Source organism: Acinonyx jubatus, chromosome B4 (genome assembly GCF_027475565.1).
Source record: "Acinonyx jubatus isolate Ajub_Pintada_27869175 chromosome B4, VMU_Ajub_asm_v1.0, whole genome shotgun sequence".
NCBI classification, from domain to species: Eukaryota; Metazoa; Chordata; class Mammalia; order Carnivora; family Felidae; genus Acinonyx; species Acinonyx jubatus.
The window spans coordinates 72,757,473-72,829,561 of NC_069387.1; the positions used below are offsets into that span (position 1 = coordinate 72,757,473).

Consider the following 72,089-nt stretch of genomic DNA (forward strand, 5'->3'; position numbering starts at 1 on the left):
ATGTCAGAATACCTCATGGGCCGTTACCAGCCTATAGACTTTGACTGCCCCTGTTAGGGATCCAACTGGATCTAGTCATCCCAAGAGAGCTCAGGAACACCCGGTTCCTTCAGGAGAGCCTAGGGACTTGTGGGCAGGGTGGCTGGAATGTTGGCAGTGACTGACAAGAGTGGAAATTAATCTCCCATCATTATCAGTAGTGGAAGGGGAAGATCACGAAATGCAGTGACACAAGGTGGTAGCTGTGTAGGGTGTGGGGGACAAAGAGCAGCACTAGGAAGAGATGGAAACACAGCCGGTTGGGAATTGAGAGTGTTTGAGGAATGAGCTGCAGACCAAGAGCCATCAATGAGACACCTGCTGGGAACAGCCAGCTTCACACAAAGGAATCACCACAGACGTCCAGGAGCACTTCTTCTCTTCTGAATTTCGTGAAAATGTGTATGATCTCACCGACAGTAGAGATTTTCTTACTTCCCTGGTATAGAATTTGAGAATACGACATTCATGGTGTATTTTCTCTCTCAAACTTATTTTGTGAAATTATTTTGTCTTTAATAATTGATATAAAACATTGTATTTATTTCAGGTATAAACCACAATTTGATATAGATATAGATATAGATATAGATATAGATAGATATAGATGATATACATATAGATTGCAAAGTGATCTTTACAACAAGTCTAGTTCAAATCCATCTCCGTACATAGTTACAACGTTTTTTCTTGTGTTGTGCGGACTTTTAAGATTGACTCTCTTAGCAACTTAGCAGTATTATTAACTACGGTCACCAAGCTGTACATTATATCCCCGTGACTTACTTATTTTAGACCTGGAAGTTTGTGCCTTTTGACCCCCTTAACTCATTTTGCCCAACACCCATCCCTCACCACCTGGGCTCTATATCTATAAACTTGGTTTGTTGTCATTCTTGTTGTGGTTTTTAGATTCCACATATAAATGAGGTCATGTGGTGTCTGTCTTTCTCTGACTTATTTCATTTGGTATAATGCCCTCAAGGCCCATCCATGCTGTCACAAATGCCAAGATTTCTTTTATTTTTTTGGTACGGCTGAATAGTGTTCCATTGTATGTATATATCACAGCTAGTTTGTCCACTCATCCTTCTATGGACACTTGGGCTGCTTCCTTATCTTGCCTGTTGTAAATGATGTTTCAACGAGCATGGGCATCCATATATCTTTTCAAGTTAGTGTTTTTTGTTTTCCTGGGATAAATACCCAGAAGTGGAATTGCTGGATCATAGGGTAGTTCTATTGTTTTTTATTTTTTTTAATGTTTATTTGTTTTTGAGAGAGACAGACAGACAGAGCATGAGCGGGGGAGGGGCAGAGAGACAGGGAGACACAGAATCGGAAGCAGGCTCCAGGCTCTGAGCTGTCGGCACAGAGCCTGACACGGGGCGTGAACTCACGAACCGTGAGATCATGACCTGAGCCCAAGTCGGACGCTTAAACCAACTGAGCCACCCAGGCGTCCTGGGTAGTTCTATTTTTAATCTTTTGAGGAAGCTCCATACTGTTTTCCACAGTGGCTGTACCAGTTTACATTCCCACCCACAGTGCACAAGGGTTCCCTTTTCTCCGCATCTGCACCAACACTTGTGATTTCTTTTCTTTTTGATACTTGCCATTCTGACAGGTGTAAAGCGATAGCTCATTCTGGTTTTGATTTGCATTTCTCTGACGATTAGTGATGTTGAGCATCTTTACATGCATTTGTTGGCCATCTGTTTGTCTTCTTTGGAAAAACATCTACACAGATCCTCTGCCCATTTTAGTTGGATTGTTTTTGGTTTTGGTTTCTGCTATTGAGTTGTAGGAGTTCTTAGCGCATTTTGGATATTAACTACCTAGCAGATACATGATTTGCTAATATTTTCTCCCTCTCAGTAGGCTGTGTTTTCATTTTGTTGATGGATTCGTTTACTGTGCAGAAGCTTTTTAGTTTAATGGAGTCGCACTTGTTTTTTTGGTTTTTTTTCCTTTGGTTGCCCTTGCTTTTGGAGTCAGATTGAAAAACTAATCACCAACACTGATGTCAAAGAGCTTTGTTCCTATGTTTTCTTCTAGGAGGGTCATTGTTTCATGTCTTACATTCAAGTCGTTAATCCACTTTGAGTTCATTTTTGTGTGTGGTATAAGATGGTGGTCTAGTTTCATTCTTTTGCATGTGGCTGTTCAGTTTTCCCAACACCATTTATCTATTGAGGAGACCGTCCTTTCCCCACTGTATATTGTTGGCTTCTTTGTCATAAATTAATTGACCATATATGGCGTGGGTTTATTTCTGGACTCTGTTCTGTTCATGGATCTATGTGTCCGTTTTAAGGCCAATCCCATATTGTTTTGGCTGCTATAGCTTTGTAATATAGTTTGAAATCAGGGACCATGAGGCCTCCAGTTTTGTTCTTCTCTCTCAAAATTGCTTTTGCTATTTGGGGTCTTTTGTGGCTCCATACAAATTTTAGGAGTGTTGGTTCCAGTTCTGTGAAAAAGGATGTTGGGATTTTGATAGGAATTACACTGCATCTGTAGATTGCTTTGGGTAGTATGGACATTTTAACAATATTAATTCTTCCAGTCCATGAGCACAGAATATCTTTCCACTTATTTGTGTCATCTTCAGTTTCTTTCATTAATATCTTATGCTTTTCGATGTATGAGTCTATTACTTCCTTCATTAAGATTATTCCTAGGTACTTTATTCTTTTTGGTGCATTTATAAATGCGATTTTTTAAAAATGTATCTTTCTGATAGTTATTAGTGTATAGAAATGTAACAGATTTTTGTATATTGGTTTTATATCCTGCAACCTTACTGAATTCATTTTTGGTTCTAACATGCTTTTTGGTGCAGCCTTTAGAGAGTTCTGTATATAATATCATGTTATCTGCTACAGTTTTGTCTCTTGCTTTCCAATTTGGATTGTTTTTATTTCCTTTTCTTGCCTAATAGCTCTGCCAAAAATTACTTTATTATATAACTAACATACAAATGTATTCTCACTATGAAAAATGCAAACAGTCCAGGTAAAGCCAAAGTCTGCCTTGACTCTATTTCCCAAATCCTGCTTCTTACCCAGAGGGCATTCTGGGTAGCCTTCCAGATCTGTTTCTATGCATATGGGGCGTTCCATTTGATAGTTTTGTATAAATGAACAGCCCTATCCAGCACTTAGCAACCTGGAACCACTTAAACCAAAGTAGGTAGGTGAGATTCTTCACATCTCAGAAATATGGGCATCCAATTTCCACATGCAGAATGCCGAAGGCCATTAAGGGTTAAGAATTTAGCAGATAATTCAAAGGCCAAAAAAAAAAAAAAATCATTTGGCCAAAGGATAAAGAGGCACTTGGATGGTGTTACCCCTTATTCTGGAAGCAGACATGATCTATGGCTTGGCTGCAGCCTGGTTTGGTGCTGTGAACTCTGTACACGTTGCCTGATAAATAGCAGCTGAACTGAACCAGTATAGAGGTCAGGGTCAGCTGATGACAATGGAAGTTCCCTCACCACAAACAACTATAAAAAGTCACACAAGACAATAGTAGGAAAGTGAAGACCTAAACAAACAAATGAAAAATTGGATTCGACAGCCCTCCTGGCCCCAACAATTATTGTTCTTTCCATTCTGGCCCCATCACCTAAAACTCTTCAGGGAGGGGTTGAATCAGGAATTTTACACTGCATGGAATCCTCACTGGTTTATAATTTAAACATTCATGAATTTCGAAAAATTGGAAAAGTCTCATTTTCAAAACTCCCTTTTCCGAAGTGCAGTTTAATTGCTGATTGTATGTAGCAACTTAACTAGTCTAATTAGGATCATTAGGTTTTTTTAAATGATTGGCAATCAGGGAATCAATGAGCAGTATTGATATATGAACATCTGCTGACACCTATTTGCTGAACCCAACACAATTCAAGCACTGATGAACTTGGATTGTAAACCACAGGAAGGCAAGGATTCTATTGTTCTATTCCAACATCCCTCCCTTGCCCCCTGCACACACGTATACACAGTGCACTCACTATATCCCGTACGTGCACTTACAATAAATGCACATTGACTATCAAAAACAAACAAGGCAAGGCCCTGCAGACACAGGAATGAGTAAGACAGACTTGCCCTCGTACTACTAACACCGGAGCAGTTGGTGGAGACAGAAAATAACATTAACATTAAAATCATCTCAGATGGTGATCAATGAATGAAGAGAGCAAACTAAGGCAAAGGGAGACTGGAGCTGGGTGTATTTTAGTTCAGAGGCACTGGGAAGTCCTCTCTCAGGGGCTCATTTAAGTTGAGACATGAATGATGGGAAAGAACCAGTCAGGCTAAGGTCTATAGTACAATTGGAGAAAACAAATCCACCTGAAGCAATTAGCAAATAATTGGGGGCTACAATGAGGGGGTGATGGCCACGAGGACATTAACGGTCAGGGGGTGAAAGCTATATCTGGGATAGGGAAAGAAACACTTGTCCTCCATCCTCTTAGCATCCCTGGCTGGGTCTGAAAATTAAACGGACAAAGACAAATTGATAAGAGAAAAGCCTACACATTTATTCACTGGTAAGTCTTACATGACACAGGAGCCTTCGTAAGGAAAGGAAGAAACAGTCAGACCTTGTACTTTTATGCCAGGTTTGATGGGGGGTGGACAGTTGCAGAGGAATATGATCGAGTGAGGAGTATGATGTAAGTGGGGCAAACTGGGGGAAACCTAGAAAGTTCAGTTTGTTAGGCTTCTTCTTGGCATCCCTTTGTCATCACAGATAAGCTTGCCCCCTTTCCTCCAGGTATCTGGATGTAGTGAGGACACACATCTCACAGGAAGATTTTATGACCTGTTTCAGGGAAGGAGGCTGAGACAGAGAGGAGGTCAGAGTAATCTTCCTGTTTTCACCATTTTCTCAAATTCCTTCAGCTTAAAATATGCAATATGGTCATGTGCTGTATTTTGGGGGACTAGCTCTGAACTCCATCTGTGGTCTCCGTATGTCTGATGAGGGAACATGGGGCAAGCTGAGGGCAAAATACAGGCTGGCACCCCCCGCCCCAGTGGAATACGTGTGATATTCCTCGGACACTCCTGGCTACCCAAGAACAAAGGAAAGGGATTTAAGTGCTTGCCATGGCGATGTGGGAAACTAAGGCAAATGAAAAATTAAATCCCCTTACTGCCTACAGCCCACACGTAGTCCTTAAAGCCAGCAGAGTGACCTCCTCTAGCTCAGCTGCCTCAAGCATGACACTTTGCTGGGGGCAAAAGAGAATCTTAGCTTGACGTTGTCCCAAACTCGAGGATCCTGTAGGTCTACTTCCTTTATCTGAACTACCCCAAGATAGATGCTGGCAATCATACTCCAAGCTTATGGACCCCTGATATACATGAAGGGCCTCATGACTGAGGTTTTATTAAATGGTGATAAATGGTGTTTCCCCAGCAACAGCTAACCCCTCAAGGTCCTAGAAACCTTGCTTCCAAAATTCCTTAGAGACTGACTCTATCCCTAACCCCCTCCCAATCTGAGGGTGTATAATCAGTTACCCGCCACGACCCCAGTGCATCTCTTTCTGCCCACCGGTCCTGTCCCCCTGCTTTAATAAAATCACCTTTTTGCACCAAAGGTGTCTTCAAGAATTCTTTCTTGGCCATCGGCTCCGGGCCACCCCACCATCACCTCAAAATTTCATCATGTCTACGTCTGGTCTGGGTAGGATTTAGGGTGAAAGAAGAAAGAAGGGCAAGGGATCTCACAGAGCAGGACAGAGGTGAGGCAATGTAGGGGGGTCAGGCATGAAATGTAAGGAAGCGCTCCCTGTCGGGGTCGCGCCAGGGCAAGGTCAGTACCTGAGAGTGGGTGTCTCCTTAAATTGTGTGCACTTCTTGCCTCTTCCGGCCTCACCCTAGTCCCAGCACTAAGGATGGGCATAATTTGACGTGGTCAGCGGAGAGCAAGGAGACCTACTGGTTGAAGAGGCAAACCACAGCCCCGACAGCGGAAGGCTGGTCTGGTGCCGTCAGCTGGGCCTTGGTGCTCTTTTACTGAAGGCACACGATATCTGCGACCATCAGCATCGGCCAGGGCCACTCTGTGATTGTGATGGATCAAGATAAAAACAAAACCACTCCACAGTCCTGTCTGAACACAGATAAGACTCAAATCTTGTCCAGGCCACACTACCAAACTTCTCTCCCGGCTGATAACGGAGGATGGTTATTTCTTTATCAGTTAACCCTCCTGGTCTCCCCTCTAGCGTACTTTCCCCATACCTGACATTTATCAATACGCCAATCAGAGAAGGAGCCAGATTCCTGACAACGCCCGATCTAGAGCCCAGCCCTTCTTCCTCAGACACTCCCCCAAATCAGCAAATGCGAGCCTAAGCCCTATAGGCTTTCCTAACATCCACACACGGGGACCCCCATGGTTCGTACAGGAGTGCGTCTGGTGGTCTTCGCTAGAGGGCACTGACATAGGTGAGCATGCGTCTTGCTGAGGCGAGGAGGGTTGCTGAGATGTGGAAGGAAACAGGGTTAGGTAGTAGGCCTGGGTTGGTTTACGAGGTTGAGCACGTAGGAGGGCTCGGCCTTGGAAGCCAGAGGCCATGGGAAGGAAACTCCCTGTCAGCCCTTTAGGAACTAAGACTGGCCCCAGTGGAAATGATGGTAGTAGAAAGTTGATGTGGGTAATGTGGGGGTGGGGTGGGTGGCCTGAGCTACGGGTTGTTTTTCACAGATAGGAAAACTGAGGTAGCAGCTAAGTGACTTCTCGAATTTTGCATGCAGACTAACACTGGCCTTCTGAGTCTCTTGTTTTTAACATGAGGGGCAGCTCCTCGTGGTCCCATCCTACTCCCCACCCTAACCACATGTAGTCTTACCAGAAAAATGAAACCATTTCTGGGCTTCTTAAACAGGTCATCTAAGGGGCGCCTGAGTGGCTCAGTCAGTTAAGCATCCAACTTCAGCTCAGGTCATGATCTCTCACGGTTCGTGAGTTGAAGCCTTGCGTCAGGCTCTGTGCGGACAGCTCAGAGCCTGGAGCCTGCTTCGGATTCTGGGTCTCCCTCCCTCTCTACCCCCCACCCCACTTGTACTCTGTCTCTGTCTCTCTCTCTCTCTCTCAAAAGTAAACAAACATTAAAAGGTCATCTAATATGGAAATGCCTGGGAAAAATGGAATAAATAAAACAATTGATTCTCTACCCTTGAACTTAATTTTATCATCCATTAAGCCAGTGAAGAAGGGAGCGTCTTAGCTCAGCGCTCGCTCCTCTTTTCCCAGACACACAAATTTCTTTGTCTCTGACGACTCTTCAAAGACTAGGGCTCTGAGGCAGCTCCACTGACAAGGCTCCAATCATTCAACCCCTAATCCCATTGCCTTTCTGCTGGTGCCTTCCTCCACAGGCAACGGTGACATCCTGAGAAGTCTAGAGGAAAGGGGTGGCTAAGAAAATCTGACCCCTTGGTGGAAATGCATTCCCGTGGATAGAATTGCTCCATATTGGAAACCAGAGGCCTGATTTGCAAGTAAAGCCGATGTTCCAAGACTGAATGGTCATGGAGAAAGGCTTCCCGGCCTCAGAAAGGACAAGATGTGGGCCCGTGTCCCAGGCTCTGAGGAAGAAACTTCCCATTTCTTCGCTGTGAGTAGATGTGGCACCATGTCTCCCACCGTCCTTGGAGTATTTGCACAGGTGTTTCCTTGCCCTTCTGGACTGTCAGATCCCAGAGGGCAGGCTGCACCCCTGATTCACCTCTCTAGTCTCCACAGTGAGTCTAGTGCCTGTCCCCAAGTGGGTTCTTGGTTGTTGACTGACTGACATTGTATCTGAAATGCACTGAGGAAAGATTTTAAAAATAGCTGGCTTTCAGGGCGCCTGGGTGGCTCAGTTGGTTAAGCCTCTGGCTCTTGATTTCGGTTCAGGTCATGATCTCACAGTTCGTGAGTTCAAGGCCCACATCCGGCTCTGTGCTGACAGCACAGAGCCTGCTTGGGATTCTCTCTCTCTCTCTGCTCCTCCTTCCCACGTTCTCTCTCTCTCAGAAGAAAATAAATAAACTCAAAAAAAAAAAAAATAGTTGGCTTCCCCTAATGGGGTTTTGCTATCTGGAAGGTGATGCAGGGTAACCTCTCAGCAGGGTTGGAATTTTGAGTGCTTGGGAAAGAGCAGCCTGATTGAAGAAGAGGCACATTTCACTAGGATACACTCTGTTATCTTCGTTTTACATTTAAATGAAACATTTGGGGCTGCATAAAATTTGGATGACACATTAAGGGCAATTTCCTCAGCGTGATTCAGGTTGCTGATTAGAGATTTGAGGGCCTCCTGGAGTATTCTGTTTGTGCTGCTGATTGGTTAAGGGCTGTTTTCCAATGCAGGGTGGGTTCATTCTCCCTTAGAGAACATGCCTTTCAGGCACAGCCAAGGTGAACCTTCTTCCAAAAGTCTGCTCCTCTGAGCCGAAGCTCTTGCATTCGGTTCTTAACTACACAGGAAGCAAAGAAATGTCAGCTGCGCCGTGGGGTGAAGAATGAACCACGCTCTAAAGAGGTCTGACCTTTGTTCTCAACTCTGGGCGGGCGGGAGGGGGGGGAGCGGGGGGGGGGGGTGCGTAATCTCTGGTGTCATTCTTCTGGTGCAGTGGAGAGACCGCCATTGTGATTGAGATTGGGGGATTGGCCACCCCAGAAAGATCAACAACATGACCTAGGGCAGAGGCTTTGAGTCTCCCAGTATCAGTGGCCTGGAGACTGATATCAGCAACATGCAATCAGTTAATCTCTCCACCATACCTGTGTAATGGGGCCCCAATAAAAATTGAACACTGAGGTTTAGGGTGAGTTTCCCTGGTTGGCAATACCCTGTGCATACATACGCATTGGCATCACACAACATATCTCGCCTCCCTGGATGAAAGCCCACAGAAGCTCTATATTTGGAACCTTCCTGGACTCTGTCCTATTTGTCTCTTCCTTTGGCTGATCTTAATCTGTATCTGTTCCTTGTAATAAACCATAACTGTGAATCTACCAGCTTTCAGTGAGTCTTGTAAGTCTTTCTGGAGCATACCAAACCAGACGATGATTTGGGAACCCCTTGAACTGCGATTGGTGTCAGAAGGGAGGACAGTCTCGGGGACTATGCCCTCTACCTTTGCAATTGCTCCTAAAGCCCTCACATGCACTCCGTCAGTAAGATCAGACCCCAGACCCTGGGAATAAGGAATTAGTTTGCTCTCGGGGGAGAATCTATACTGAGATTGGGAGTATCCCAGTTTAGAGCATTGGTGGTGGGGGATGAGGGACACTGTGCTCCATATCCCCCTGCACATCAGACTAAAATCTATCAACAGTAGGTTTATCAGCTAACTAGAAATATTAAGGGAATATGCTTGGATAGATTTTTAAGGCACCTATGCGTAACAAAAACATGGGGTAGAAGAGAGAGCCCTGAACTGGAAAACACGAAACCAAGTCTCTAGCTCACGCACAACCTCTAGAAACCTCTGTTAGTCTGTACAACTCAGTTTCCTGGGCTTAAGTTTTCTCATCTGTAAAGTGGGAATGATAGCCTCTGGCTTGATCACTTCCAAAGGTTATTTGAAAGAACAGATGAAATAACGTGTGTTAAAAGTTGAGAAACCTGTGACGCGACACTTCTAGAACCAGAAACTATTAATATTGTTGTCCTACCCCCCAGCCATGTTACAGATGAGAGCCAGAGGGCAGAAGTGACAAATATTGCAAGTCAATAAGACTGGGGAATCCACATCTCCTAACTTCCCTGCTGGCGATTTTTTAATAACACTCAGTTGTACGAGAGTATTCCCTCGTCCAGAGGACAGGCTTTCCATGACCTCGACTGTTTAGAGAAAGCAGGGAAGTGTCAGGACATAGAACAGCTTTCATTCAGCTACCACTTTCCAACAGGAGCCTCCAACCACACAGCCTGGAAGTTAATCTAAAATGAAGTGTACCGATGTAGCAGTTTACCACTTGTCAGATCAAAAGCTACAGACTAGGTGGGGTAGAGCAGCGGGAGGCTAGTAACCAGATGTAGTACCCGGGAGAATACCGCCAGTGGCAACAATTTCAAGCCCAGCGACGAAACAGCCCATAATCTGTTGACATTGCCAGTCTCTGTAGCGACGTGCCCGAGTCATTAAAAAGAGGCGTAAGTGCTATTCAGTTTGCCCTGAAAGAAGGCAAAGAAAGGAAATGAAAAGTATAATTATTGAAAAGAAAGAGATGTGGTTACATCTGCTACAGATGATGTAATTACATATAGAGAAAACTTCAGAGAATCAAGTGGAAAACGACTACAATAATGTATTGACTCATCTCAGTTTCCTCAAAGTAGTCGTGAATTAGCACTTGCACGTGGTCTGGAACATGGTAGGTCCTTGACAAGTGGCAGAGAATAAATACAAGTTTCATATAGAAAAGTCCAGAATTTTCCAGCACACCAGAACTTACCAATTAGAAATTATAATGGGGGAAGGGGAGTGTGCCTGGGTGGCTCAGTTGGTTAAGTGTCCAACTCTTGATCTTGGCTCAGGTCATGATCTCACAGTTCATGAGTTTGGGCCCCACACCGGGCTCTGCGCTGACAGCTCGGAGCCTGCCTGAGATCCTGTCTCTCCCTCTCTCTGTGCCCCTCCCCTACTCGCGCATGTGCTCTCTCTCTCTCAAAATAGATAATTAAACTTAAAAAAATTAATTAAAAAGAAAAGAAATTATAGTGGGGGGGAAAGGATTACATTTGAAATAAAAATAACAAGGCTCAAATCAAAAATCCCAGGGAAGAAAAAGAAATCTGAGCCCTCTATATGAGGGAGATTAGAAAATTATAGAGAGAGAAAAATGACTTCAACAAATGGAAAAGTATACTACCCATATCGGTCAGTACAGCCCCGGATCCCATTCCTTCTCCACTGCGCAAGGACATGTCCCGTTCCTTGACTTCCCCGCATGGACCAATTTTCACCTCTCTCCTGAGTCACTGCCTTTGTCATAGAAGTGTGCTATAATTTTCCCTATTTTCAAATAGCCCTCTCCTGACCCCACTTATTTCTTGAGAAACCCTATTTGGGCTGCTCCTTTTAAAGAAAAATGACATCTCTAGTCATTGTTTACAGTTCCTTCCCTCACAATCTCCCCTAAATCCGCCCGATCAGGCTTTGTCCTTTAGCATTCCAAAATGCTTTTTCTCAAGGGTCCATTCTATTAAACAATTCACTGCTACATTCTGATTTTCCATCTTGCTTGATGATTTAGCTGATTCGCCAACTGAAAAGACTTTCTTTTTAGTTTATTTTATTCATTTTGAGAGAGAGAGTGTGTGTGAGCAGAGGGAGAGAGAAAGAGGGAGACAGAGAATCGCAAGCAGGCCCCACTCTGTCAGCATGGAGCCCAACGCGGGTCTCAATCTCATGAACTGTGAGATCATGACCTGAGCTGAAATCAAGAGTCAGAGCTTAACCGACTGAGCCACCCAGGCACCCCTGAGTTTTTTATTTTAATGCCAGTAGCGTCAACATACAGTGTTATATTAGTTTCAGGTGTGCAATACAGTAACTCAACACTTCCATACATCACCCAGTGCTCAACACGACCAGTGCCCTCCTTAATCCCCATCCCCTGGTTCGCCCATCCCCCCCCCGCACCTCCCCTCTGGTAACCACCAGTTTGTTCTCTATAGTTAAGAGTCTGTTTCTTGGTTTGTCTTCTCCTTCTCTCTTTTTTTCCTTTTCCTTGCTCCTTTGTTTTGTTTCTTAAGTTCCACATATGAATGAGTCTCTCTCTGACTGACTGGTTTTGCTTAGCGTTATACTCTCTAGATCTGTCCATGTTGTTGCAAATGGCAAGACTTCATTCTTTTTCATGGCTGATTAATATTCCATTATATATGCGTATGTACATACACCGGCACCCGTAAGATTTTCTTCATTTGACTTGTAGCGTATCACACTCATGCTTTTCCTCCTACCTGCTTTGTCCCTCTCCTTGCCTGACTCCTCTTCGTCTTCCCTGACTCTTGATATTGAGGGCCCTGGAACAATTTGCGATTGTTCCAGATCACAAATGTATACCCCCAATCCAACCTTTTCCCTAAACTTCACCCTCTTGTCTTCAAACACCTACTTGGCTTAGTGTCCAAGGACTGCTGCAACGTATTACCCCAAACAGAAATTTATTCCTTCAAAAATCCCCAATCCAGGTGTCAGCAGCGTTGATTCTTTCTGGAAGCTTGGAGGGAGAAGCCGTTCCCTGTCTCTCCCACAGCATCTGTTGCTTACAGGCAATCCTTGGAGTGACTTGTAGACACATCTCTCCGATCTCTGCCTCTGTCCTCACATTGCATTCTCTCCCCTGTGGGTCTTTCTTTTAGGGACCCCAGTCAGTGGACTTAGAGCACCTCCTAATCCAGTATGACCTCATTTTAATTTAAACAATCACATCTGCGAAGATCCTATGTCCAGACAAGGTTACACTGTGACGTTCACGGTTGACATGATTTTGAGGGAATGCTAGTCAACCCACTACACCTCTGGACATTGTCATTAATGTCAAATAAGCATCTAATTTGACATGTCAGAAACTGAGCTAATATTCTCCATTCCTTCTCTAGTCACAGTCTTCCTCATCTCAGTTGGCAACAACTCCATCCTTCCATTGGGAATTCTACCTTCAGCATAGATCCAACATCTGACTGCTTGTTACCACTTTCACTGTTACACTGTGGTCCAACTATCATCACATCTCACCAGGATTATTGTAATAGCCCCTTAACAGCCCCTCTGCCTCTACCCTTGTGTCCTACAATCTGTTTTCAACAGAGCAGCCAGGGTGATTCTGTCAAAACCCAAGTAGATCACGAACCTTCCAATGGCTCCTATTTTATTCAGAGCAGATGTCAGAGTCCTTACAATGCCCCACAAGATCCCTTTTACATCTCTGACCACTGTCTCACTGGCCCCTCTGGTCCAGCCATAGTGGACTCCATGCTGTTCCTTCAATGCTCCAGCCGTCCTCTGGTCTCAGATGGCCTGCACATGCTGTTTCCTTCACCTGGAATGACTTTCCCCCAAATATCTACATGGCTTACTCATTCCTCAAAAAAACAGTCATCTCCTCAAATGTGTTCTCTCTGACCACCTTGTTTATAATTGCCAGAAGTCCCCACCTCCCAGCCCCTGTCCTGGCACTCATCTTCATAGCCTGCTCTGGTTTTTCCCCATCACCCTTAACTGCCTTCTAATATGCAACATACTGACTAATTTTTCTCTTTGTCTCCTTCCTCTATAGATAAGCTCCATGAGGGCAGGAAAGAGTGCCTGTTTTGTTTTCTGATTTATACCCAGAACACTCACATGTTAGATGCTCAATATTTATTAAGTAAATGAATGAGATTAATTGGGTGGATGAGAAAAAGATGAGGAACTGCTTTCTAGGCACAGAAAAGATAAAAAGGAATCACAAAGAAGGGGATTCTACTTTTTACTGCATACGCGTTTAAATCTTAACCACAGGTAAAACACAAAGATAGGCTACTATATCATATACTTAAGAAAACCCCCAGATCTCTCTCAAAGTAAGAACTTTTTAAATTTTAGAGTAAATGAGGGCTCATAATAAAAATTCAAGTTTTACATCATTTTTTCCAGTTCTGGAAAAAAAAAAGAGCTGAAGTTATCACGCACTTTTGCTGAAGCCTGCCTACATTGCTTTGTGTTTTTCTCCATAGTAGTGATATAAGTGAGGATGTCGTTATGGGACTTATACCCATTCTTTTCTATACATGCTTGTGTTTCAAAATTCCTGTTAGCCCCTTGCTCCACATTTTTATTTCTAAGCACTATTTTAAGCAAGGGAAAACTAAAAAATTAGGAAAGACAGTTTGAGCCATCACTAAAACTTAAAATAAGTTTTTTTTTAATGCACATGGAATTATCTTAACGATATTAAATGGCTTTGCTATAAATAATCTGCTAAGGAACTTACATAAAAAGCTTTTAGGTAATTAAGGCTAATTTTTGACATTGTTTTTCAGTCAGAAGGTTTGGATTGAAGCTGAGAACAGAGACTGCTGTCTAAAGCTAACATTCTTGTGGTCTGCCCAGTAGGGGAGCTACCCCTACCCAGGGGAGACATCCCAACCCACCCCTCACCGTGCAGGCGATGAAACCAAAACTAAGTTAAACAAGTTCCAAGCTGAGTAGTTAAAACTATGATCTGGGGGACACTTGGGTGGTTCCATAGGTTGAGTGTCCGAGTCTTGATTTCAGCTCAGATCATGATACCAGGGTGGTGGGATAAAGGCCCACATCGTGCTCTGTGCTAAGCATGGAGCCTGCCTAAGATTCTCTCTGTCTCTCTGTCTCTGTCTCTGTCTGCTCCTCTCCCCTGCTCATGAGCGTTCTCTCTCTAAAATTAAAAAATAAACAAACAAACATGATTTTGGTTTGATTGCCATAAAAGCTCCAGAGAGCAATTCTTTATTTCAACTATTTATTAACTGTTAGTATTAATATTAAAAACATAGGGAGTTAGGAGGAATAAGGGGCTAAACTATTTTTCTAAAGAAACTAACATTTAAAATTTCTAAAAAAAATTATTTTTTCTATAGCATTTTACTGAGAAATATAATGCAAATGTAGAAGGTACATAAAACAGATATACAAGTCACAGACTGTTGTAATGTAAACACCCATGAAACCACATAGACCTCTGCCAGCGCCCAGAAAACCCCTGAGTGTCCCTTCTCAGTTCCAAGTGCCCCTCTTCTTCCCTTCCCAGAGGGAGCCGCTAGCCTGGCTTGAAGAGTTTGCTCTAGAGTTCCACCGCCTAAGTATGCACCCCTAAAAAAATTACACTTGTCTTGTCACTGATCTTCCCCATTCAGACCTTCCCCATTCAGTATGATGTTAGCTGGGGAATTTTTACGGGCACGCTTTATCAGGCTGGGGAAGTGTCCTTCTATCAATCCCAAAGCATCACGGAATCAATGGATGCAAATCAATTGGTCCACAGTGTCAAAGCTGCCTTCTCCTCAGGACCCCAAATGGTTCCGAGTCCCAAAAACGCTGCAGTGTCTGCTCTGTATCTTGCACATCCAGGGTCCAGGAAGTGAAACAACATACTTAGAGCCTCATTTGTTCTGTTTAGTTCAACCTGAGGATGTTAGCTTATTTAGAATTTTCTATTTGATGTTCTCTCCTTTTTGGGGAGGAGTCGTTCCAGGAGGGTTGTAAATTAGGTTGTAAATATGGTTTAAATTGGGCACGATTTCCACCTTATTCCCCAAGCTTCCTTTCTTTTCTTCTGTTTGACATACACAGGCTATTTATACATGTACCCTGCTCCCATCCGACACCCGTGACTGGGGTTTATGAATGGTGTTTCTGTAACATGCTGGGTGCTATGTTTAAAATGCAGAGACAGCTCGAAATAAAAATATGGTGAATTAGATTGACTGATTTTGAATATTGAGCCAGCTTTGCATTCTTGAGAGAAATCCCAACTCATGGTGTGTTATTCTTTTTAAATAATGTTGGATTTAACTTGTTCACATTTTTTTTTTTAGGATTTTGTATCTATGTTTATAAGGAACACTGGTCTGTTGTTTTCTTTTGTTGTACTATCATTGTCTGATTTGGGTACCCACGTGATGCAGGCCTCAAAAAATAAGTTAAGAAATGTTTTCCCCTTTTTTACTTCCTAGAAAAGATATGTACAATGGTGTCATTTCTTCTTTAAATGTTTAGTAAAAATTTCCAGTGAAAGCGTCTAGGCTGGGAGACTTCCCCCCGCCCCCAGAGGTTTTTAAACTGTAAATTTAATTTCTTTAATAATATAAGATAACATATATTTCATCTTGACTGGCTTTTGATAGTTTGTATTCTTCAAGGAATTAGTCTATTTTATTTCAATTGTTGAATATTTATAATACAGTTTTCCCAGTATTCTCTTATGGACGCTTTTTTGAAAAGAAAGATCACCCTCTAACCCAATTCAACTAAGACACATTGACTATCTGCTATGTTGCTGGCGTTAAAAAGCCACAGGCACTTTGGGGCACCAGGGTGGCTCAGTCAGTTCAGCATCAAACTCTTGGTTTCAGCCCAGGTCATGATCTCACAGTTCGTGGGATTGAGCCCCACATCAGGCTGTGTGCTGGCAGTGTGGAGCCTGCTTGGGATTCTCTCTTTCCCCCTCTCTCTGTCCCTCCCCACACCCCCTCAAAATAAATAAATAAATAAATAAATAAATAAATAAATAAGCATTTTTTTAAAAAGCCACAAGCATTTTACTAATGGTAGTAGTAGCTTATGGTCATGGAAATGATATGTGCTGGCCTATAATGATCAGCTCAGAGTTCCACATTGGCAGAATATTCTAAGACTTGGAAAGAAAGTCGGAACCCTCCCTCACCCAGCTGCATTCTGTGTTAGTGAATCCTATGCCTAGGACAAGGACTCTCTAAATAGCTGGGTTAGAGAAAGCTCAGAAATGAGAACTGGGGGTGCTCAGGAAGGCATAGAATCACCCTTGAATTCTGGAGCCTAGAAGATGGTATGGCAGTGTGGTGACCCTGAAGAACACAGAGGGGGCCACCGTGCAGCTCACCTGTCCTATTTGTCTTTCAAAAAAGGTTATTTTTCTCTTCTTTCGGCTAGAGGAAAAGGATGTTGATGGGGTTCAAAACATGCTACTTTCAAATATGGCACCTTGGCATATTGGATATTTTCAGCTAAAGGAATTTGAGAGCAGCAGGTGCAGGAAAAGCTCTCTGACCCCTCCCCTTTTCCCCTGAAGCAGGGTGTAGGACCCACTTATGAGAGGTCTCCTCCCTGTACCTGGAAGAAAGGAGCGCCCTCATCTCCAAAGATGGAGGAAATCCAAATGAACAGACTTTGCTCGTTTCTCCCAGTTTACTGTTCTGAACTCACGCTCCTTTATCCTGTTACTTTTTTCCATAACTTTTTCCTCTTTACTAAATCTAGTATCAACGATGTCCAGGCTTAACCTTTTCCTTGTGTCTTCGTTTCCTTATGAAGCCTCCTGTGTCATGTGAAACTTACAGCATTATATGCATGCGTTTGTCCTGTTAATCTATCTTGGCGAATTTAATTTTCAGGCACAGCTATGGACCCGAAGGGGAAAAGGTTTTCCATCCTGCCTTCCTGAAATGATTACAAAGCAATGTGAATTGTATTTCTTTTTTTTTATTATTTTTTTTAACATTTATTTATTTTTGAGATAGAGAGAGAGCATGAACAGGGGAGGGTTAGAGAAAGAGGGAGACACAGAATCTGAAACAGGTTCCAGGCTCTGAGCTGTCAGCACAGAGCCCGACGCGGGGCTTGAACCCACAGACTGCGAGATCATGACCTGAGCTGAAGTCGGACGCTTAACCGACTGAGCCACCCAGGCGCCCCTGAATTGTATTTCTTGAAAAATTCTTCAGTGCAAGGCTATTTGGATTGGTGAGTTTCTATCTTATGAGTTCTACTAGCTCCTGAGGGCAATGCCTATTTCCGCATTGTGCAATAATTGATGTCTAGATCAATGAAACACAGTCAGTGAGAAAATGCTAACAAGAAGGGATATTGTCCAAATGGCTATCTAAAATATTATATATCTGCATGTGTCATCATAAATGATAGCTATTATAACATAAAATATACTTTTAAAGTTTTTTTATGTTAAGGGTTTGGTTTTAGTAACTTGGAAATTTTACTTATGTGGTATGTTCTTCATTTACTCATGGTTCCATACAAATAAGATTTTGAGAAATGTTATTTCTATTGGTAGTATAAAAAGAAATGGTTGCTTTAGAAATCTTAATGCCATCATTTAAATTTTATGACGTGTGCTTTTCTTAAATAATAGTTCACATTATCCTGAATCTTATTGTATTACGAAATTGAAAACCAAATGTGTTCCAAAACGCTCTATATTGAATAAGCTCATTAAAAAAAAAAAGTTCACCTAGACTAAGCATTATAACGGGTACACGTATGTTAGATAAATCCTAGGAAACGAGCAGTGATTCTTCAAGTTGACTATTTTTCCCTCACTCTTATGCTTTTTCCCTCTGATAAACCTTTGTCAGTAATTTCTTCCCAATAATAACACAAATGGCTAACATTTATTTATTAAATACCTGCCATATGCCCAACACCACGGTGTACTTAACATACGTTTCCTTATTTGATCCTTACCACAGACCTACCTCTTGTTAGGTAGGTCCTGAATCCTTACCTACAGACCTCTTGTTAACGCTGGAGAAAACAGAAACTTAGAAATGTTAAATAGCTTGCCTCAGGCCTCACAAATCCGTGGTGCACAAGGATTCAAACCCAGGTCTGTTGGAAGCCAAGACCCCTTAGTAAATTCGTAGGAGGCAGAAATAAATAGGAGATGTAAGGGAGATGCCGTCCAAGTTCTCCTGGGACAAATTCTTACTCCTACACTGATTCCTCCCATCCCCATCTTCCCTACTTGATTTACATAAGGGAGTATTTCTTCAAGCGCAGAACACTTTCTTCTGACCTATGAAAAAGAAAAAGAATGGAAAGACAACTCATGCTTTCCTTCAGTTTTAGCGAATATTTTCCAATGCCTTTTGCCGGGAGCCGATCCATCCAGCCTTCCTGATGGCACAGCCCGGGTGGTTGGCACAAGGGCAAAGCACAGCAACCCTCTAAATGGGAAGCTACTGGTATCCCTCCTGTTACTCATCATGGCCATCCCCATGGTCTAACTGGCACTGATGATTCAAAATAAACCCATGGGGGCAAACTCGGGGATATATTCTGGGGATGAGGGAAAAACCTTGAGACTCCAAAGATGAATAATGAAACCTTATATCCAGACGGTGCCACCCCCGCCTGCCCGTCCCCTACCTAAAGGAAGGATAGCCCCATATATTTCCCAGCCAAGGAGGGGGACAAATGGGTTCGAAATCCCCACTCCTGCAACAAAGGAATGTATCTATGGATACAAGTTGCTCCAACCCCTAGGCCCACTTGGCCCCCAGGAGGCATTCCAGATGGTAACTGGACCTGGTGGGTTAGGCTACAGAATGGTTCATTAGTTCCTAGGTATACATTGTCTCTCTGGGAACACATAAGGCGTGGGTTCCCAGGGCCCTCTTGGCTCCCTCCGGGCACCCCAGACCAAAGAGAATACTTTTGTTCCTTATGCCGCAAACGGTTCAAAGGAACAATTAAGAAGTCATGTCCCTGTAACTGTTCCACTTGAGGTGTTGAGAGCTAGATGACCTTTCATGACAATAGCGAAGCAAACTCTTTATAAACTATAAATAAACGTAGATGCATAATGAAAGTAGTAAGAAGAAATTAATCAACAAACAAAAGGGCAGGAGGGAACGTTACAAAGAAATAACCGTGATGTTCCTTAATGGGTGATTACACAAAGGAGCATTTTTAGAATTAGGTAATGCGGAGAAACATAGATGATGCCTGCTACAAGGAAATGGCTAACAAATACAATGCCACGTTTGCCACAATAAAGCGGCCAGTCTAACACATTGCTGTTGTCTGTGTCTGTTTGCACTCTCGCCCGCGCTGTTCATCCTTCGGGAACCCCTGGACCCACTGGGGCTGGACCTCGGCAGACTTCTATCGGTAATTGCAACAAATGACGTCACGGTAGTCTGGTCTGATAAGTGCTGAACACTCAGATATGTCCATCTGACATGACCACTCAGAGAACAATGTCTACCTTTCTACTCTGGAGTGATTCCTGTTCTGTGTGGGTGCTGGTGTCACACACAAAAACGGGATCTTTGAAATTGTCATTATACAGATGTACTGTGTTTTCCAGAGGCTGATATTAGATGTGGAAATAACGATCTTGAGCTTCATTGAGGCCCCCCCACCCCCACTACGAGCACCGCACTGTAATTTTGCCGGTCAAATTTGCAAACGGAGGTGATCTTAACACCGTGTGGCTTGGTTATCACTGGGGGTGGTTATGCACCTCTTATCATGCCGATGAGAAGCTTGCTGCTTATCTGCCTCTGCTCACCAAGTCCTCCTGCTGAAGAGGAGACTGGGAAAGGCACTGGAAATTAACAGATGGAACAGTTAAGGAAGAGGACCACAGGATCCAGGGCACTCAGCTTAGAACTGTCTCCACTCCCTTGCTTCTTGAGCAACTTAACCATCGACTTCTCTTAACAGCAAAAACAAGAGTCGTCTTTATCACAGTGCCTTACAGATGACAAAGCACTTTCACAAACATTATCTTATTTCATCTAATAAGCACAATGCCCCATGAGACAGGCTTTATTATTCTCAATTTCTATGCTGGAAAAACGGAGTCCTATTGAGTGGGAGCTATTTAATTCAAGCAAAGTTTTCCAACAGGGAATTCCGTGTAATTTCATCGGGCAGGGCTCCCGTCACCCGCGTGAAAGAATGTGATACAAACAGATACTCGGTGCCTCCAGCATTCCTGTGTTCCTCCCCTACCTCCTGACTTGCTGCTTGTCTAACCTCATCAGCTCTTGCATTCCCTTCTCTTCTTCTGCTTCAGCCACCCGGCTTCTCGCAGTTTCTTCAACACACCAGCCACATGCTGGCCTCGGAACATTGGTGCTGGCTGGAATCCTCCTCCCCAGAGAGTGGGTGGCTCCTTCTCTCACTTGCCTCAGGTGTCTGCGCCAATGGTACCTTATAAGAGAGATGGTCCCTGGGAGCCCTATACGTAATAGCGGGCCTCATTACTCCTTATCTCCTTTAACCATCGTGCGCCCAGGGTGGGGCAGAGTGTGCCCTGGGCACAGACCGACAATAAAACTGCCCTGCGCTCACTCTCTACAGGCCCAGGGAAAATTATCCCAGATCCTGAGGGTGGTGAAATACCAGGCCATTTGCCTTTTTTATCCTTTCCATTACTGCAAGGATGGGATCTCCTCTATAGACCGACAGGCTCAACGATAAATGTTCTAGTCCCTTCTCTTGACAAAATGAGAGTGAGGTACCGTGCACAGACCCTGTAGAGTACTTGGATCTATCTTTCACGTCAAGAAGACTCGGAGAGAATTTCATTTATTCCAATATATGGAAGGCATGTTATAACTGAAGTGCTCCCTTATGGTGGAATGCAGTGATCAAGGGCCTGGCTGAAACCTTACTGCTGGATTCAACTCCCAGTTCTATCACCAACCGGCTGTGCGGTCTGGGGCACAACACTCCACATTGCTCAGCCTCAGTTTCCTCATCTGTAAGATGAGGAGTGTGACAGTCCCCACATCACAGAGATGTCCTGAGGAATAAAAGGTAATTGGTACCTACTTAGTGCCCAGTAAATGGTTGATATCATTACTTTACTATGTAATTTACATAATTTACATAATTACTTTACCATGGTTTTTTTTCCTGTAGTTTACAAACTTTTTCAAAGCAAGGATGTGTCTTATTTATTTTCGTGCCCTTCTCCCCCATCAAAGAGGAAGGCGGGTGACATAGTAATATAGTAAATCTTCAGCACATGTTGATGTTGGATTGAATAATGTCCTTTATTTTATTGTCTAATAAATTCTTTTTGTTTTGTTTTGTTTTTAACTTTTCTTTTAATAATGAGCTCTATGCCCAACCTGGAGATCAAATTCATTCCCCTGAGATCGAGTCACATGCTCTACCAACTGAGCCAGCCAGGCACCCTGGTTGTCTAAAAAATTCTTGATTAGATTAGAAAGATGGCTGTTGAAAAACACATTTTGGGACAGAGATCATATTTATCTGTTTCGAGTAAGAACATTTTACAAAAATCTACTATATGTATATGAAAAGAAAGCCATCAAAACATTAACAGTAGTAGACAACTTTTATAAGTAAGAAACTAGTTAATCTTTTTAAAAAGTCTACTTGGAGAGCAGTGATTACAGTAGAAGAAAAGGCAACGAGATGCATTTTAGTATCATTTCCCAATAATTTTTGTTGTTCACTTTGTCTTCCAAAAAACACAGTGACCTCATAAAATTGAGTTTGCAAGTTCTCAATACATTAATACATTCTGATAAGTCTATAGGAAGGAATGGAGGCACAATCTTTGATCTAGAAAGTACATATCCAATGCTCATCTGAGCCAGAAACACCATTTTTCATGAAGTAAACGAATGCAGCTGTTTCTATCATGCTGACTATAAGAAGATTATCATACTCAGAATGGAAATTCCAGGAACCTGAATTCTAATTAACATGGAAATTAAATCCACAAAATAAATATGTATTCAAAGTTTATGCAGTCCCAGGGTACAATGAAGACAGATGCAGATTGATCTAATCTGGTTGCATTAGGAACATGAGTGTATGTTGGGGAACATCGCGTGGAAAGTTGACATTCAATCCAATTAGGAAGGGCAAAACAAACAAAAATGATGAAAGCAATTTCCTTTGTCCAATTAAATTAGGCATCCAAAAAACAAGCTGCTCTTTGACCTTCCTGGGAAGGGTCAGGATGGCTTCTCATGGTCATTAAGTAAATAGCCAGCCTACTCTTGCAGTTGTTTACTAAACAGGACTTAGGAAAATATATTTAGACTGAGAATCTGCAAAAATTTCTCTAATGTATTCGTATTGTTTCTATTGATCAATTTTTAATTTGGAGAAACAGGACTGGAAAGAGCATCAGACCAAACTGAATATGGGGCCTATGAAACAAAATTAAGAGGTCACTTTCTGCTTCTTGCCAATTTGTGTTGCAACTTCTAAAGAAAGGAGGTTTTTAAAAAATAGTTCGTTTAGGTGCTTCTCCGAGGTCCCGCTTGAAATAGCTGAGGAACATTGTTGGAATTTGTAAAGATACGTGATTTCTTAATTCAATTGGTGACTTAGTGAACTAAAGTTTAAGGACCCTCTTCATTCTGCCCTTCGTTATAATTCCCAACTATTACGTACAGCAATGGACATGCTGCTGTTCCATCCAACAGCCCATACTGCAAGTATGGAAGTTAAATCAAATCTTTTTTCTCACCTGTTAAATTCCAAGTTTCCATGATAAAAGTTGATCATAAACACAGAATTAATGGGATAGGTTTTCAGGCTAATTTCCTCTGATTTACATAGCATTTTTGCTCCCATCTTTTCATTCAGATTCAACAAACATTTGCTAAGCATTTATGTGCTGAGCCCCATGCTGAAGATTTCATAATACTTGCCATTACTTGGCCTTACATATAGTTAAAAGAGGTCTGGAGACATACCCTGAATTAGGTGTTTTGACTCAAAATCATGAATCCTCCAACATGTCAGGAGATTATTATTCTGGTGTGTAACTTAAGTAATACATAAAATATTTGGGACAAGAAGTGCCTGGGTGGTTCAGTCAGTTGAACACCCAACTCTTGGTTTCAGCTCAGGTCATGATTGCAGGGTCATAGGATTGAGCCCTGCATCGGGCTCTGTGTTGAGCATGGAGAAATGATAGTCTCTTTAACAAATGGTGTTAGGAAAACTAGATATTCTCATGTAACAAAATGAAACCAGACCCCTATCTCACACTGCTCACAAGACACCTTGTGCTCACAGACTGCTCACACTGCTCACAAGACAAGGTGCTCACAGACACCTTGAAACTCCTAAAAGAAAACAAACAAAACTCTTTGACATGGGCCTTGGTAGTGAGTTTTTGGAAACCACACCTAGAGCACAAGCAACAAAATCAAAAATAAATTGAGACCACATCAAAAGCTTCTGCACAGCAAAAGAAACCATCAACAAAGTGAAAAGATAACCTACAGAATGGGGGAAATATTTGCAAACTACCTAAGGGGCTAATGTCCAAAATACACAAAGAACTCATACGACTCAATAGTTAAAAATACAAATAATCCAACTTAAAAAAAATGGTCAAAGGACCTGAAGAGGCATTTTTCCATAGAAAAACTACAAAAAGCCAACAGGTACATAAAAAGATGCTCAATATCACTGGTCATTAGGGAAATGCAAATTAAAACCACACTGAGTCATTACCTCATGCCTGCTGGAATGACCATCATCAAAAAGACAAGAGATAGCAAGTGCTGGTGAGGGTGTGGAGAAAAGGGAACCCTTGTGCACTGTTGGTGGAATTGGAAATGGGTGCAACTACTATGGAAACCAGTATGGAGTTTCCTCAAAAAATTAAAAATAGACCTACTGTATGATCCAGCCATTCCACTTCTGGGAATATATCCAAAGGAAATGAAAACACTAACTTGAAACTATATCTGCATCGACATGTTCCTAGCAGCATTATTTGCAATAGCCAAGACTTGGAAATAACCTAAGTGTCCACTGATGGATGAATGGATAAAGAAGAGGTGGCCCACACGCATACTTATGTGTGTGTGTGTGTGTGTGTGTGTGTGTGTGTGTGTGTAAAATGGAAGGTTAGTAAGCCATAAAAAAAGGAAGTCTTATCATCTACAACACACGGATGGACTTTGAAGAAATTATGCTAAGTGAAATAAGTCAGAGATAGACAAATCCTGTATGATCTCACTTATACGTAGACTCTAATGAAAAATTTTAAAAAATCAAACTCGTAAGAAAAGAGATATGGAAAAAGCCTTGTAGCTGCTTGAGGCAAGAGGGAAGGGAGAGGGAATTGGTGGTCAGAAGGTACAAACCTCCAGTAGTAAGATAGATAAGCACTAGGGATGTAATGTACATGATGACTTTAGCTACGCTGCTGGATGATATCTAGGAAAATCGTTAAGACGGTAAATCCTAAGAACACTCGTTGTAAGAATTTTTTTCTTTTTATTGTATCTATATGAGAAGATGGATATTAACTAAACCTATTGTGGTGCTCATTTCATGACATATGTAAATTAAACCATCATGTGCTACACCTTGAACTTATATAATGATATATGCCAATTATTTCTCAACAAAACTAGGGGTGGGGGGAAGAGGCCTTGCAACTTCCGATGTTTTGTTCTTGGAAAACTGCAGTCACCAGGTGACCATTCTGGGATAGCCTGCTGGAAGATGAGAAACTGTGCAAAGTAGAGATAAGCCATTTCAACTGAGGCCCTTCAACCAGCGAATCCCCAGCCAGAACTATCTACATACACTCAGTCCAAATGGCCAAACGGCAGAGTTGTGAGCTAAAAACTGGTTGTTATTTTAAGCCATCAAGGGGCAATGTGTTATGTAGTAAACACTAACTGCTAGAAGTGACCATTGGAACAGTTTCTGGTGTCCTCAGGCTAGCAGGGCACAGGAACACCTAAAACCTATGGAACAATGAAATGCTAATGGGAAGAAGTAGAAATCCTTGCCTAACAGCACCCTGGAGTAGGTACTATTGTACCACCATCATGAAAGAGATTCAAGGGAAATGAGGGAGCGCAGAGACAGAACAAAGGAAGGAGGGGGGTTGATCTTATACAAATATATAAATTCAAGCATGCATCCTTAAGCCTTAATAGTACTTGCTTCTAGGGCACGGTGCCTACCCACCCACGTGTCGGCTGTCAGCATAAGCAGATTCTCGCTGCCTCAGCTTGCCTGCCTGATGGTAATGCTGTGTGGACGGGTCCGTGGTGTGGGAAGAGGCCGAGAGAATTCTCATGATGGTGTGATGGTGTTTGCAGACTGTATCTGCTTCCAGCAGCAGAAGAAGAGGTGTTGTCAACATGTCGGCGTGCCAAGAGCAGGTTGGGGTCGGTCTCCGCAGATAACGCTGCTGTCTGAGGTCAGCTGGCCTGGGCTAAGAAAATCCACACTTGCCACTGCCCAGAACAGAGGATGACTGTAGAGATGGCTCCTTAACCAAGAGGAGGCGGATCCAGGCCAGTGCACACTTGTGTCAGATCTGGAAATGGGTCAAAGGGAGAAGAGGTCACGTTGAATATTTGATAGAAACTTGTAGCAATATTTTCAACGGGGGCAGGGAATAAGAAGGACTGTCAGAGAAGCAATCAGAGGTAAAACTTAGAAGACAGGTCTTTAGGAGCACGGTATCAGCTCAAGTGGAAGAAAAGCTCTCTGTGAGTAGCGAGATTTATAAGCTACAAACAATGCCACTCTTATAACCAATGCTGTGTATGTACATTGATTTTCTCTTTCTCTATCTGGAAGTTCTGGGGATCTTCTCTCCATCCCTGGGGATTCGAACTTTCAGTGTCGTAGCTTTACGGTGGACATATTTTTTATTCACTGAGCTAAACAATCAGTCCGACCTTTCAGGCTGGAGACATGCCCTTTATTTGGGGGAACTTTTCTTCTGTTTCTTTAATAAGCTTTCCCCATTATTTTCTCTGTTCTCTCTCTCTCTTTCTCTCTCTCCCTCTGGAACTCTCCTTTCTTCTTCCTCCTCTCTCCACTTTCAACTTCTATCAGCCATAGCATCAATTTGCAGTTTTCGATGATTAGATTAAAACACATTCTGTTCTTTGAACATATTTTGCCTATTGGTTGATCTGAAAACAGAACACAACACTCGTGATAAATGAATATACGAACTTTTTTCACGGAAGTGTTCACTGAACATTTTTTTCATCGCTTCACTGAAGTAATATGATTTGATTCATATTAGAAAGGAAATAGAATATTCAGAGGCTCTGCTTTTCCTACATCCCATGGTTGCTCAGAATATTACCACATTTCAGTTTGGTTCGCATTTGAACTGACACTTTCTTAGAAACTTTGTGTTTTTTTAAAAAACATATTTATTTATTTTGAGAGAGACAGAGAGAGAGAGAGAGACAGCAGGGGAGGGGCAGAGGGAGAGGGAGAGAAAGAATCTCAAGCAGGCTCCGTGTTGTCAACACAGAGCCCAACACAGGACCCGAACTCACAAACTGTGAGATCGCGACTTCAGGAAATCAAGAGTCGGACATGACCAACTGAGGCACTTAGGTGCCCCTCTTAGAGTTTCTACAGTTGAGGTTGCTGGAGCATGGAGAGAGAGGGAATGTTTATTAGAACATGGGAATTGAAATATTAGTAACTTTTTAAAACCCTGAGAATAAATAGCCTCAAAGATTTTTCAAGAATTTTCCCTATTTGCCCATCTTGCTTCTCCTTGCAGTTAGATGACTATCTGGGTAGAAATTTGACCTGATATCCTCAACCTAATACCCAAATCTGTATGTAACTCTGGGAAACGTACACTGTCAAGTTCAGATCTCCTTTGAAATTCATGAAGAGTGCTGTGAGGCAGCATGTCTTTCAGAATCAATCTCTTCTTTGATATGAAGCATGCAAAGTATTGAAAACATAAAAGGGACAGTGTTGGGGCACGCTTCACGAATGTATTTTTCCGTGAGCCTCTCTCTTGTACATATATTGTAGACATTACCCTAAGACATTGCCAGTAATGTCGTGACGTCAACTCAGTTGGTGTTCGTCTTTAGAGAAGTCTAACTAGAAGGCTTTCGTTAACACTTCAACTGTCGATGTGATTAAGGAGGAGCGGGGAGACCAGCCTACTCTATACCATACACTCCCTGGTGCTTTTCCAGATGAATATTAATTGACATAGCACATATGAGTACATATTATTACTTATATTATCATATTACATTAAGATATTATTTTCTATTGGGGCGCCTGGGTGGCTCAGTCAGTTAAGCATCTGACTTTGGCTCAGGTCATGATCTCACAGTTCGTGAATTCAAGCCCCGCGTGGGGCTCTGTGCTGACAGCTCAGAGCCTGGAGCCTGCTTTGGATTTTGCATCTCCCTCTCTCCCTGCCCCTCCCCGACTCATGCTGTTTCTCGCTGTCTCTCAAAAATAAACATTGAAAACAAAAAAGATATTATTTTATATTTAATATACTAATATATAATATATTCACTTAAGGCCGGAAGAGTTAATCCACCTTGCCTTGGGGGTGAGATTGCCTCTCCTCTGCCTCTTTCTGTTAGTGATCATGGCATCTGACCCTCTTCCTGGCATGAGCCACATTCTGGAACCTTGTTCGCCATCATGTCACCCCACTCCCACTGCGACTAGTATTGATTCTTCCTCCCATCTTCTCAGCTCAGATTTGTACACCCTGAAATCTGCCTCAATTCACCTCTCTCAAAAACTTGTGCTTTTCTCAGATCTGGTAGTATTGAATGTTAGCTTTCCTGTTGAATAAATGAATGTTTTTCTAAGGAGCCCATATTTGCTTGACTTGAATACGAGAATATCAGAGCCTGGAGGGACCTCAAAGTCAGCTAAACCGGGGATTCCAGGCTGTGGAACCCCAGAGATTTGGACTCCCAAAGGTTCTGGAATTATTACAAGTATTGGAACCAGGGTTTACAGGTTGTTTGTTTGTTTGTTTGTGTGTTTTAATTTCTTTCACTGGGCAACAAAATCAACACCATATCACGTGTTATCCATAACTTTTTGAAATTAAGAAAAGTTTTCATACTCCAAAAATTTGAGAATCACTGATTAACACAAGCCCCATCATTTTATAAATGAAAAAAGAAAGAAAGAAAGAAAGAAAGAAAGAAAGAAAGAAAGAAAAAGAGACCCAGAAAATGACTTGATTTGTATTTAGTATTTTAGTAATACTAAATATAAATTGTATTTACAAATATAAATTTGTAATTTAGTAATCTAATAAATTAGTATTATGTTGGGACCCGGGCATAATCTTTGGGCTCTCAGTTATCAACCCATTGCTCTCTCCAGTAGTCCAATCCCCCAAATGCCATAATCCTCTCAATTACATAGCAGCTCCCACAGACTCTACTGCAAGAGAGAATAAAGGGTCCTCGTCTGGCTCAGACTGAATTGTAAGAAACTTCTCCCTGTACAGCAAATATTAAGCCTTATTGAAAGGTATTACCAAAATATAACAAACAAGTATCCTTAGTGGGGCGCCTGGGTGGCTCTGTCGGTTAAGCACCTGACTCTTGATTTCAGCTCAGGTCATGATCTCCTGTTTCGTGAGATCGAGCCCCAAGTCGGGCTCACACTGCGTGTGTTGAGCCTGCTTGGGATTTTCTGCATCCCTCTCTCTCTGCCCCTCCCTCATTGCATGCATGATCTATCTCTCTCTCTCAAAATAAATAAACAAACCTAAAAAAAAAAAAAAATGTAAGTGTCCTTAGAGAACACACTACTATTTTAAACAATTTCCCGGGGGCACCTGGGTGGTTCAGTCCAACTGACTTCAGCTCAGGTCATGATCTCACAGTTTGTGAGTTCAAGCCCCACATTGGGTTCGCTGCTGTTAGCACAGAGCCTGCTTCAGATCCTCTGTCCCCCCTCCCTCTCTGCCCTTCCCACACTTGCGTGCTCTCAAAAAAATTTTTTTAAACAATTGCCCCATCTTTTTTCATATAATCTAATCTTGTGCACTGCTTCTGTCTTGAGTCAATGAGAAAGCCCTAAATCCCAGGCAGTCACTGATTAAATCACATCGATAGGCTTTCTAGAAGTTTACAGCAGGGCTCTAAAAGACAGTGTCGAGACTGAATTTCTTCCTCGGGGATTTGGAATCAGAACTCTGAGAGACAGAGTTAGGCTACAGGAGGATGTTGGGCAGGAAGGAGATGATGCAATGTTGGGGCTGGTGGACATTTTGAGGTACAGGTTCACAGTGAAAGAGAATGAAATGACAGGGAGAAGGAGAGAGAGCAAGAGTGAGGCACAGGGAGAGCAGATAGACACATGAGAGACCGCAGGAGAGAGAGAGATCTGGAGACAGCTCCTTGGATTTCCAGCTCCCACTTCCTGTCAGAGGAGGCCCAACTTCCCTAGGATTCCAGAAGCTGTCTAGAACTTAAAATAAGTTCTTTATGCTCAGGCCGAGTGGTGTGGAATTTGCTCTCTGAATCAGCAGCCAGCTCCGGGAGAATAAAATCAAATCTCATGAATAAATACCTCAGAGTCTCGCAGCCTGAGATATGATGGTTACTCAAGACTGCTTCACTGCTGAGGCTGCTTCATCAGAAAAATGAAAGATGAGAGCACTCAGACGTCAACCAACACTGTCCCAACACACTTCAGTATGGATGCCTGGCACTGGTCGGACAACTGAAATCATCTATTGCAAGACTCTCGGGACACAGCAGACCTCCACGATATACGATTCCACAGGGACCTCATGTTAATCCCAAATATGTCTGACTTCCATTCCTGCTTAGAAGGCATTTCTTTCTAAGTACTTGAGAATAGGAAAGAAGATTCTATATAATCATTCTGGCACCCTTAATTTCAGTAAAAAAATTTCTTAATTGATTTTGAGATTTGTGTTCTATAAGGCATTTGATGTGAAGCATTAGTTCTAAGGCAATTTGGAAAAAGAAGAAAGTGTCCTGTGGTGTTGAAATATATTTATCTTTTTTTTTTATTATTCTCAAGGACAAGAAATAAAAATAATAATGTGTTTCCAGTGTGATGACAGGAAGAGGCTACCAGCAAAATCCCATGATGGAAATAAAGAAGAAAAGCGTGGCAAAGCAAGATTATAGTTTGAGAAAGATGTGGAGGACAGATATAAAACCGGCAAGGAAAACAGGAGATTGTTCGTGATGGCCAAGATTCTTCAAAGATGCAGGAGTTCTTACTAATTCATCTAGTAGAGGTAACAGACAAAACCCACAGGGATGAACAGCATGACGCTATGACTGGAAATCTCAGGGGTACAACCCTGTTAAATTCTACCTTTGGCTGAAACCATCAGAAAAAGAAATGTGAGGGAACGAAAGAGGCAAATTGTGTCAAATGAGTTGTTGACAAGAAAATGAAAGCAAATCCATGAGAAACCTGGAAATATCTTTAAACCGATGCCCCGGTCACATACATTTTAAATTATTAAGAGATTAGTTTAAATGGATTTAGAGAATCCTGACGGTTACGTTCAGGGAACACTTGGAACACTGTATTTCAGAAACCTGTCAAAGTACGTACATTTCTTCAAGATATCAGAGGGAAAAATAAGGGCAAATGAGCACATGTGGACCTAATTTTCTTCTTTTCACTCTCCTTCCTAAGGAAGGCCTCCCCAGAGGGCATTATGCTGAGTGAAATAAGCCACAGACGCATTTTTGTGATGACTGCTTTAAAATTTTTGTCCGATAATCCCAGCATCTCTGTCATCTTGGTGTTGGTATCTATTGCTTGTCTTTTTTCATTTAGTCTGAGCTCTTCCCTGCCCTTGGTATAATGAGCAATTTCTTTTTCTTGGACATTTGGACTAGTTTGTTATGAGACTCTGAATCTTGTTTAAACCTTCATATTGTCTGGCTTCCTCTGACACTACTTTGGCAGGGGAAGATGAGGGGACAACTTCATTACTGCCAGCTGAGGGTGAAGTTCAGGTTTTCCACTTGGCCTTTGTTGATGCCCCAGCTTGCGGGGCATGAGAGGATCGCGGGGGACTGGGCTTCCACTGATATCGCCCCAGCCGGGCAGAAGAGGGGGTGCCTCATTACCGCTCCTCTCATGGTCTCCACTGACATCATGGCGGGCATGTTCGGGGCGGGGGGGGGGGGGGGGCGGGGCCTCACTACCGCTGGGCAGTGCTGAAAGTCCTGATTCTGCATGAGGCCTTCTCTGACACCATCCCAGTCGGGATGGGGAGAGGCGCCTCAGCACTTCCGGATGGAGACGGAAGTCCAGGGTGCCCAGCTGGTTTCCATTGACACGACTACACAGAGCGGGCCTCGTTACCTTCGGGGGATGAGCAGAGAGGTTTGGGCTCCTTGTTGAAGCCTCACAAGGGTAGAAGTCCAGGCTTCCCTCTGGGCCTCACTGGCATGGGTGAGAGCGGGCTCCCAGATTCCTATGCAGGGTGTGGCTGCAGGAGAGCAGCTGTTGTCGATAAAGGTCTCCGTCTTGTTAGGCTGCTCCCTTGGCTCCCAAGAGCAGGCTTCCGTTGGGGCTTTCGGGGGGCTACACTCATTGGCCTTTCCAGGCTGCCAGCTTCTTCAGCCCCAGCTCTGGGATGGATGAGGCAAAACAGAAAACTCAGGTAACTCAAAGCATCCTGCTCCTCTGATTCCAAGGTCCCCAGTTGATCTGCCTTCTCATCTCCACCTTTCAAAGTCTTCTTGTGTTTGTTTTATATACACTGCACAGGATTTCAGTTGTACTCAGCGGGAAGAATAGGGAAGGCTTCATCTACTCTCCCTTCCTAAATGCGGAAGTTTTTACAAATCATTTTCCGACAGTTAGTAACGCCCCCGCCTCATAGATACCTCAAAGGGCTATTGTGAGGATTAAATGAATTAACTGGACCTTTGGTACAGTATCGGACAAGTAGTGAGCCTTGAATTAAGTGTTCTCTCGTATTGTTATTAGATAAACAGTATAATGTGCTTGTTAAGGGAATAGATTTTGGAACCAGACTCCCCAGGGTTTAACTCCCAGCGCTTACCCTGAATGAATGCGGTAATCTTTGGGAAATTACTTAATCTCTCTGTGCCTAAGCTTCCCCACTGCACATGTAATCATAATAGTTTCTTCTTCACAAGGTTATTGTGAGACTTAAAATACTTAGTATATCTAAAGCCCTTAGACGATTGCCTGGCACCAAGTAAGTTCTATTTAAGTATTAGAAACTATTCTCTTAAGCTCAAGAACGTCATTTGCTCCTCACCACGCCCTCTAAAGTAAGTAGTAAAGCATCACCATGTCCATGCATAAAGAAACAGAAGTTCAGAGGCATCCAGTAACCTGCCCAAGGTCACAGAGCCAGCAAGTGACAGACCTAGTCTCGGCCACCGGTCTTCTGATGTCACATCTGGGGCTCATGCCATCATATGAGCACTCCGTGAGGCTTGGTTAGGAGTGCAAGGTGAAAAACCAGCGTTCATGCTTAGAGAACATGGCAGGCAGAAAAGCACTGAAATCACACCCTGCCAGTAGGGGGTGGGAGGATAGGAACAAGGTGGAGAGAGAGACAGGGAAGAGAGTGGTTGTTGGGCTAGGTCTATGCCAAGAAATGGGTGTTGAAGAAACCACCAAGAGGATGTCTTTTTTTTTTTTAAATGTTTATTTTTTTATTTTTGAGAGGAGCACAACCATACACAAATGGAGGGGAGGGGGCAGAGAGAGAGGGAGAGAGAGAATCCTAAGCAGGCCCCACACTGTCAGCACGGAGCTGGACGTGAGGCTCTAACTCACGAAACCGTGAGATCATGACCTGAGCCAAACTCTTAACCGACTGGGCCACCCAGATGCCCCCGACCAAGATATTTCTGATGAGAGACTTATACCCCAAAAGGAGTTCTATCAATATCTCCTGTTCACAGTGTTTTCCTAATAGCTCACCACCCCACTCCAGGCCAGTCAAATTCTCTTCAGGGCCAGGGGCCATGCCTTCCTCAGTTCAGAATGTCTTCGAGTCTGAACCCTGAAGTGGGGCTCCCTCCTCAAGGGGTTCCCACTGCTGCCGCTGCCCAACCTGTCGCCTGTACCTTTCTGAGGCCTTCTACACCCAGCCTAGGCCTAGGGCCTGTGTTAAGTGCCACCAGCCTTCCTGGAGATACCAGTCCAGCCTGCGTTTGGCCCTACCTGAACCCCAAGCATTAACCATTTCTGCCGTGTTTTGAGATTTAATAAGTGCCATCTAATGTCTGGTCTTCTAGTTCCCTTGATCCGCTTCATGTGTTTAATTGTGTGTAGCCAGAAAGACCATGGCTCTTGAGGGCAGTGGTTGCATCCTACAGGTTTTGATAAGGTGTGGCCTCACAGCATTTGTCATAGAACACGGTACAATGCAGTGAGTCAATTAATACTTATTCACTCTGAAAGAAAAGGTCACAACTAAGCAGAGCTGCCCCATGTGTGGAATATGGCACCCAGGGAAAATTTTTTTGCAAGGCCCTGTCTAACTAAGGACTTTGATTAAATAGTTTTACAAAATGTGTAGGCCCCTGGAAAGTATAGGAATTTATCAATAAAGATGCAGAATAATGGGAAGGAGTGGAAGAGATACTTTGGGGGTGTATTTACTATTCAGTCTGGCCAATGTCCAGGGACCATCTTTTTCTGCAAAGGTCCAGGAATCATCACTCACGTTCTTTATTGTTGGATGTGCCACTTCTGGATAATTTTTTATTTTCCACTACAGCAAAGGGTTGCAATGTTGTTATTACTCACAATGTTACGATCCTTTGGAACTTGTTTATATTGAAACCATACGAATCTCACCTCTGCACTTATTCAATGCCTTGTTATATCACTTACGCATGGTCCTGGAACATGCATCCTGTGACCTGTGATTACTGGTTTCCAATGATTGTCACAAAGTCATCATTTTGTTTCACTGATAATGGCCACAAATGCAAGTCTCACATAGGGAGAATAGGGAATTCCAGAACATGTGAACAGTATTCCATTTGGGGGTCATATAAAATTCACAGTTTGGAATTTGATAGCATAAAGAGGGAACAGCATGTCTTCCAGATCACTCTGTCTTCTCTTGAACTCTAGCCTGAAATCACCACAATCTCGGAAAGTGACCCCTGTCCCTACTGATCACACGCCTGACTTTCACACATCCCCACCAGCCAGGATAGGCAAGGGGTCTGTGGGCCGAGTGAGTAAAGCTGTCACATTCTGTAAGAAGTGTTGGTCCCTTGCTCCAGGAGAGCAAGGGCCACCGTAGGCATAGGAGGCAAAGCAGGACACTGATCAGAAGGGCCCATCAGCCTTATTCATTCTCAAGCCATGGTCTAGAAAGCCTTTGGAGGATCTAGGCTTGGCCACCTCCAAGGACAGTTTGACTCGAGGGCCAAGGAACCCAGGGAGAAGTGGAAGACGTGAGCCTTGCATCCCAGAGTACACAGGGTGAAGGATGGCCACAGCCTTCCTACTGCCCTTGGATATTGCCGAGCGGAAGAGGTCACAGTTGGAAAAGAACAGGCAAAGGCTAATCCACTGCATGAAGTCAAACTGTTATTACTAAATTCAATTAGAAAATAACTTTGATTTCAAAATGATTTTTACATTTTCAAAGTTATCTCTTCTCTTTACCTACAGTTGAGCTCCAACCTCTAACCTGCTATGACATCGTAATGAGATTGATAACCAAGGTTCCAAGGAATGATATAATGAATTTTTCATATTATCATAGAGATTCTCCATCATAACTAAGAAAAATATGTAAAATGAGTGTCATTTTTTTTATAAGAAACATAACCCTTAAAAAATCTCTAAGGAAAAGACCTATAATTGAATTAATTTATTATTGTCACTAAACCTTATTGAATATGTTATTATTTGCTGTCTAAAAGACGATACTTCCATTCAGTGGTTAAACATAGACACAAAACCAAGAAACTTCATGGAAAATTGCTTAATCTTTTTTTTTAATTTTTTTAATGTTTATTTTATTTATTTTTGAGAGACAGAGAGACAGCATGAGTGGGAGAGGGCAGAGAGAGAGAGAGAGGGAGACCCAGAATATGAAGCAGGCTCCAGGCTCTGAGCTGTCAGCACAGAGCCTGATATGGGGCTTGAACTCACAAGCCATGAGATCATGACCTGAGCCGAGGTCGGACGCTCAACCGACTGAGCCACCCAGGTGCCCCCAAAATTGCTTAATCTTGATTAACACTTTAGAAGAGTTAGCATATACTTTGGTCACAGAAAATTCTAATAACTTATTGAAGTGAAATCAGCCCGCCCCTAACCTGCACAATTCTAGTCTCAGAGATGACAGAATATGGAAGCTGGAAAGAGACTCATTATCTCCTAATTGAATATTGATCTAGCACTGCCATCAGTTGTTAGATTCTGAACACCTGGAAACTCATCCTGGCCTCTTTCCATCACTTGCGTCTAGATTCTTTTGTTTTTATGCAAAGTCACTAAGAAATACAACAGAGAAATTAACACCAAAGGTTTCATCCAAATCCTTTAAATTAAGTACGGTAACACATTACATAAACGTCATATTCTGTGTTGGCTTTGCATGTCCCAGTATGTACAGTGACATAAAAAATTAATAAATGTCACTAGGCTTCTTTGGTTTGATAGTCTCTTAGGCATATAGGTAGAAGTAACTTTTATGATGGTGCCTTCTAACACTGTAGTCCAGAGGTGGGCAAACTATAGTCCTCTCCCTGGCCTCCCACTTTGTAAATAAAGTTTTATTGGAGCACAGCCATTTTCATTCTTTTCCCTATTGTCTGTGGTACTTTCACGCTACAGTGGTAACGTTGAATAGGTGCAACAGAGAGGCATGTGATCTGCAAAGCCTAAATGTTTACTCCCTGCTCCTCTACAGAAATAGCCAACCTCTGCTGCAGTTAGTGGGGATACTTTGGAAATAAACGTAACAAGAAAAAATGTAACCTCCTTTCTCAAAATATCTACCCAAAGAGATCATTTGTCTTCAATAAAATAGATTCCTAGCACAGTAACACATTAGCCTTACGGTTGGTTTCCCACTAACTGCAGATTGCAAATGTTCACCAGCCCTTCCAAATACTTAGTATCATTACAGTGACATGTCCCCCAGCCATGGGCAATGTTCTACTCTAAGCCAGAAGTTGTCCTCAGTTTTACGTTATTCTTGCTTGATTTAAAGAATCAGACGTAATTTTATTAAGGTTAATGAAGTCCCAGAATCTCATCAGTGGCGAAATAACCTCTCTCTGGGAGCCACATAAATATTTCAGAAGTTCACTGCAAGCACCTAAGAGCCCAGTTTATTTTATTAGAACGTGACATCGACCCGAGTTTATAAATGGATTTCTATTTCTTTAACAAATGCATTTTCGAGTACTATCCTTGAGGTACAATTCCTGTGACTTTCCCAGAAAAAAAAATGACATAAACCAGGTGTATCCGAGTGGGAAGAGGACGCCCTTTGGGCTCAGAGGGACTCGGTTCAGCTCTCAGACTTTCCTCCTCTACCGATGAGGCAGTGTGGGGTGGGCTGAGGGCTCCGTGAAAGCTGCCGCACCCCTCCTCCCCAGGTGGGATAAGTGTGATATTCCCCAGGCACCCCTGACTCCTCAAGGACAAAGGAAAGAAAACAAATGGCCAGCCGATAGAGATCACAGTCATACGGGACATGGGTCTCCATCAGTTTACAAATAACTTAGTAAGCTACAAGAAAAAGGTGATCTTGTCAATAGCCTGATCTCCAGAAACCTATACACTCGAACATCACCCCTCAATAATGATATGGGAAACAAAGGCAAGAGGAAAATGGCAGGTAAAGTTGAATTTCCTCATGGCCTGCAGCCCATCGGCAGACACTTGGGGCAAATGCAGAGTATAGAGTTCCCCCAGGAACCCCTTACCTTCCTACTGTTGACGCTTTACTGGCTTGACAATAACAAGGCGTCAGGTATCTTAGGAGTCCTCTTTGGCATATCAAAGTCCCTCTGGAGGCCTCCATTTTGACTTTGCCTCCCCAACTCCATAGTGTAGAACCAGCCATTCCTCACAACCCCAGTGCATCTCTTTCTGCCCACAAGTCCTGTCCCCGTGCTTTAATAAAAATCACCTTTTTGCACCAAAGACGTTTTCAAGAATTCTTTCTTGGCCATCGGCTCCGGACCCGCCCCCCCATCACCCCCAAACCTCACCACTACTAGCATGTGATAACCCTCTGAATCTGTTTCTTATCCTTAAAGGACAGGTAATCCTTACATCACACCTACACAGGAGAGTGGTAAGGATTTTATTTGAATTTATTAAATTTTTTTTAATGTTTATTTTTGAGAGAGAGAGAGAGTGGGGGAGAGGCAGATCGCGAGAGAGACACAGGCTCCGAGCTGTTAGCATAGAGACCAAGGCGGGACGCAAACTCACAACCTGCAAGATCATGACCTGAGCCCAAGTTGGTCGCTCAACTGACTGAGTCACCCAGGGGCCCCTAGAAGTGTGGTTAAGGACTTTAAGCAATGCATATAAAAGGCAGAGTCAGAGCCAGGCACAAAGCAGGTCTACAAGGGGCAGTTTAGTGAATGACAGTTAAGTGGATGCTAGGTTTGCGTATGTCTGAACGTTTGTGTCCCCTCCGTCTCCCCAAATTCATATGCTGAAATTCTAACATCTTATGTGATGGTCTGGGAGGTGAGGCCTTTGGGCGGTGCTCAGGTCATGAGCTGGACCCCTCATAAATGGGATTAATGCTCTTATAAAACAGACCTCACAGAGTTCTGTAGCCCCTGCCACCATGCAAGGACACAGGAGAAGTCCGTGACCCAGAAGAGGGCACTCATCTGTCCACGCTGGCACCCTGATCTCAGATTCCAGCCTCCAAAACGGTGAGAAGTACATTTTTGTTGTTTATAAGCTACCCGGTCAGTGGTATTTTTCATAGCAGCCCCAATGAACGAAGACAGTGGGCATGGCTATTTTTCCTTTCAAATTTCCTTTTGACTTAATTAAATTTTCCTAGAGGTGAACTAGGTGCTACTTTCAGTAGTGATGCTTAAATTTATTCAGGCAAACTTTAATAAATTTAGGAAGTAATACCTTTAGTGTAAACAGTAGTCTCCAAACACAGTTTCTAGTTCCAACTAGGAAGAGGATACGGAACCAAGGGAACCCAGCAGGCTCGAGCCTGCCCAGGCATGTCCCTGATGTCAAGGACACGTCTTAACCCCATTCCCGACTCCTGCAATGCTTCACCAAAGCTTGCCATGGGTCACACAGTGGCTGGAGAACTAGGGTTTGGATGATTCCCTGCAAAACGTCCATCTCAACAGCAAAGACAGTAATCATCCTTACAGAGATGCCAGCTAGCTGCATAGTGCTCCATCCTTTGTGGGGACTGGCGTGGAGTAGAGCACTGACAGCAAGCTGACTTGTACACCCACCTCGACAACTTCAGCTGTGTGACCTCAGACAAGGCGCTCAGTGATCTGAATCCCAGCCACTGCTACAGAGATAAAGGAGATCTCGGTGGTCTTGCCAGATCTCAAAAGCCCTCTCCATCTGTGAAATGTTACATATGCATGGACTTTAATGGACCAGGGGACTCTATGCTCATCTAGAATGTCTGCTTTCGGATTTGAGACAAGTTTCTCAGACCCTTGTACCCTGAGATGGCCCATATTTTCCATTTTCGGAATTGCTAAGATTTGGCCCTCGCAATTCTCTGGTTTCCAGAGGTATTAAACACAATAAAATAACAGTCCCCACAATCACTTAGTCACCTATTCTAGAATCTTGCTAGAGGTTGGTGCCATTCTAATTGGTTTACTCTTGACAGAAATCACTGTTAGCCCCTCTTTGAAAATTAGGACAATAGTCACTGATGTGGGAAACGAAGGCAAAAGAAAAAATTACATTTCCTTACTACTTACAGCCCGATGACAAGTCCTTGATATAGGCGGAGTGACCTTCTTCTAGGAACTCAGCTACCTCGGTGTTAATACTTTGCTAAGGGCAAAAGGCAATGTTAGCTTAACATTATCCCCATCTCCAGGACGCTGTAAGTCTTCCTTAACATATAGAAATTCCTTTGGGAACTTCCTTTATCTCTACCTCCAAGATATATATTAGCAATCACCTCCCAGCATATGGCCCACTGATACACATCTGAAGGGTCTCATGACGGAGGTTTTACTAAACAGTAATAAATGACCTTTTCCAAACAATAGCTAACTCCCTCAAGGCCCTGGAAACCTTGCTTCCAAAATTCCTCAGAGACTTACGCTGTCCCTAACCCCCTCCCAACTTGAAGGTACGTAATCAGTCACCTGTCACAACCCCAGGGCAGCTCTATCTGCCCACGGGTCCTGTCCCTGCACTTTAATAAAACCACCTTTTTGCACTGACGATGTCTCAAGAATTCTTTCCTAGCAGCCATTTGCTCTGAACCCCAACATTTTCACATCAGTCACCAGCCTCTAAGCTTTAGTGACCTTTGCCCCTGTGCCCTTAGCTCAATCGCTCCTCTGCACTGCTCTGGACAGTTAGGGGCTGAGATCCTGCCGGCCGTGCTTTCCTGGGCCTTTGTCCCCTGCTTCCTGTTGGATGCAGGCTCCAAGAGACCCTGGAAGGTACAAAGAGTAGAGAATTGACTCTCTTCCCATCTTGGCTGTCAGTGGGTGGAAGGGGCAGCAGCAAGAGTGGCAGCAGCTACAGCAGCCGGGCCAGCTCCTGGTGGGGGACAGGGGGGTCCCACGGCTGCAGCTGTGGTCTGGCAGCTCCCAGCAAGGCCTGCTCTGGGGTGTCCACTCCTGACTCCTGAGTCACAGCGGCCCCGGCTCAGGGAGGAACTGCTTTCCTGGGGTTGCTCTTTTCAGTAACCTGAGTTTTTTTTTTTTTTTTCCCTCTTGCTCCTCCAGCCTTTCCCCCGCCCTTGGAACCAATTTTTATATTAAGTTCCCTCTGTTTGAAATATCTAAACGGTTTCTCTTTCCCTAAGTATATCCTAACAAATACTATATATAATTTGTCCAAGCTTGAATCCTTAAACTCATTGAAAGCTTCTCTATGATCTTTAATTTTGAAACCTGGAACTTTAAAAGTCTGTATCAAACAGCTGCTCATTTCACAGAATCAACCAACAGAATGTAAAAAAAAAAAAAGAAAGAAAAAAAAGGTGTTCTTGTCAGACTCCAGTAAACTTCAAAAATAGGCCCAAATTATTTAATGCATTGAAAAGTGTTCATCAGTTCATCACAGTGCATCATTTGCGATTTGACAATATACTGGCCATGGGAATGTTTTACTGTGACAATACTCGCTATGATGAAATTCATTCTACAAACAACTTTCTTTGGAGTATTTTTTTTTAATCTCAGGATTATACAAAACCAACTGACAAAAATAGGCACAATAATTCCTGGGCTTTTAGTTTCGAAGTCTGTTTTCCCATCTGTTAACCAAAGTCTAGGTCTCTACGGCCAAAGTAAAATGGAGGACTGTGTAATTATCCTTTGACTCAGAGACAAATAAGAATATCAGAGTAAGGAAGGGACATCTGTGCTCATTTGACTCAACACCTGTTCAGATGTAAGATTCCTTTGAAACATCTAATAACCATGGAGTGGATATCTATGTTCTGTTTGCGTATCCTCAATGATGGGGCACTCATTACCTTGCCAGACGGCTCATTCATTTGTTGGACAGCTTGAATTTCCAGGGATGTATCCTTTTTATTAAGTCCAAGGAATGAATAGGCATGACTGGAGCTTCTACTCATGGGTCCTGGTTATTCCATTTAGATTTATGAAGACTAATAAAATACTCTATTCTGCTTGAAAGCTGTGTGGACCCATGTAGAGATAGGCATGATGTTTCTTTAAGGAAACAATTCCAGTATCAACGGAGGCATGCCAGTGAGATGGAGAAGTTCTCGGTGTCAGGACGATCCCCTGATTACAAATTGAAGGCTTACCTCTTCCCTGGAAATGAAGAAATTGAGAACACGACTGGTCTTCCTTTCACACTTTTGATCAGGCTCCTTCAGAGAGTGTAGCTCTCCATCTTCCACAAAGAGGCAGACTTTCAGAAAGGTTTTAGCTGGGAGTGAGGTCATTGTAAGCCACAATGTCTCTAAGGACCCTTCCCTTTATCCAGAAACTTGAGGGTCAACCAAGAAACCAAGAAAAACATACTTTTTTGAGAATGTGACCCAGAAATATTTATTGGAAATATTTCTGGCACGTCATTGTGCTCATGTGAATGGTGGTGGCGGAGCAAGATGGAGACAAAAGGAGACTTAGTGAGAGACACGCTTTAGAATTTAGATGGGGGCTGAATTTTAATTGGCTTTGCACGCCATACGTAGCAGCTTGACTGTTACCTTACAGCAAAGGGGAGCCGCTGGGGAATGTTAAGCATGAGTGCAGTTGTACCGTAGAAAGATTTTCCTTACGGCATGGCAAAGCATGAATTTGGTGGAGACAAGATTCGTGATAGGCCAGCTAGTCAGGGGCAATAATTCAGGAAAGAAATGAGAAACAAGTGAATCATATGCTGTCAGTGGGGCTGTACGGGAATGGAATCAAGTCAAAAGGACAGAATCAGTAGGATTTAGTGACTGAATGCAGAGGATAAGGGAGAGGAAGAAACGGAACACGATTCTCAGGCTTCTAGCTTGGGCAACTGGGCAGACGATGGAGTCACTCACATCACAAAAGAAAAGAGTGCAAGAGGAAGAGCACGATGAGGTTACTGGGGTTGATGAGTTCTATTTGGGGTATGCTAATCTGAGTGCCTCTAGATCATGACAACACAGATGTCCCACAGGAAGTTGGATAAGTGGATCTGGCCCTCAAGAGAGAGAAGGCAGGAAGTCTGGGTTTTGGAGTCGTGGGCATGTGGGTAGTAGCTCAATCCATTGACAGCATGAAATGCATTTTATCCTTGATTCATCTACCCATTAATCTATCCATGCCACAAATATTTATTGTTTACTTTATACCAGCAACATGGTATGGGTAGCTGAATGTTTACGCAGCAGTGAACAGAAGACGAAGGTTCTGGCATCATGGAACTTACATTCGAGTGGGAAGGAGACCCACAATAAGAAATACAATAGCATGCAATGCCAGATATATCAGTGCTCTCAAGAAAAATACAGGACATTAAGGGAACAGAGAGTGGTAAGGGATCACAGAAGGCCTCTCTGAAGAGATTACATCCAAGCAGAAACCTAAAGGAAGAGAGAGCACCCCATGAGAAGACAGAGGGGAGGAGTGTCCTGGATGGGCAAAGGCTATCAGACTTGTTTGAGAAACACCAGGGATCTTCAAGGAGAGTGTGCAGCATAAGAACAAAAGAGGACCAAGACCAAAGACAGAACTATGCAGATTATCAGCCTTCAAAGTGGGAACAAAGAAGGGAGACTGAGGAGGGCTGATCAGAATTATAGAAAGAAGGGGCTGAATTTTGTATTCTGTCCATTTAACACCATAGTTTGATGATTCTCTTTGTGAATATCCACCACCCCTATTTATAATGGTGTTTATGTGTATAGCAGTAGAATAAACCAAGAACTTACCTCTCCTTCACTTATTCTTTAGCCACAGAGGTCTTCCTATAGTTTTGTGAATGTCTGCCTCTGAGCCTTTGGTGTTCTGTTGCCTCTTGCCAGAAGTTCTGGGGAAGGGCTGAGGTGGGGACCAACTCCTCCTTCACCTTTGGCATTCCACTGGATCCTCCGGGAGGTTTCATCTGAAGGTTGGAGACAAAGATTGGCTCTTCAGTTATTCACTACTGAAGTCATTTGTTCTCCTTTGGGACTAAGTACTTGTTTGTTTAATGGTCATCTCACTGGACAGTGAACTCAAGGAGGGTGGAATGCATTTCTGTGTTGTTCACCCCATATCCCTAAAGCCTTTGCGGCACCAGATACAAAGTGCACGTAGAGATCGCTCTGTGTGTTCTAGCCTACGGACAGACTGTACCACTTCCTCTGATGACCAGTTACGCTCACAGCATGACCCAGAAACCCTTCATCTATCTCTGCGAATGTGGAAAACCCTGCTTCAGTCTCACAGATCCTCAAAGCAGAAATTCAAAAGGACTATGAGTTTGGTTTAGATTCAATCCAGATGATATTTGAATGTTTCCCTTTGGTCCACTACTTCTTAAGCAAAGTAAGTTCAAAAGGACTTACTGTTATTTTTCAATGTTTTATTTATGCGTGTGTGCGCTCTCTCTCTCAAAAAAAACCTTAAAAATAATTATTAGCCACAGATATTCTACCAGCCATATGTGTTTGGGGTTTTCATTCTGGCCATTACTTTATGTCGACTGACGGTATTTGCATCACAGCAGCCTGGCACACGGCACACACTTTCTCTTTTTTCTCGTTCTTTTTTTTTTTTTTTTATTGTTTTGCAAAAAATGGCTAAAGCGATATTCAAGTGGCAGAACTTTTGTGAACAGTCAGTTTGATATTAATGCTGCTGAAACCCAAAAGCATTTGTTTTTTCTTCTAACCCCCGTATTTTCCAAGGGATCTTCTCGGAATAAGAATGTGAAGCTTATCTACTTAATAATGTTATGCCTACATCAAAACGTATTCTCAGAAGGACCTGGAAGTTATACAAATCAATGTCAATGGTGCAGTAGTAATTATAGATATTTTCAGTTCTCTTCTGATTGTTTAACTATAGTTTCTAAGATTTCAAAAATAAAAAGTATTACTTATGTAAGAAAAATAAAATTACATTTGCAAAAATAAATAGAAGTTACCTTTGAAATATGTTTTGTACTAGATTTTATTTATTTTTTAAAAATTTTTTTAATGTTTATTTATTTTTGAGACAGAGAGAGACAGAGCATGAGCAGGGGAGGGTTAGAGAGAGAGGGAGACACAGAATCTGAAACGGGCTCCAGGCTCTGAGCTGTCAGCACAGAGCCCGACGCGGGGCTCGAACTCACGGACCGTGAGATCATGACCTGAGCTGAAGTCGGCCACTTACCCGACTGAGCCACCCAGGCACCCCATGTACTAGATTTTAGAATGTATCCCAACTGAGCACTAGAATTATATAGTCAACAAAGACCTATATACATATTTTAGCCAAGAAGATTTGATAATTAAATACACTTATAGGATCTGTGGGATTTTATGAACTATTAAGTCCATAACCTTGGGGCTGGATTACCTTTCTGGACAGCTGGGTACTTGTCCTAACTTCACTGAATACATTCTCTGGTTTATTGGGAGGGATGGACAGGATGTTGTTATAACATTGAATTCTGCCCAGTGGAGAGCAAGGAAGTGAACACCATCTATCACACTTTGGTACCAACATGGGCAGTAGCTGCACAAGTGATCTTCTAGCAAAGTACCAATGATCCGTGATGAAAAAGGAATTTCCATGTTACCTCCTAATTAAGACAGGATTATTATTATTTTTTTAATGTTTATTTATTTTTGAGAGAGAGGAGGGAGTAGAGAGGGGCAGTGAGAGAGAGGGACAGAGGATCAGAAGCAGGCTCTGCGCTGACAGCAGAGAACCTGTCGCAGGGCTCAAACTCACAAACCTCGAGATAATGATCTGCACCGAAGTCAGACGCTTAATGGGCTGAGCGACCCAGGGGCCCCTAGGACAGGATTATTTTTAAAGAACCAAGAAGCAAGTTGCTCTGTGCTCCTCTAAGAGGTCATCTTAAGGAGCCAACAAGATCATGTGTCAGAACGCCACCCTCTAGCTGCTCAGGACAGCGTCCTGGCCCGTGGGAAATGGACGTGCACCAACATTTGAGTTGTTTCCCTGGGTTTGCCTGAACAGAACTCCCTTTTCCCACCAGTGCCAATGCAAAATGGGCTCAGCTTCTAAACTGTTAAGTTCGTCAATTTACTCACTCATCAGTTATTTGGACAAGTAATTTTTGAGCACCAACTATGAGCTAAACAATGTTCTAGGTGCTGGGGACACTGGAGTGAAACAGAAGTCTAAGATCCTGCTCTCATGAAGCGTACATTTTAGTGGAGAACAGAGAAAATAAAAAAATAGGTACACAACAATGTAAGGCCAGGTATTGTTCAAGATCATAAGAAAAAGAAAAATTAAGCAGAACAAAGGGATAGAGAATGACAGAGTTTCCTCCATCCTGTAAGGTATCCAGGGACAGTCTGTCTGGGGAGGCGACAGTCGAATGGCCTGAGGGGAAAGCCTTGTGAGTCAAACATTGTAGGCAGTGGGAATAGTAGGTGGGAAAGCCCTGAAATAGAAGCGTGTCAGAGGTACTTCAAGGTTGTAGTGTGGGTGATGTGTGGTGAACAAGGGTGAAAAAGGTGCCCAGGGGACAGATCAGGGAGGGTCTTGCACATCAGGGTAAGGATTTGGGATTTTACAATGTGATTAAAAGTTGCTGGAGAGTTAAAACACTAAATACTGATCTAACCATAAAAATTGCTTGACTCCGTTGAGAGTTAGGGGCAGGAAGTGTTCACGCATTGCTGAGCAGTGACATAGGGGAGAGGTGTAAGCAGGCTAGATCCATACGTTTCATAAAGAAATCACAGCAATGCCCAGACCTTGGAAAACAATTGAGAAGCAGTACAAGAAAATTATTTAGAATCAGAGACACAAACATTCTTTAAAAAGCTAAATGAGTTGAATGTAGTTACTTGGAGAGTAGAAAATGGGGAAAGGAATGAAAAAACAAATTGTAAGGCTTTCTGGCTCTCAAAACTATGAACATGGATAAAGCTGACCTTAAAAACTTTTTTTAAAAATGCAAGAAAGAGAAATGTAATATGAAATGAAGACAGATAGTGTAGAGCCACAGTCTCTAACAGCACTTTCTTCGATGATGGAAATTATATCCAATATGGAAGTTACTTGAAATGTGACTAGTGTGACTGAGAAATAAATTTAACATGTCATTACGTCCTTTTTAAAAATTTTTTGAAAGTCTATTTTTGAGAGAGAGAGCGAGAGGGAGCGTGAGTGGGAGAGGGGCAGAGAGAGAGGGAGACACAGAATCTGAAACAGACTCCAGGCTCTGAGCTGTCAGCACAGAGCCCGATGCGGGGCTCGAACTCATGGACTGCGAGATCATGACCTGAGCCGAAGTCGGATGCTTAACCAACTGAGCCACCCAGTGCCCCTCATTATGTTCGAATTAATGTAAATTTAAATAGTCACGGGTCGCCACCAGCTGCCGTATGAGACAGTGCCGCCATAGGCAATGACCTGCTCCTGCCTAGGATCTATTTTGTTTCTATAATTGACTCTGCTTTCTCCTGCTTCATCTATTTTTCTATCTCTGCTAGATTGTTTCCGTCAGCTTGGCTAAAATATTACTTATCCATCTTTTAAAAAATGCAGCTCTGACCCCATCCCTCTGTGACTATCCATCCCATTCACTTCTTTGTTCGCTTCATGGCAGAACTCGAGAGTTCTCTATCCCCGTGCTGTTCTACACAGCAGCTGCTAGCCACATATGGCTATTTAAATTTAAATTAATTGCAATCAAATAAAAGGTACAGTTCAGTTCCTAGGTTGCACCAGCCATATTTCAAGTTCTCCATGGCCACACGTGGCAAGGGACTGGTGTATTGAACAGAGACAGTACGGGACATCTCTATCATCAAGGACAGCTCTCTTGGACAGTGCTGATAAGCGCTGGAGGGAGGGCAGAGACCACGGGTGCAGTTGATGGCAGTCTGGCAGATTTGGTCTGGAAGGATAAGAATGTCATCTTCTGGCTATTTCTTTTTCTTCCTCAGTGGAATAAGAAGTAAGGTCATCAAGTGACAGTGAGGAAGGAAGGGGAGGGAGATGTTGCAAGATGGGAAGAAAGGAGATGGTAGGAAATTAACTTTCTAGAGGACAGGAAAGCAAATGCGTACGGGAAATAAAGAAGAGAGTTTCCTCCAAGGAAAATTGGAATCATTATGCTTTATTTTTAGTTTTCTCAATGTTGTTACTAAGAGGCCATCGTTAAAATTGGCCAGTGTAGGTGGGGATGGAAGCATGAGCCAATATTCCAGCTTCCCCCATACTGACTTTGAAATCAGACCAGTCTGAGAAATCTCATGGGCATGGCTGTGACCACAACCTATGCAGCAGGAAGGAAGGGGTGGTCCCTTCCTGGAGATGTTTTGCAGTGATAGGGTATGGGAACTTCCTCTGTTACGTTTTTTTTTTTTTAATTTTAAGAACTAGAAACTGACTCAATCAAACTTAAACAAGAAAAGGAGATGGACTATAATGATATAGGGGTGTCTCCTGGAACCCATGGGAATATAGCTGGGGACTTGAACTAGGGGTAGCCGGGGGAGTAGAAAGCTCCCAAGGACCCACATCATATTTCTCTATCTCTTTCTCTCCTCCCCTTATAAATATGGTTTCTTATCTCTTCTTCTGTACAAAAAGCTTTTTTTTTCTTTTCTCTAAAGAAAAGATCAGCTTTCTCTACAGAATTCTCAGCACGCTTGATGGATGAGAGATGGCCAACCCCCACAATAGTCTTAGTTCTTATTACCTCAAAACAAGAAAGCCTCTCAGATTAATGGGAACATTTTGGTCCCAGTCTCAAAATTTCTGATAGAATCAGATTAGGTAAATGCAGGACAACTGCCCTACACTGGTTCAAACAGCACACCATGGGTACAAACACAACCTTCCTGGTCCATTCCTGGGCTGTGGGGCAGTTCTCGGGGCTCCTTAGTGCCACATCTGGGAAGTCCTTCCTATTCGATTACCTTCCCTGGTGAAACCGGAAGTGGGCATGGGGTGGGGGCTGGAGGAGTCCCTCCATAGGGCCACACAGCTCTCGTAGCCCATTCCCTACCAGGAATTGAAGTTGGGACCTCTGGCTTTTAAGAACAAGCTCACGGTTTCTTTGGCAGTCCACTACAACTCTCTCAAAAATGCAGTAGGCTCTGTCTATCTGTGTCCAGACATCTCCGTGAACAAGGAACCACAATCAATATTCTCTTTGAGGGACTTCTTAAATGAGCTTTATTCCTTTGCTTTTTTGCCCCAACCCTCTCCAACTCGTTCTGTTTCTCTTAGTCTCTCTCTCTCTCTCTCTCTCTCTCTTTCAATTCTTTTCCAAACATAACCAGTAGCAACCTCATAAGTTCTAAGGTTCTGTTTCCTGACATCTCCCCCACTGAACTATGAGTTTGGTAAATGAACCACCTTCAGGATAATCAAAAGCAACACCTTTACCGAATGTTTTGCCTTCTTCCCAGCCTCTGATATCTGTTTTCCCTTTGCTACCAACTGATTGCTAAGTCAATATTTTAAGTGTATTTTTCAGCACTGTATCACTTTTGGTACTAATTTTTGTATTGGTCAAGATAGGTTTCATTTTGTGTGTGTGTGTGTGTATGTATATATATACACACACATATACATATGTTACATACACACACATATGTTTATGTTTATGTGTACATACATGGGTATATATGAGTGCATATATATGTATATGTGTGTATACATACATATATGTATATGTGTATATATGTGCATATAGGTGTGTATATATACATACACACTTATGACAAGAATTGCAGTGACTTTGATACAATAAGGGTTATTTCATATGCATACTAGGTTTGATTATGAGCCAGGTAATTCTCCAGGGCAACTGCCTTCCATGAAGTGACTCAGTTATTGAGGAGGGGTCTATCTGTCTTTGGCCAAATCATCTCAGCTGATGGTCTCAGCAACTGTCCAACAAGGGAAAAGATCACAGGAGAAATTTACATCTGTTTTTCTAAGTTTTGACCAAGAAGTGACACACATCACTTTAGCTCAAAACCCATTGGCCAGAATTAATCTTATGTCCCCACCTAAGTACTCTGGGACTAGAAATTTAAAGGAGCACATGGATAGTCATCAAACAGTAAATGTCTCTTCCACAGTCCATGGAGGCCTCGTGTTGAGAAAGCAAAGCTATAAGATTAAGTTGGCCTTGGGGCATCTGGGTGGCTCAGCCTGTTAAGCACCTGACTCTTGATTTCGGCTCAGGTCATGATCTCCCACAGTTTGTGAGTTCGAGCCTCGCGTCAGGCCCTGTGCTGACAGTACAGAGCCTGCTTGGGATTCTCTTTCCCTTTCTTTCTGTCCCTCCCCCACTCACACACGTGTTTGCTTGCTCTCTCTCAAAAAAAAAAAAAAAAAAGATCAAATTACTACAGAAATGGACTCCTATCCTGGAGAGCTGCTGAGCTACATTGGAATTTGTATGCGTGAGAAACAAAATTTTGTTGAATTAATCTGCTGAGATTTAAAGCTTTAATTATTCTTGCAGCATAGCCCATCCTATCCTGATTAGTTTGGGAACATAAAAGAAGACAGGAGTGAATGAAACAACACAGCTTCCTCTCCCTGGAACAACCGTAATTCCAATGCAAATGTCAGTAGGATTTCTTTGAGACTCTGATAAAATGATACAAAGCTCATGTGGAATAATAATGGAGTGAAAATAGCCAGTATGAGAACAAACAGAATAATGAAGGACAACTAACCATACCCAACATTAAGACATGTTACAGGTAGAGAAATTACAGGAAACACAGAAAGACATTACACAGAAAGTACAGGAAATAACAAAGATGTTAGTGGAGAACAGAGATCCCAGAAATAGACCCAAATACATTTGAATATAAACAAAATGGTATTTTAAGCCAATGGAAGAATATGAATAATTTAGAAATGTTGTGACAGACAAGGCACGGGGCGGGGGGGGGGGGGATGCTAAAGTACCTCCCTTCTTCGGTTCCAATAATTTCTAAATGGATCAATAGCTTAAACATAAAACACAAAATTATAACAACTCTAGAAAAATCACAGATAATTTTTTTTTCCAGATTTTGAACTGGAGAAGGTCAGGAGACAGATAATACAAGGCTGACAAAATTACATAAAAATTAACACTTCTGCAAAACAGAGAATACCATACACAAAGTTAAGAAACAAACCACAGGATAGAAAAAAAAAAAATGCTTGCGATTTATATAACAGGAAGGAGATGAATTTCTTTAATACAAAAACAGATCTAACACTCAGCAAAAAGAAAAGGAAAAACTCAAGAAAAAAATAGGCAAATGATAGTTTGTGGCAAAAAAAAAAGCAAATAGACAATAAACGTATGAAAAGATTTTTTCAGCTTTTTAAATAGTCAAAGAAAAGACAAAGATAAAACAGGATATCACTTTTTACTTAGAATCTTTGTAAAAATTTAATTTTGCTCATACTTAAGGGTATGGGAAACATATGAATTCTCACATATTGTTAATGGAATGCAAATTGCTACAACATCTTTGGGAAGCAATTTGGCAATAACTATTAACATTTTAAAAGCACATTTTCTTTAACTCAGCAATTTCCCTTCTAGGAATTTTGCCCACAGAAACACTTGCACAAGGAGGCAAATATATACTGTACCGGGGCAGCATGTATTACAAATAATTGTCTTATTTGTAATATATTACATTTGTAATATAATTATTCTATAATATTACAAATAATATTATTTGTAAGAGTTAAAAACTAGACAAAATTTAAATGCCCATCAAGAGAGGATTAAATGAACTACAATAACTTATAAAATAGAATACTATATAGCTGTTCAGAAGAATCAATAGATTTATCCATATTGATGTGAAAAATTATCCAAACTAAATTATTTAAGGTGAAAAAATAAGGCAGAATACAGTATTATTATAAATGAAACTCCAAGGGTCACATTTTTATACATATATTTATATACATGAACTTACACACATAGAAATTTCTGGGAAAAAAGAAATAATAGCTATGATTATGTTCAGCTGCAATTACATTATGTATGAGGACGTAGGTAAAGAGGTTGGCTTTTACATTTCATATTTTATCCATTTGTATTGTTAGAATTTTTTAAACTTGTGCATGCATTATTTTATGCTAAAAAACAAAAATTCAAGCCATTAATCCTTCCATGGAAATACCAATTCTGCATTTTTACCTGTCAATCTGGATCTAAAAAGATGTTAGCAAATAGAAAGAGGAGGGAGGGGGAGGGGAAGGAGAAGGAAAAGAAGATGAAGGAGAAAGAGGAGGAGGAGGAAGAGGAGAAAAGTGACCAAAGTTAGACATTCACAATATGGTACGGACGAGTAAACTGAATCATAATGAAAGAGGAGAGCCACAAACTTTAGGAACTGTGAAGTCCTGTTTCCACTGCAAGGAAAAAAATCCCCAGGTATAAATAGTAGTCTTTCTGTATCAATATTTCCAAAAATTTTCTTAAAAAAATTTTTAATGTTTATTTTTGAGAGAGTGAGAGACAGCAAGGGAGGGGCAGAGAGAGGGAGACACAGACTCTGAAGCAGGCTCCGGGCTCTGAGCGGTCAGCCCAGAGCCCCACGCGGGGCTCGAACCCACGAACCGCGAGATCATGACCTGAGCCGAAGTCGGACGCTTAACCGACTGAGCCACCCAGGCGCCCCTCCAGAAAAATTTTTAATAATAACAGTAGTAGCTCATATTTATTGAACAGGGACTAATATGGATTCAGTGCTAAGCACTTTTATATGAACGCCCTCGTTAAATTCTCACAAATTTGCTCTCACAAATTCCGCGTGGTGGGAGCACTACTATCAGCCCCATTTTATCAGTGAGAAAACTAAGCTCTAGAGAGAGAAATTAAGAAACGTCATAAGAGACCCAGGGCTTATGTCTCAAAGCATTTGCAGTATGCTTCCATGGGCTTCCATGCTGACTCCACAACGCTGTGTGTCCTCAGGAAAGTAACTTAACACTTCCCGCCAGTAAATTGAGGATAGTGATAGAACCTAGCTCACAGGGTTGTCATGGGGATTAAATGGGACACACGTGTGATGCGCTTAACTCTGTGTCTTGCACATAGTGTGCTCTTGGTCAATGTTAGCTGCGGTGGCCGTTGTTACAAGGCCTTTTATGATATGGTCTCTTCCTACTGGTCCCGTCTCTTACCTTTCCGTGCCCTCCTCCTGTCCTCCTTGAACTCAGTCTCCAGTCCTCCTGACCTCCTTGCGTGTCTCCCATGGCTTCCCGAGGCTTGTGAGCCTCCCTTGTTCCCTCTGCTACAGTGTTCACTCCCACCTTCCATCCCTTCTCCACCTGGCTGACTCGTACCGTTGACCTCACCTTCCTGTGTTCGATGCTCCTCCTTGAGTTTCCAGTATCGCCCTGTGCTTCCCCCTCTCCTGGTATTTGCCATACTACGGCACTCAAACTTTCTCATGCTTCGCCTCTCGCCACCCACTTGTCTGTGAGGGCTTGAAGTCAGGTTCTAGAAGTTCTCTACCTGGCTTCCTCCAGGTCCAAGCACACAGCCTGGTGATATTTGCTACATGGGTTAAGTGGTGACTGAAAAAAGACTGAGCTACTTGTCCTGCAACCTCGGTTGACCATTCCCAGGAAAGTCAGATGTAAGTGGGGCAAACGGAGTTCTTCATTCACTAAATTATTATTATTATTGGCTCCTACTGTTGTTCTAGGTGCTGAGACCACATAGAAAGTAAGATCAAGCATCCTGTTCCCTGGTGGGTGTAGTCTAATATGAAGGGGAAGGAGATGGAGAACAAATAAATAAGTGAAAAGATCATTTAAATGGTGGTACATTCTAGAACAAAAACAGAACAAGGTTAAGGGTAAAGAGTGATGGGGAGTGAGAGGCTAATTTAGACTCTGTGGCCAGGGAAGGTCTCTGTGGAAGTCACTTTTAAGCTGAGGTCTGAGTGACAGGAAAGATCCAGTCATGTAAGTCAGGGAGCAGAGCAAGTTGAAAGGCCCTGCATGGGAACGAGTCTGGCTGGAAGAGGGTCCAGGTGCCCAGAGCCCAGTTTCACCAGAAAAGGGCAGAGAGGGGTCATGACTGGGTCCATTAGGGCCTCACAGGCCATGATAAGGTATCTAGATTTTGTTCTGCCCACAACAGGAAGCCATTGGAGGGTTTACACTGGGGAGTGAGATGATCTGATCTAATATTTTTAGCTCACTCTGGCCCCTGTGCGGAAGGCGAGAACAGGCAGGTTATCACAGTGGTTCAGGGAGGTGGCTGTGGCTTGGCGCTGGGGCTGGAAAAAAGCAGGTGCGTTTAGGCTTTTCCTAGGGAGGAGATGACAGGACTTGATGAATATATGAAGGGAGGAGCAGGGGACAGATTGTGGTGTCATTCACTGAGGTGGTGAAGGTGAGGAGAAACACGTTTGAAGAACACTGGGGGAGGGGAGGAACCAGAAGTTCCATGCGGGGCACAGCAGGTTGGAGATGCTGTAAGACGATGCCGGGAGCTGGTAGGCTCCGTAGGCCTGAAGCTTGGTGGGTAGCTCAGCGTTGGAACTCTGAATCTGCCCATCACCTGCCGGTGAATGGCATTTAAACAGGGGAGCAGAGCATATAAATTGGGGTGAATGAGTGTGGGAGTTAAGAGGGGGAAAGAGGGAAGAGAGAGGAAGGACAAGAGGGGAGAGGAAGGAAGGAGAAAAGAAGGCCCCACGTCAAACTTGGAATGCTCAGAGGGGAGAGTGAGACACAAGAAGTGATTTAGGAAACACACTGAGGAAATCTTCCCAGGAGAGCATGTGCTGTCGAAGCTGAGAGAAGACAGAGACAGGCTGAGGAAAGCGCTGGGGATCCCGTCTGACAAATGTAGCAAGCGGCTGGCTCTGGTAAAATCCTGTTCACTCCTGACTGTGCCTAGAACAGTTCAGTGGCATGGGGGAGGGGTGGTGAGAGGGTCAAAGGCAGTGAGTTGAGAGGGGGAGGATCGAGACAGGGGAGTCAAGTGACTCCACACCACATTTTAAAGACGTTCTGTTGTGGAAAGAGTGGGAAAGACTGTCAAGGAAGAGTGGTTTTGCTTTGTTTTTAAGATGCAAGCTCCCGCAGGCTCTGTATGCTGACAGGGTTGGGGGGGGGGGGGGGATGTTATTTGCCAGAGCGAGGTCCTGAGGAGGTCAGTGGGGAGGGAGAGGATCCTGGCGCAAGTGGAGGGTGAGGGCGGGCCTGAGCCAGGAGCCAGGCTATCTACAGTCCCACACAGAAGGCCACATGGCAGAGATGGTCACGGAACAGTCTGGCAGCTTCTGTTTTCTCAGTGGATCTGACAGAAAGGCGTCAGCCAGAGCATGTGAGAAGAGAAGAAAACAGGTGTTGGAGTGGATGGGGACAGAAGCTGTGAGGTGCAAGAGCAAGGAACGTGTGGGTGGGTCGCCTGGCACTGTGGAGAGCCCATCCCTATTTGTGGTCATGAATTAAAGTGAGACTAGTTTCCATACTTTGACGTTGCCACTTTGAGCTGCTATAGCTAAAAGTGGGTGATTCCATGGTAGAACTTCTGACCAGGACCAAAGAGGCTTCAGGAATGTACATTTCTGGTATCTGAGGGAACAGAGCTGGCCTCCAGCCATACTGTGAACTAGGGAAAGCCTATTGTAGGAGTCACTACGTCTTTCCCAGCATCCCGTCCTCCCTTCCTTTTCCAAAATAGAATCCAGTTTGCTCAAGGGTTCACCCAGCTCATGAGATTCACAGGAATAGGAAACTGAGCTCGTCTCCAGCTCCAAGAATGGATGCTGATATATTTTTTTAATTTTTAAAAATTTAAATCCAAGTTAGTTAACATATAACATAGTACTGGTTTCGGGAGTAGAATTTAGTGATTCATCACTTACATATAACACCCAGTGCTCATCCCACCAAGTGCCCATCAGCCATTTAGTCCATCCCCCCCACCCAGCACCCCTCCAGGAACATGCAGTTTGTTCTCTGTCTTTCAGAGTCTCTTATGGTTTGTCGCCCTCTCTGTTTTTATCTTACTTTTGTTTCCTTTCCCCTAGGTTCATCTGTTTTGCTTCTTAAATTCCACATATGAGTGAAATCATATGGTACTTGTCTTTCTTGGACTGACTCATTTCACTTCGCGTAATTCACTCTAGTTCCATCCACGTAGTTGCAAATGGCAAGATTTCATTCTTTTTGATTGCCGAGTAATACTCCATTGTATATATATACCACATCTGCTTTATCCATTCACCAGTTGATGGACATTTGGGCTCTTTCCATAATTTAGCTATTGTCGATAGCACTGCTATAAGCATTGTGGTGCACGTGCTCCTTCGAATCAGCATTTCTGTATCCTTTGGATAAATACCTAGTAGTGCAATGGCTGAGTCGTAGGGTAGTTCTATTTTTATTTTTTTGAGGAACCTCCATAGTGTTTTCCAGAGTGGCCGCACCAGTTTGCATTCCTACTAGCAGTGCAAAAGGGTCCCCCTTTCTCCACATCCTCGCCTACATCTGTTGTTTCCTGAGTTGTTCGTTTTAGCCGTTCTGACAGGTGTGAGGTCATATCTGATATTCGAAATCAATCCACACATGCCATTTCTCTGATGATGGTTAGTAAGTCCAGGGATGGGGCATGGGGCCCAAGTTGGGCCAATCAGATAGAAGGGAAGGACTTGATCCCATTGGTGGACGCCCATTGTTTCTCTCTCCCATTTAACCAGAAGAAGGAAACCTAACGCTCCAGTATTGGCCTCAGTTGCAAAACGAAGCTGATGCTGTCAACAGCAGTAGAGAGAGATGGAAATAATCTGGGACCCCAATGACATTGTTAAATCCTTGAATCAGCCAGCCTCAAAGCGCCTCTTACTTCTAAACTTCCTGTCACTTGAGACAATAAATCTCCTTATTTTTTTAAAAAATCAGCTTAAGTCAGGATTTCTGCTACTTGCAGCAAAAGCATCTTCATGGACACAATTGTTTTCCTGTATTTACACCGTATTAGAAATCTTCAAACAGGCGGCCAGTGCTCGCCTTGTGCTCAAACATACGGTCTAACGGCAGCATGAACGTGTGTGTCCAGGAAGCAGGACTCGGGGTCACCGTGGCACTTCTGCCCCTACAGTTTGGGATCACCAAGAGACACGTATGTTTGTTTACACGCTGGTTTTGCCAACTGAACTTGTTTTTGTTATTCTGTGAACCAATGAAAGATGTGTGAGGAAAAGAATAATTGTATAAAAGCCACACTGAATGCGTTTACTAAACAGTAGAGGGAAAGTAGCTCTACTACTGGCACGGGTGAGACAAGTATACAATAATTGGGAAATTTTGTTTAATCTAGAAGATTCTGAACTCAGATGGTTTCCTGACTATCTTTGAGTCGTCTCTCTACTTTTTAAAGCAGTTGGGACCAGGGGGCCCCTGGGTGGCTCAATCGGTTAAGCGCCAGACTTCAGCTCATGTCATGATCTCCGGGTTTGGCTTGTCAGTTTGACCCCCGCGTTGGGCTCTGTGCTGTGAGGGCAGAGCCTGTTTTGGATCCTCTGTCCCCCTCTGTCTCTACCCCTCCCCTGCTGTCTTTCTCTTTTTCAAAAATAAATAAAGATTAAAAGGAAAAAAAAGATGCTGGGGTGCCTGGGTGGCTCAGACGGTTAAGCCTCTGACTTTGGCTCAGGCCATGATCCCGTGGTTCATGAGTTGGAGCCCTGTGCTGGGCTCTGGGCTGACAGTGTGGACCCTGGAGCCTGCTTCAAATTCTGTGTCTCCTTCTGTCTCTGCCCCTCCCCTGTTCACACTCTGTCATTCTCTCTCTCAAATAAATAAATAAATATAAATAAATATTTTAAAAAGTGGTTTGTTTGTTTGTTTTTTCTAAAAAAGAGCTGTTAGGACCAGAAACTTTTAGTTTTTTTAAAGGTCTGTACAGGGGCACCTGAGTGGCTTAGTCAGTTCAGCTCATGTCATGCTCTCACAGTTCATAGGTTTGAGCCTCGCATCAGGCTCTGTGGTGACAGCTTGGAACCTGGATTCGGTTCTCTGTCTCCCTCTCTCTCTGCCCCTCCCCTGCTCAGGCTCTGTCTTTCTCCCTCTCAAAAATAAATAAACATTAAAAAAAATTTTTTTTAACTCTGTACAAAACTTCAGTCAGCTGTCACACACTTGTAGAAGGGGCTTTGTCCTTTCAAAATATTGTTACATGAAGGTATATTTAGATGTTTTACTTCAATAAAATAGTCACGTTGTTTTTTCCTTTTTACTGTCTCCCTGCTTTTACTGAATATCTACTCTAACTGATTACCTGACTAGTTGCCGGTCTGGGATCTTCTGAGGACACGTGTCCACGGCTCCCCCGCAGCCTCGTCTCCCATAGGGCCACCTGCTGCCCTCTCACGCTCTCCTCCTCTACCTCATCAGCACCCGCTGTTTAAAATTACAAGACAAGGGTACCTTTCATTTCCATAGGAAGTCAGGAAGGAGCTACGTACCCTAAAATGTTACCTGATATTTCTGCACGAAGAGATTATAGATTTTTTTCCTCCTGTGTGTGAATAATAATGATGTGAACTAGTATTGATTTGGTAATAAGAAAGCAAAAATAAAAGATCTGCCCCCACCCCAGGACAAGGAATGCCTTGCCTTTTGATGAGAATTTACTCCTTATGGAGAACTTTTAGATCCATCATATCAGGGGCACTTCATACCGACCTGCTGGAGCAACCATTCACTCCCACGTACAGAAAGGAAACCAAGATGGAGAGGAGGGAGCTGTCTGGCCCCGGATGCCAGCGCTCATAAGTCGACCCTGTTTAGATGCCTAGGTCCACGATGCCTGCTTCAACTGGTTTTTGCAGTCCTCTACATTACTAAAGGTTTCGTGAAAATAGACTGATCACGGCGAAATATGCTTCCGGTGCCAGAATCGAGAGTTACATTCATATTGCCAAAACGTAGCAATCTATATAAATATAGCTCAAAATGTTGGAAGCCCAAGTCCCAAAAGGAGACTGGAGGAGAAGGAAGGCCTACCCAGCACAGGTGGTAGCTCCACACAAGGTCAGTGTCACCTGGGAGATGGTAGTAACCTTTCCCGTCCAACGCCCGCTGAAGGCTTCAAGATAAACTCCATTGGTCTGCACCAGACAACTGAGGCCCATTGTTTAACCCCTTTGGGCTTTGGCTTTGTGTTCTATAAACTGGGAGCGCTAATACCGAAACACCTAAATCCTCTTATTAGGATTCAAATGGTAACATACGTAAAGCCCTGAAAACAGCCGCTGGTGGAGTCTGTCGTCATCGTCATCTTCACTATCACCATCATCACCATCATCATCAATATCATCACCATTACCAGTACCACTGACGCAAGTACCACACTACAAGTGGTACCCTTACCGGTACTATTAGAAGGAATCGCGGTAGTACTGTTCTCATAAAAACTGAAAGACTTCACTGGTGCCGCCTGGTTGATGGCCATTAGAACCAGAATATGATCAATCGGAACAGCATTCTTCTGTAAGGATTTGTCTGAGCTGTTGGGCGTCTTCTCTGCTTCACTCAGATCTCTTCATTCTCTTGCTGAGAATTTGGCCTCTCCCGGTTGACTGGGCAACCTCTCATCACCTCCAGGAACATATCGCCTCCACTTTGGCCCCCCTCAGCCCTCTGAGAATGGGAAAACGAGTTCTCTGTCGAGGAATGATCGAGAAGCGTTTCCTCGGTTCTTTTCCATCTTGGTAGTTCGTTTTGACTTCCCATGGCTCTAGAGGTTCCAGGAGGCTGCCCACATATGCAGAGCCACAGAGAGACTGGCAGGGGTGGGGGGAGATGAGGTTCATTCACCACTGGCCTGAACAGCCTGAGCGTGGGTCCTGAGGCTCAGCAGCCCCATGACCTGGTGTCCGTCCCGCCTGACCACGGTCCTTCCACCCAACTGGCGAAATCCTCCGCATGATGATGTGACTACTGTTGGCAAAGTGTTTCCCATAGTAAGTTATTTGTGCCACAACCTCGTAAGGAGTTATAACTGCTCCGTCTTACAGTTGAAGCAACCAAATAGTCTTTGAAAGCTGACGCTGAAGAAAACCTTAGAAGTTAACCCAACCCAATCCCTTCCTTTTTCAGATGAGGATGTTGGCCTGAAAGGTCAAGTGGCTTTGTGGCAGTGATGACAACGAGGGTGGCTTGACCAGATATGGCACTAAGCCCTTTATATCTATCATCTCGTTTTGTGTTCCCAACAATCCTACAAGATAGGACACATCAGATGGCTAGGAGTCACAGGCAGGTTTTCTGATGCGAATGCAGTGCTGGCTCCCTGCCCCCGCAGGGCTACCCAAGGGGTGTCCCTCTACTCCTGAAGCCAGGGCCATCCAGACAAGGTCCCTGCACCACAGGGAGAGAAATGGACAAAGACTGCCTCCAGGTGGGCAGGGCCCAGACCTTGGAAAAGCAGATGAGACACAAGGAAGCTTGGCTAAGGATGAGACTGGAACTGGATAGCAGCAAAGGTGGCAAAGCCATCGTGCAGCCTCCTACTCTGACCCCCCAGGATCCCTTTAGCAGCCACACAGCAGGAACAGCCCAAGGAACAGGCCAGAGGTTTGTGCAGGATTTTCTTTTTTGGACATAAACCTCTCAGACTCTAGTAAACTATGCACAGGTAGGACAAAGATCCAAAGGAGAAGTCTGCTGAATGAATATGAATTTTCACCAAAAGTAAATCACTCGTTCCCAACCCGGGATGACTGTGCCCCCCAAGGGACATTCAGCAATATCTGGGGACATTTTTATTGTCACATGAGTGGGACCAGGGTGCTACTGGCAAAGAGAGGAGAGAGTCCAAAGGTGCTACTAAGCTTTCTACAATACAGAGGGCAGCCCCCCTCCACAAAGAATTATCTGGCCCCCACTATCCATAGCGTCGAAGCTGAGAAACCCCGGGGGTAAATGGGGCAGGCTTAGATGTAAACATGACGTCAATAACACCGAGCACCTCAGATTCAGAGAAATAGTGAAGCCGGGCAAAGGGTACTGGGTGGAGGTTGCAAGAGCTGACTTCAAGCCCTGACTTGATACAACTGATTTGGAGCTTGAGGAAAGTCGTTCACCATCTCTGGGTCTCTTTTTCTTCCTTAGAACGAGAGCAGCCATGTGATGAGGCCAGATCCTTCCTGGGGGTTGGCCTGGTGGCACACAGGAAACACCAGCAGAACGTTGTTAAGTTGTAATCACTCAAGCATGTCAGAGGTTTGTGCACCATGGTTTGTTCTAGAAGAGGATCGGTACTTTCTGCCTCCACTTACAAAGGTAATCCATCGTCATTACAGAAATCTAAGAAAATCTACAATAACACAAAGGGAAAAGAAAGAGGTATATTATGATCCCACCCCTTTCAAAGGAGTTCTGTTCTAAAACTCTCCAGATACTGAACTCCACTACTTTGAAAATGAAAAGGAAGAGGAGAGGGTGGGGTCACTGCACTCCCCTTTGGTTGGTTTTTTTGTTTTTTTTTTTTCTTTTTCACTTCCCTGTAGTGCAGCGAAGCTTTACAGACATTGAGTCATAGGTAGAGTTCAAATAATTTTAACTCTGGCTATTTGACTTTGCAGCGGTGTCTTAACTTCTTTTTTTAATTTCTCTGTTAAATTGTGGTAAAACACACGTCATGCAAAATTTACTCTTTACCATTTTGAAGTATGCAGTTTAGTAATGTTAAGTATATTCACCCTGCTGTACAACCAATCTCCAGAACATTTTCAGCTTGCAAAAATTAAAACTCTATCTCTGCTAAATGACACCTCCCTGTTTACACCTACCCACCTGCGGCCCCTGGCAAGCACCATCTACTTTCTGTTTTATGAGCTGGGCTATTCTAGATGCCTCGGAGACATGGAATCATACAACATGCGTCCTTTTGTGATTGGTTTAGTTCGCTTAGCTTAAGGTCTCCGAGGTTCGTCCAATGCTGTAGAAAGTGTTAGAATTCCTTTCCTTTTCAATAATATTCTAGTGTATGTATGTGTCACGTCTCATTTACCAATTCATCTGTTGATGGTCACTTAGGGCACTTTTATCTTTTGGCTATTGTGAACAAGGCTGCAGTGAACATGGGCGTACAGGTATCTCTTAGGGCCACCTGCCTTGTATCTCAGTGTCTTAACAATTTCTCTACTGTGCATCTCAAAGCTTTGGAAAGTTCCTCTTTCCGAGTAGAGGGTTATAAAGTTCTACTTCGGGAGGCTAAATCCAGCCCTGATGGGCCAGAGAGACGTGTCTCCAAGGTGCCCTAGTTCCTTCCAGCACTTGACTGACTCCTAGGAGACTTGGGTCTGTAATTCCCCAACTCTACTTTCATAGGCCTGTGACCTCCCTACTCACTGGGACATTAACACAGTAATAGTATCTTCCATGTGGAAGCGTGTGACAGTTTACAAACCGTGTTTATCTGGACTGCCCCTCTCTGATTTTCACGGTCATACAAGGTGGGCACATGGGGATCAGTGCGTCTATTCCACACGAAGAAGGAGGAGCTCAGAAACACAGCCAGGTTGGAGAAGAGCCAAAACCTAACCATGTGATCTGTCTCCTGCTTCTGTGACCCTTACACTCCACCACGTCTAGAAGTGATAGGGTGATGAGCTGGGGGTCGTATTGGGGAACTCCCCAGTCAAATAGATAGAGGGGATCGGAATGTCTCAGTCTTTTTAGTCACTCATGATAAAACATACAGGCACAGAGACAAACACTCGTGTGTGCATTTGCATGCATGAGAAGAGAAAGAAGCACGCATCTAAAAGGTGGGAAAAAAGATAAATAATGCCTGATCAATTACAGACCAGTACCATCAAGTAAATCCTGGAGTTAATTAAATTCGTAGGTGTCCCTACTTAAAAGGCTCTCTTACAGATTTATAACCTAGACTTTGTCAACAAGCTTAAACTATTAACAAAAGAGAAATCGTTTTCTGTTACAAATGATGCATTGGCCTGTTGGGAAAAAATTCGCCACCTGAATAGAGCTTGCCGCATAACCATGAAGAAGAGTTGGCGCTGGACAGAACGTAAATTATGGTAGCTCTGGAGATGGGACCTCTTAGAATCCCTCTGGAATTACAGGCTGCAAAAGGGATTTGGCTGCATCACTGCCGTGCCTGCTGCTGTTCGTTTCTGTTCTTCCGCTCCATTCACTGCAACTAGCCACTCACACGTAAATAAATAGCAACTTAATCAAAGCCTTTGTGCTAGTTTATTAAAATACTTGCATAATACTCCACTCTCTCTTCAGATCCTTCCCCCACAGCTTTTACGCTGAAGCAGTGACTTGTCTGTGTTTTCACATGAGCCCAGAAGCATCACTTCCCTTCCTGAATTGCTCCTGTACAATGGCAAGACTAACACCCTTTCAAAACGGTGACATCTGCAGATCCCTTGGTCTTCAGACAAAACGCTGTCCAAATTTCAGGAGTTTTCCCTGAGCATGACTCGGGGTTTTTCTATCTTATCTCAATCTCCAGTTGATTAGAGAACTTTTCCGGTCTTACAGCATGATTTGCGAGGGGTCCCTGTTGAGACGAAGTTGAATGTTCCAGATTAAGTATATTGTTCTGCATGAGAAATCACCAGGGCCTGCAGAATGCCTGTGAAATCAGCCGTGGATCTGCCTCGGATGTCTGACAGCAACATCTGCCTCAAGGCCAGAGAAAGTCTAGACCGGTTGCCCCACGGGGCTATTTGGTAGTGTTTGGGGACACTTGGGGTTGTGGCAACTGGGGGAAAGAGGTGCCACTACATCTAGCCGGTCGAGGCCAGGGATGTTGCTAACCATCCTACAACACACGGGACAGCCCCTCAACAAAGACGAATCCAATCGACACATGTTTGCGGGGACTGAAAGAACCAAGTACCACAGCATGAGCACCTTGAACAACAAAAATGTGTTGTCTCGCAGTTCTGGAGTCTGCGTCAGTGCCTCTTAAGGGTGTGAGGGAAGCATCTGTTCCAGGCCTCTCTCCAGGGCTCGCAGATGTCCGTCTTCCTGTGTCTCTTCACGTTGTCTTCCCCGTGTGCATCTCTGTGTTTAAATTTCCCCTTTTTTGTAAGCCACCAGTCATATCAGATTGGTTGGCCCTAATGACCTAATTTTAGCTTGATAACCTCTGTAGAGTCCCTATCTCTAAATAAGGTTGCCTTCTGAGGTACTAAGGGTTAGAAGAACTTCGACGTATGACTGGGGGGGAGGGGACGCAAGTCAACTCATAACGCAGCCTAAAATGTCAACAGCACTGAGTTTGGGACACTCTTGTGTAAATGGTTACTTACCTTCCCTGCCTGCCTTTTCTCCTCTCTGTCCTTAATTCGGCTGACTCTTTGGAATAACATACGTAGACAAAAGATAAGAATTCTCATTTATCATCAGGATATAATCACCAGGCATTTAGGAATGGATACGTAGAAACATCACAATGGTTAGGTAAAAACTCCACTTCCGTGCCCCATCTAGCACCAAATAGACCCCTTTATTTTGCCACCTATTTTCCTTTTTTCTCTGGGTTCTTCCCCTTCGACTGGCTTTGGTTTTGAGGCCACTGGTCAGATGCCCATGGAATGCAGCCATCCGTGTCCTATATAAAAAGAATGCTAGTGGAAGAAGCCTTCTGAAACAGTTTCAAGTTATGGGTAACTGAAATGCCTTTGCAGTACAGAGTCATGTTAAAATATGAGCCTCCAGTGAATCAGATGGGGGCTCGCCTCCCACTGGGTCATTGTTGCTGTGTAACCTTTGGAAAGCTAATTAACCTCTCTAAATCTCCAACAGTTTCCTTCCTGGTAAAAGGGGGAGATAATAAGAATATCTGAACCACAGATAGAGCTGCAGTAGCGATTAAAGGAAATAATGCATCCAGTGAGATTAGCTTAATGCCCGGCACAGAGAATGTAGCCACTGAACATCAGCTGCAGAGGTCTGGTCCTTTCCTGCCAGTAAATGTCTCCTTCCATGGTACCCGGGCCATCACCGGTATTATTGGTATTATTATTTTTAATACATTGGAATTATTATTTTTAAAAGACATGAAAATGTCTCTGTGAATTCATTCCTTCACGCCGTGATGCCCGTGGCGCACTTTCTGTGCGCGGGGCACTGGGCATGCAAATGTGGGTAAGATCCATGCAATCTAGCAAAGGAGGGAAACAAGTAAATAATAACGGCTGTGCATGAAGTGCCATTATAGAACTATACAAAACACTTTATGGGAACTTGAAGAAAGATTCATGGAAAAGGCCTTCGGGAAAATACAAAGGCCTTTGCAGAAAATATTTATAGAAACCTGAAGTCATCATGTTGATTCACCCAAATGCAACTCGGGATTTACACCAGCAGCTTTTTTAGAATCTATTATGACAAAATCATGCCCCTTTCACACTACAAGGGTTTTTCAAATATTAAATGAAAAATGTAGAAGAGAAGAGAGAGAACATTTTTAACATTAACGGTTTGTTTCCGTGAAGAGAGAAATGAGAAAACATCTCATTTGATGATGATGAATTATTTCCAATATTCGTGGGTGAACTAAGCAATTAAAAATTTGTAGTGTGTTCATTTCAGCCATAAAAAAAATGAAAGATTAATCTGGGAAATCCCACTCATGTTACAAAGACAGTAGGAGTGGAAAATATAGGGACAGCTATTTCTAACAAAGTTGCTTTTAGTAAGAAAATATTTAGAACAAAAGAAATTGCTGAATATAATATTTATGAAAGAGAGCATCTGTTTTATTCACAACTGCTGTTACTGCTTAGGACTGTAGCACAAAGCAGATTCAGAAGAAGCTATTGAGTAAGTTGGTTGCTTATCAGTCAAAAGATAATAAATAATAAGGTGAGTGGGAAAAAGTCAGCTTTCAAGATGTCTACATTAAAAAAGAGTTTGGAATGTCGTGTTGGAAATACCACGCACAGAGAATTTCCTTCTGACCTTTGGAGGCTCGCTTCGGATCATTAAACAATTAGTTTAGACTGACGTGTGTTGAGGGCCCACTGCTGCTGAGTCAGGGGAGGCACCCGTGAGAGAAAGGCTGCCCTGCTTTTATTTGTTTGCTTGTTTTTAAAGTTTATTTATTTAAAGAGAGAGAGAGTGCGCGTTCAGGCAGAGGGAGAGGGAGAGAGAAAGAATCCCAAGCAGGTTCCACACCATCAGTGCAGAGCTCTAGGAGGGACTCGATCTCACACACTGTGCGATCATGACCTGAGCTGAAATCAAGAGTCAGATGCTTAACTGACTGAGTCACCCGGGTGCCCGTATTTGTTTATAGAAAGTATAGTTGGGGGCACCTGGGCGGCTCAGTCGGTTAAGCGTCTGACTTCTGCTCAGGTCATGATCTCACAGTCCGTGCGTTCAAGCCCTGCATCAGGCTCTGTGCTGACGGCTCAGAGCCTGGAGACTGCTTTTCAGATCTGTGTCTCCCTCTCTCTCTGCCCCTCCCTTGCTCACACTCTGTCTCTCTCTCTCTCTGTCTCTCAAAAATAAATTGACATTAAAAAAAAAAAGTATAGTTGAAAAGGGTTGCCCTGCTTTAGTGAGGAGGAGGTGGACAGGAACGTGGAATCCTGCTGCAAGGAGTTAGGAATTGACTCCTGGAGAACTAACACATTTATTAAAATAAAAAGTCTTTCCCCCATCTATCCATTCATTCAATAATCACTCTTTAAGCACTTACAATATGCTAGGCACAAGCTTTGGGACCAGAAAGGAAACGTTGGATGAGATATAACCATAGCCCAAGAGCTTCAAGGTCTGGTTGAAGGTCACAGACATGTAAATAACAAGAATAATCAAGTGTTAGAGATGTGATAGAAGCATGTGATGGTCCGGGTACCATGGAGGGAGACATTTACTGGCAGGAGAGGACCAGACCTCGGAAGTGGAAAAGCCCCCAGTCAACTCAGGCACCAGAAGCAAGACCCAGGAAGTGAGAAGAGAGAATTCAGAGCAGTTCTGGCCTCCCCTACTGGACACCACCCCCCCCGCCCCCCCCCCCCCCCCCCCCCCCCCCCCCCGCCTAGAAACCTCACTCACCAAGGGAAACAGGGTGGGTTACTCAAATTACTGGAAGCTTAGTCTGCCAAAAAATAATTTGTAAAATCACCAGTTCATCAAATGTACCTTTCTACAAAACAAAAACAAAAACAAAACTTGCTTCTCTTAATTATTGATAAACCGTCGTAGGAAATTAATTTGTCTCCAATGGAACAGTTTTAGTAGTTTAGGAGGATTTCTGTAGTTTTTATTGACAAGGTTTCATTCTGTCATCATAGAGGCATTTAAAGAAATCGTCAAGTGTTTTTGAACTGTATTTCAAATTCAGAAATCATCCCATAACCGAAATATCAGTGCTTGCTTCCTGCAAGAATTTTTCAGTTTGTACTGATTTCTTTCATGCCATTTTGGTTTTGCAAACATTTCAGCAGTTTTGTGATGATTCTGCCAGTTTCTCAAGTATGTTGTCAACCCAACTTCTCCAACAATTTAATAATTCAAGTCTACTGTGTGATGTGATTGTTCCTGTAGCTTGCAGTTTATTTCTCACCTTACCGATCTCTCCAGCGTTTTAGGATTTTGTATTTTGTGTTTACAGTCAGTGAATATCAAAGTTGAGGCACTGGTCATAGAAATCATTATGATACAATCTTCTGGGCTGCCTCACTTCCTTTCTCCTGCCTTGGTTTGTTTTGTCTCAATTGATTCTTCTTAGAAATTTAAAATGCCATCATTTTTTTGTAGGGTAGTTTGGACTACCGCTCATTTTTTTGCTCTCAAATTTAAATTTAAATACAACTGTATCTGCAGTTTCTTCCCGAAAATCCCCAGCTAAAACTTCATCCCTTTATCTTAAGCCTTTACAGTTTTAATCTAATTTGATTTAATGTAACATAATTACATTTTAATTGCTGGAAGTTCAAAATTAACATTCACGTGCTATTTGAGGAATTGACAAAGAATACTAAGCATTGAAGAATAGAAAAATGACATTCAAATCATTAAAAAAGACAATCTTTTGGGGGCATGTGGGTGGCTCAGTGGGTTGGGCATTCAACTCCTGATCTTGGCTCAGGTCATGATTTCACAGTTCATGAGATCGAGCCCCTGTGTTGGGCTCTGTACTGACAGCACAGAGCCTGCTTGGGATTCTCTTTCTCGGTCTCTGCCCCTCTTCGGCTTATGCTCATGTTCGATCTCTCTCTCTCTCTCAAAATAAATAAATAAACTTAAAAAAAATAAAAAAGACAATCTTTTGAATAGCAATAAAATTTAAAAGTTAGATAAATTGGTCATTGGGAAATTGAAATGCAGTGAATTGGTCTTAAGCCAATTTAGCGTAAAATGTCTTGGGGACTCCATTCTGTTCTTAATGCATACTCAGCTTTTTCTCTCACTCTTCTACTAATGATTAAAGAGGGGGTGAGTAGGCAGAATAACAGAAGATAATCCCAAATATGTCCACATCCTAATCCCTAGAAGCTGTGAATCTTGCCTTCCTTGGCAAATGGGACTTCACAGATGTGATTAAATTCTGAACCCTGAGATAGGGAGATTATCCTGGTTTATCTGAATGGGCCCAATGTCATCACAATATCCTTATAAGGGGGAGGCAGGAGGGGGGAGTCAAAGGAAAAGCCAATGAGATGAGGAAGCAGAGATTGGAGCCATGCACTTTGAAGATGAAGGAAGGAGCCACAGGCCAAGGAATCCAGGCGGCCACCACAAACTGGACGGGCAAGGAAACAGATTCTCCCCTCGGCGCCTCCAGATTCTCCCCTCATGCCTTGACTTTGGCCTAGTGAAACCAGCTTAGGACTTCTGACCTCCAGAACTGTAAGAGGACAAATTTATGTTGTTGTAAGTCACGGAATTTGTTGTAATTTGTTACAGCAGCAATGGGAAAGTAACACAGGGTGCTGTTGACTCCCCCTCTCATTAGTTCCTCATCCTGTTCCCACACGGGGTTTTACAGCCAGGCATTTGGCCCACCAGGGCCATCTCCAGGGAGAAGACCAGCAGCGCCCTGGCTGGACCTTTGTCAGACCATTTTCCCCCAACCGCTTTCCTGGCCCCTGTATATCCGCCCGGAACCAAGGCGCAGAGCCATTGATGTTGTTTTCGTGTTGTCCTAAGAAGTCACCGAAACACATTATGAAATTGTCTCCATTAATCTGACCCAAAGGACACACTGTGCCCTAGCCTTCCCATCCTATTTTCCATCTCCAGCTACGCCTAGCTACATTTTCCTGTAAATCTTACCAGCCAGTATGTGGCCCAGCTATAAGAGCTAAATGATTCAGATACAATATGGGCAGCCTTACAAAAAGCTCCCGATTTGCACACACACCCCTATAAAGCTTAGCTCTACAGATTTCCCCATTTTTCCCGAAATAGCTCTTTATCTTCCCAGCAGTCCCATTAGGCAGGTGGACAGCGTGTAGCCCCAGCAGATCCATGAGGTTAAATGACACCCCCGAGGCCTGATGGTTAGGGACAGACCAGGGGCTCAGACTCAAGTCTCATGACTAGCTCTGGCTTAGTTAGCATCTGTGACTTCTGGAGCAGGCACCAACACGCAGGTGGCAATAGGTAAAATTCAGTGGCACTGCTACCAGAAGAAATACAACCCCACCTGCTGGTTCCAGCTTGAAATGCCTCCGTTAGACCTTGATCCCTTCTCAAAGTGCAAATGGCATGGAGGGGAGCTTTGCAGGGCACCCGGGCTCACTCCAGTCCCAGAGCCCGCAGGTTATTTTAGGACTCAGGTAAATTGCTGCACCTGATCCCCCAGGCTTCGGGGAAAGTCCAGGATTTCCAGTAATAGCCACCATCCGCTCTGCCAGGCTACAGCAGGCTCTTGTTCTGGGAATTCTGGGACCTGGCCACTGCAGTGAACATGAATTGTGTGGGGATCCCTTAAAGTTTGAGGATGTGAGAGGAAGGGTTGTATCTTGAGAGGCTGGAGAATAGCAAAACCCGAGATTCCCCGGCCTCTTCACCTTTCAGAGAAGCTGTGATTTCTAAATTGCAAGAACCCAGAGTCCTGTTTTCTCACAGAGCTAAGAGGGAGTTCCTAAGACTGAGGGAACTGAGACTCCCTAAGACTGACAGAGCTAGCATTTTCTGTCTGCTGAGTGGGCCGACGACACTGAGACCAAGGGGTTGTCGGCTTCAGAATGTGTGCAGAGGTGATGTGCACCCTCTGGAGGATCCCTTGAAGACAGGGGCTGCTCTAAAAGATGGCAGAGGGGGAAGAGAAGGAAAACCCCACCAGAGAAAGAGTCTATTAAAAAAACGTTATTAGAGAAAAATCCCAGCATTTTGAAAGAAGGATCCTATAAAACTCTTGTACTCTTTGTTTAAATTGTGGTAAACTACATATAATAAAATTTACCACCTTAACCATTTAAAAAAAAATTTCTTTACTGTTTATTTATTTTTGAGAGAGAGGCAGAGTGTGAGCAGGGAGGGACAGAGAGAGAGAGGGAGACACAGAATCCGAAGCAGGCTCCAGGCTCTGAGCCGTCAGCACAGAACCCGACGTGGGGCTCGAACTCACGAACTGTGAGATCATGACCTGAGCGGAAGGCAGACGCTTAACTGGCTGAGCCACCCAGGCGCCCCCACCATTTTCAAGCATACAGCTCAGTGGCATTAAGTATATTCACCTTGGTGAACAATTGTCGTGACTATCCATCTCCGGAACTTTTGAATCATCCCAGGCTGAACTTCTGTTCCCGTTGAACAATAACTCCCCATTCCTCCCACCTTCCAGCCGCTGCCAACCACCATTCCTCTTTCTGTCTCTACGAGTTTGACTGTGGTAGGAAGCTCATGTTAGTGGAATCATACAGTATTTGTCCTTTGGTGTGTGGTTCATTTAGCTTAACATGATATCTTCAAGGTTCGACCCCGTTGTAGCACGTGTCAGAATTTCCTTCCTTTTTAGAGCTGAGGTACATACCACATTTTGCTCATCCATTCATCCATCAATGCGCATTAGGGTTGTTTCCACCTTTTGGCGATTGCGAATAACACTGCTATTTCAAAATTTGGAAAAGTGAAGAAATCTTACTTACCTAGTGAGTGTGGAAACTCATGCCAGAAAAATCCCATCGTAAAATGCATGTGAAAATACATACCTCTGTGTGTCACGAGTGCCGGAAAGTTTGTACACGAACTCAGTCCTTACTCAACATCAAAAAACAAAAGCTGGGGAGACGCCCTTTAAATGTAATCACTGTGGAAAACCCTTTAGGCAGAACCTGTACCTTATTGGAAATCAGAGAAATCTCAGGACAGAGAATCCATTTAAAAGCGTGAATGAGGGAAATGGTCACTTACAAGCCACACCCTCAACATGAGGGACTAGATGGCAGAGCAATAGCTTATTTCTTGAAGAGGATGGCAACGCCAGTAACCATAGGGCAGATCATCACACACACGCAGTAAATGTGAGGAAGCCTTTGATCACGCAGACGGATCTACGCGTGACCCAGGCAACAAAACCACTCCCTCGCACACATTGCAATAGATACCACAAAATCCACAACAAAGAGAAACCTTTAGAAATGCAGCAGTTATGGGAAATCCCTTATTTGGAGATTCAAATTTTATTGCCTACCAGAGTATATGGAAGCGATGGTCTGTGTGAGAAAGCAAGGGTTCTTCCATGTGGCTTACATAGTAGTGGATCTTATAATGGAGAAAATGTGCAGGAAAGAAAGAGAAAGAGGGAGAGATGGAGGGAGGGAGGGAGGGAGGGAGAAGGAAGGAAGGAAGGAAGGAAGGAAGGAAGGAAGGAAGGAAGAAAGGAAGGAAGGAAGGAAGGAAGGAAGGAAGGAAGGAGAGGAAAAGAAAAGGAAAAAAGGAAAAAGAAAGGGAGAAAATGGACCTTTGAACAGGACATAGCACAAAGCTATTCTCTGCTCTGTAGTGCAAAGGTGTTACGGAGAGATTCACGGGGGCCAGCATCAGAGATCACGGACACTGGAGCCCCAAGGGAGAGAGAAGGATGGGCAAGGGGATGTGGGGGCCCCCTCCTCCCACATTTGAGGGTCTGACAGAGAGGTAGCTGTGGATCAGTTAAGATCAGACCAGAGCTGAGCCGGTGATGGGTCCCTCTGCTGGGGTCTTTGCTGATGTGCGGCTCCTCCTTTGGGCTGTCCTTACACACCCACACCCTGGCGGACGGTGCTCCCCAGCAACAGTGAAGGAGGTCAGCCTCTGTTCTAGGCAGACTGAGGACTGAAACCACAGAAGGCTGAAGGGCTGTGGGTTTCCCCAGGTCTAAGAGGACCCCTGTACAATGCCTGTCACCTTGACTGAAAGAAGGATGCCTATTCCAGCAAAAGTATACCATTTTTCTTTCCTCCTCACTCTCATCTATGTGCAGGGAGGTCCTGGGTACATCGTGGTGACCCAGGACGTGAATCTGGCCTTCCGTTCCTCCTCCCTCCCTGCCTGCCATGATTGCCCTTCTATTTCCCATCTAGCCTCTCGTACCTTCTGAGGGTGTGGTCCTCTAATAAAGCTAGTCTGATGAACAAATCAGGGCTCCCTGGCAACCATACATCCGTGTCCTCAACAAATGGCTAAAACTGCCAGCTTCCGGCTGGGTTAGAAGGCAAGGAGGGTCCAGAGGCATGAGTCAGAACTCCTGGCCCCACCACATGGAAGAGGCCTGACTTAGACAAGTTCTTTCTGAACCTCAGTTGCCTGATCTGTGAAATGGGCATTGGTTAAACCGTGCCCCCTTTCTAGGGTGGTTCTGAGAACCAGGGAAGACAGGGCACACCATTCTTTAGCTCAGTGAGGGCCACATAAGGAAGGCCCTTCATAAGCAGCAATGAACCGTGTGTACAAATGCAAAGCT

At 43.5% G+C, this 72,089-nt stretch overlaps 1 long non-coding RNA gene across 1 annotated transcript; it reads right to left on the reverse strand.

Annotated features, from left to right (window-relative positions):
• Nucleotides 1-23,649: 23,649 nt before the first annotated feature.
• LOC113593035 (uncharacterized) lies at nucleotides 23,650-44,089 on the reverse strand. Its single transcript, XR_003413073.2, has 3 exons — nucleotides 42,946-44,089; nucleotides 41,338-41,426; nucleotides 23,650-25,884 (listed from the first exon to the last, which is right to left on the reverse strand). It is a non-coding gene; the product is annotated as an uncharacterized LOC113593035 (long non-coding RNA).
• Between the last annotated feature and the right edge of the window lie 28,000 nt (nucleotides 44,090-72,089).